At 47.5% G+C, this 71598-nt stretch overlaps 1 long non-coding RNA gene and 1 pseudogene across 3 annotated transcripts; one reads left to right on the top strand and one right to left on the bottom strand.

Moving 5' to 3' along the window:
* Window positions 1–21452: 21452 nt before the first annotated feature.
* On the bottom strand, window positions 21453–24790 carry LOC148091715 (phosphofurin acidic cluster sorting protein 2 pseudogene; annotated as a pseudogene).
* Window positions 24791–41175: 16385 nt separating this feature from the next.
* On the top strand, window positions 41176–69653 carry LOC148091714 (uncharacterized). 3 transcript variants are annotated; one of them, XR_015715560.1, is made up of 7 exons: window positions 41176–41278; window positions 55987–56035; window positions 57545–57584; window positions 58081–58101; window positions 64194–64268; window positions 68312–68446; window positions 68934–69653. It is a non-coding gene; the product is annotated as an uncharacterized LOC148091714 (long non-coding RNA). The 3 variants fall into 3 exon arrangements; XR_015715562.1 differs by lacking the exon at window positions 58081–58101; XR_015715561.1 differs by lacking the exon at window positions 68312–68446 and having other exon boundaries at window positions 68941–69653.
* Window positions 69654–71598: the final 1945 nt, after the last annotated feature.

The raw sequence follows: 71598 nt of genomic DNA, 5'->3' as shown, positions 1-71598 counted from the left end.
GGAATAGAGAAAGGTATAAAAACTATGGACTGTGCCCTGGCTGCTGTGGCTCAGAGGTTGGGCATCATCTCATCCACAGAAAGGTCTCCAGTTCAATTCCTCCTGGTCAGGGCACACGTCCTGGTTGCAGGCTCAATCCCTGGTGGGGGGCAAGCAGGAGGCAGCGATTGATGTTTTGCTCTCACATCTATGTTTCTCTCTCTCTCCCTCTCCCTTCCTCTCTCTCTCAAAATCCATTTAAAAAAATAAATTATAAAAATAAAAAATTCTCCTTCATATTGGAGATAATTAAAAAAAAAAATGTGGACCATACTGTATACAGTGCAACTGATGAGTTACTAGAAGGGTGGAGATGAACAGAGAGAATTAACATTAAAAATTTAGTCTGGAGGGTGAGTGAAATCCCAAGTAATGGTAAATTAAATATTGAGCTAGAAGAGTTGAAGGGTAGAAAACCTACCATTAAATGTCTCAAAGCAAAGGAAAATTGATAATATATGATTGCAGTCAAACTCTTTGTGCTATTGCCAAGGGCAATAGTTTGGAATTAAGTGGAGAAATGACAGTCAAAAAAATAAAGGTGAGATTTTCATTGGATTTTTGTGCTTTCCCTTATAATGAATGTTATAGGAAAACATTTAAAATTTCTCTTATTAGGCAAAGATTGTTTAGGTTTCAGTTACCTGAGAAGTCCTGCTATTTCCGCAGTAGTTCATAATAAAATGACTTACTACATGGCAACTTCCAACATCATTTCTAGAACATGTTAATACAACCATCAAGTATTCGAACACATTTTTGTAAGAAGACTTAAAAGTTTCTTCAACGTACCATAACTGGGCTTGGTTAGGGAGAGCTGGCTCTGTGGGAAGAGGCCAAGGATGTACCCTGATGGCCTAGTCACTACGCACTTGCTGTGAGGTGGGGTTTAACTTCAGGAAGCCAGTGGGTACACAGTGACCACTTGGCCCTTTATTTTACTTTTGCAAGTAGCAGAATAGATTTAAAATTCTTCATCCTGAAATGATTATTCTTGGCGTTTCACATCAGAAAAAAAGTGACCTAAAAGCTATTTTCTGGAAAATAAATATTTTGACAAAGGACTCTGAACTGTTTGAATCTTTGCATCATAGTTTCACTGCATTATTGAACATTTTAAATCTGAAATCTCAAGTGCCTGTCCCCATTGTAGTCGCTTTACTTACCTTGGGACGCTGGGCCAGGGAATCCAGTAGAATGACTCACCTCTTATAGAACTAGTAATTTCTTCCGCATTTGAATGGCACTGGGTTTAGAAATTCCTATCATACTCGTGCTAATTGCACTTTCTTTTGCAATTTGCAAACACATTTTAAGGTGAATTGGAGTGAAGGCATGTGACTCCTGTGCTGAGCATGCTCGGTACCCTTTTTTGGCTTAAGAGAAATGGGCAGCCACATGGAAAGCAAAGTGGGCCCAGAGGTTAGGCAACTGGTGACCTGAGAGGGAGGTCAACACGCCTCTCTGGATTTCTAAAATGCGGAGCAGCCAAAGGTGTTCTAGGGAGTTTGCCTGCTAGTCCCTGACTCCCTCCCCCGCCTGTCCCCACCCATCTCTCTTTCGTCTCCCTTCCTCTCCTGCCGGCCTTTAGGGTGCCTGACCACCCTGTGCTTCAGCTTCAGCTCTGTGGGCTCCTGAGCAGCCTGTTCTAGAAGGAGGTCATTTACTGAGTGGGTGGTTAATACGAAAGTCTGATAAGAAGGAAAGTCCTTCTACATAACAGGAGGCTTGGGTCTGGGTTCAAAAAGCAACTGGTTGTTTTGGTAAGAAAGTGCTGAGCAAGGCTCAGGCATCAATTTCTCCAGAAAGATGTCAGAAGCAGTGCGCCTCGGGCATTCACGAAGTTACTGTCGTGGCTGTTTATTTTTTTGTCATGAAATTGTGGTTTGATATGATTTTCAATGACAAAAGTAACTTAACTTATGCAAGGTGGAATTAGAACCGTCTCCTCCTCTGTCTGATCAGTTCTCTGGAAGCTGACTTGGGCATTCTTAGGCTTGGTTTCCTTCAGTGGGTTCTCCTCATGATTTAAACTTAATCTAACACTAAGGCATTATTTACACTCACATCTCCCTGTGTTCAGGAGGGTTTGGCTACAGGCACCAAGAGGGTAGATGAAATTCCCTGTTTCTAATATACTCCTGCTCATTTCTATGGGGGGATACTTTTTGCAGCAGGGAAAGTGTTTGTGTGTGTTTGAATGTGCCCAGGTGGGTGTGTGTGTGAATGTGCACTTGTGTGCACATGTGTGTGCATTTCAGGTGCATTTCTGCAGCACTGGAGCAAGAGTTAAGGAAAAGTTTTCATAAGTCCCCCAAAACAGAACACTTCACATCTCAGTGGCATCGGCACCTTTGAACCTCACAGCACTGTAGTAGGGGACAAAGACGTAGCTAAATGATTGTTGAGGTAGCTAAACAAACACATCTCATTTAGTGTTTTTGGCATCATTCAGAAAAATGCTCAGAAAGAGAACACTGATGACTCCCGTGTCCTCTCTCGTTATCCGAGGACACTGACAAATGCCTCAGGTGATGCCTGAACTCATCACACCGCAGTGAACTGAGACTTTCTTCCCCGTGGACATTCAGGCCCATTTCTTGCCTTGTCTTTGTAAAAGTAAAACATTACAAATGTTATTAATCTCTTTTTGTCTGGATTTGCTCTGTAGACTAACTGAAGATCAGTTATGTGATGGTCTGTGAGGGAAACACAATTTATACAGGTTGTGAATTCTCAGGTACACGAGTCATACACAGTTTCTAATTAGGTGTTTTAAGGTATGTTAAGAATGCAGGAAACAGCACCTAGAATATTTCATAGTTCTTAAAAACAGTACAAAAATTAAAAATAGCTCTCATAATAAATGCTACCGTGAGCATGTTTCATTTTGTGAAATTCACTTTATGGACTTCTTTTTAAGAGCAAATGGATAAAATGATGTAATTTGGGGCCTCCCTCACCAAAGCCCTGCAGTTGCCTCTCAGGTGCGTCATCTACAAGCAGCTTTATCAGGTCAGCTCAAAAAGACACTTGATTTCTGATGGAGGCAACGAACAAAACAAAAAGCCCGAAGAGAGATCTAATCCTCCATTGTTGAAGATGACCAGGGAGCGATTTTCAAAGCCAGTCTCTCCAAATGTCCTCACACATGTTGACTACAGGTTATCAGGGAAAACTCAGTTCTTCAAAGCACAGGATGGTGGTGGGGCTGGTGAGGCCGGAGTTGCGGCCTCAAGGATAAGATAAGTGGATTCTGGGGGGACGGAGGAATCTGACAGAGGCTCCAAGGTGAAATGCTTGGCCACAGCCCAGGACACCCGCCAGGGTGGTGAGAAAAGTGGTGCCTAGTCTTGGCCTGTAAGCAGCCCAGAGCCTTGGGAAGCGTGAGGAGAGAGGTGACATGATGTGGGCCTGTTTCTATAGTGGTACACGGCTGGAGTGCTCCGCAGCTTCTTACACTGTCACATATAAAACTGGTAACATTTCCTTGGACTCGGGGGGTAAGGCTGGAGGTCGTGACCTCAGGCTCCCTGGAGGCCCCGGCACTGGGAGTCGCTGTCTGGCAGTGGGTGACAGCCTCGGTAGAGACTGGGGTAAGAAGGAAATATGTGAAGATGCCTCTATTCTAGTCCAGGCAAGAGAAGGTGGGAGCCTGCACACAGGGCCAAGGAGTGAGAAGTAAGAGAGGGGAAAACAGGTGGCAAAGTGTAACTCAGCCCGCAAGAGGCCTCGCATCTGATGTCATCCCTTACTTTCACTCTCTAAGAAAATCTTAAATAAAACGATTCAAGTTGCAGCTCTTTTATTCATTTATCTTTCGTCCCCTGAACCTTCGGCCTATGCTCTTAATGATCACATGCAGACATGGAACGGGGCCAAATAGTTTCACAACATTCTTCCATCAGTTCAATTCTAAGCAGTTCAGACCACAGAGAAGTCTCCTTGTTGGGAATGGAAGTTACAGAACTGATTGCCCTTGAAAAAAATCAAAGCAGCTGTTACTTATAAACTGAACTAACTGAGGCGTGGCTTCACCGTATATGTGTAAACACAGACGGGATGGGTATTTTTATCTGCACATCTAGAAATCTGCCGTCACTGCCCACCTTAGGTGCAGATGCCTGGTGCCTTCGGTTGAACAGATCGCGGCCACCTAGGTGAAGGGTGTGGACTTTCATTAAGCTGGACTCAGCCAGCGGCGGTTTAACACTCACTCAGCACCAGGACAGGCAGGGAACCAAGCTCAGCACGCTGCATGCCGGCCCTGTCCTCTCAAAGCATCATCCATGAGCCCCACGGAAGGCCAGCTTCACTGGCTGCTGGGACACAGTCATGGATACGGCAGAAAAAGTGTTGGCTGGAATTTTCTACTTGGAAAACAGTCAAATGACAGGTCATGTAAATAGAAAGTCTGACCTCCCCCCACCCCGTCCACATATTAGCTGAGGTGGCATTTGCTGGCCTGAAGTTTTTCTGTGCTGAGTTTAGAGTGACAGAGTGATGAAGAAAACCTCAATTGCTGGTAAATGTAAAAGCCTCTGATTATAGTGCTTCAGCTTCTCTGTCTCTAAGCTGGTGACAATCACCATCCTTTTGTGTTAAAACATAATGTGAGGCCAGATAATGCTGCAACTCCTCCTGGCAGTGCCAGTGCTGAGCAGTGGCTCCTGAGCTCTCCTGCACCCCGGGGCCACCTTCCCTGACCAGCAGGCCCCACTCTCCTGCCAGGTTCCCTAGGGTCACCCCAGAAAACAACTCTTTGCACCTTGTCTCTAAATCTGCTCCCAGGAAACCCAGACAAGAGTATAGTGTCTTACCTCGCAGGGACTTCCTGCAGGGACACAGGTGCAACCCCAGCCACCCTGGGACTCTCCTCCAGGCTGAGCAACAGGCCAAAGAAGATTCCTCTACTTCCCCCACCCCCAGTCAGTCAGGGACCACGTCCAATGGCTCCTTTCCTCAGAGAAAGGCAGGCAAGGCAGTCAGCATGGGCACTCCACTGCCCACTGCCCACGTGCACCCACAGGGGCACAGCTGTGCTGTCCCCAAAGGAGGAAGGGCAGAGAAATTAGCATCAACGTTATGCCATTTAACCCTCAGAAAGGTTCCAAAAGCCTGTAAGATGAAGAACCTGAGACTCAACCAGGCTACGTAAATTGGCAAGTTCACAGCTAAAAGCTGGGAATCAGACCCGGGCTTTCCGACTTCACAGGTTCATTGCCCTGCTCAAGTGGGTCTCACTCCCAGCCTGGCCCACGGGCCAGCAGCAGCAGCACAGCCCGAGAACTGGTCAGAAACACATTCTCAGGGCCCGAGACCTGCTGACTCAGAAACTGTGGGTGGGGCCAGCCACCCAGGGGAACCTGATGGCCACTCGAGGGTGACGTCCAGGCCCTTCACTATGCTTTCTCCCACTAGGAGGGTCATTTTTCTTTTTTAAAGGCCTAAAAAAAGGAGATTCTACACTTTGATGGATATTAAGATCTCCACGTCGTAGTGTGATTTACCTCCATTTGCCTGAACTTTATTGAAAGACAAACAGGCACCCATCAGGCAGAACTGCTGTAGGGTTGGGGCCTCACCTAGGAGTCCCTGGCATGGCTAAGATAACAAACTTGTCATGAAAGGAAATTTACCTACTCTGTGTCCCCACTTACACAAGGGGTGGGGAACAGCAGCAAGCAGGTCTTCTTACAAGGTTGCTGTGAGGTGTGCAGGGCTCAGGAGTCACCTGCTGCACAAATACACTCATCTTACTGCTCAGAGGCTAGTGTCTTGCAAGTGAGTTTCTCAGTCCCTCCATGTGTCACGTGAGAGATTTAAGCTGACAGACGCAAAAATGCTTTGAATGGCAAGTAACATGGACACATTATTCTGCCAGGTGACTTGGAGCAGCAGGATAAGAGCAGCATGGTGGTTCAGTGAGGGCTAAGAACTGAGGTTGCCTGTGATCAACCCCAGCACAGCAGGGACTTAACCTCTGGCTGTGTCCTCATCTGAAAATGAGAGCATAGTAACTACTGTGAGCTATCAACTGAGTGACACCTACTATTTGAATATCACTGAGAAATTTTTCCTGGCTCCCTTGGGCAGAATTAGGGCCTGTCCCTTGAACTCCAACAACAGTCTAGTCATGTGACCATTACAGTGGGTGCCACTGGAATACAGAATAAAGTAGAAGATACCCAGTTAAATTTGAATTTCACATACACTAGAAAAAAAGTAATATAAATATGCATGTGGCTTATACTATATTATAAATATTCTAAAATAAATTTCCAAGTTCAAATTTAACTGGGCACTTTTTTAATTCCTAAAATTTTAACCCTAATTTATCACCCTAATTTGGGGGGGAAAGAACCATGTCTTACTTAACTTTACATTCTCAGAACCTATCAGAGTTCCTGGCACACAGTAGGTGCTCATTAAATCTTTGATAAATGGATGAAGAGGAGCTACTTCCAGGAAAGGCAGTACCTCCCTCAGTGAGCAGCAACAATTATTTTGTTGTTGTTCTAACAAAGCTACGTGGCTTGGTTGCAAGACAGGCAAAATTATTCCTCCAGAATCCTGTTACCTGAATGAACAGCTTCTGCTCTGTAATTAACACCTGGAAATTATCAGGAGTCTATGTCTGCCCAAATTCCACACTGCTCATGCATTTACTTTCAGTATAACATGGGCCACCATATTAGAAAACAGAGCCAGAAATCTTTTAAGTTTGTTGTCATTAATTTTAGAGAGAGAGGGAGAGAGACGGGGAAACATCAGTGGAAGAAAATCAACATCAATTGGCTGCCTCCTGCACACCCCCTACTGAGGTTCAAGCCTGAAACCCAGGCACGTGCCCTGACCAGGAATCGAAGCAGTGACCTCTCAGTGCAGGGGTCAGTGCTCAATCACTGACACATACCAGCCAGGCTATTTTGGCATTTTTTAAGAGCTTCCCAGGTACCATATATTGGACTAACCAGCAACACACAAACAGAGAAAACACAGTTCATGTCCTTCAACAGCAGGTGGTATCATCTAAACATTAAAGTTCAAAAAGGAAATAAACAGGAAAAGTGTTGGCATTGAACTAAGGGGACTGGTCCTAAAGGGGGTCACATGTTAGTACAAAGGAGAACATTTTACTCTAAAAGGCTGAGAAAATTCCCTTTCTGTGCAACAGCCTCGCGTTGTGTCCTTTCAAAACACAGCAACTTGGTTCAGGTCTGTGGAGCTCATCTCCCTCCGGAGACCTCGAAACTCAGCTACTTCACCGAACAGCCTTGAGTCAACCCTGGGAATCAACGACATTCTTTGTACTGAACTTTTCTTATTTTAAGGTGGTGACAAACCAGTCTCTGGAAACTAGATTCTTTCCTGGCTCCATCAAGTCAGGAGCCCTTTGCTTCATAACTCCTTACACTGCTTCAAAAATGTTTAGATCTTGGGTCCTAAAGGCCATGGGAAGAAGGGCAGAGCCTAGCAAAGCCATCCAAGAAGGAAGGGGGGAGGGGCCATGAGAACACAGAGAGCTTTGCTTTGCCATCAAGACTAATGAGCAGCCTCATCCATGGTGTCCTAATTGTGCTAATCCTCAGGGCCTAGCAGGATCTTGCTTTCCTACATTAATTATATCTTCTCTTCTTGCTCCCCAGTCCTCCTGCCAAAGAAAGATCCCCAGTGTTTCCTATGGGATCCTTTCCCTTTCCAGAGCCCCTGCTTTTGCAAGTGCTTAAGGGTGATCCAGCCCAAAGTGTATGAGGAAAACAGGTACTTGTGCTTTGAAATTCAAGTCAGGTGGTTCCTGCTATGCAAGGCGTTCCTCTCACTGTTCTGCCTTGGAAGCAGAGATGTGTTGGTAAAAACCAAAACCAAAAAAAAAAAAAAATCTGATTTGTAGCAATTGCTCAGTTCCATGGGATAACTGTTAGAACAAGGGTCTGCTCGGTCGGGGCAGCACTTGCTAAATGCTGTTCTTGCTAAATGTTAAAATGTAGCAGTATTTTGCAGACTGAGCTGTAAACAGGATAAGCTTGAGGGAACTCAAGCATAAATTAAGCTAAATGCAAAAAAGAAATCAACATGCAATTAACCAAATATAAACAATGGCTAAGTCTCCCTTAAAGACAGAGATTTGGGTATGAATTCGCCTCCTTTTCTTGCTGGAATTAAATAAAATTACCTGGTGACAACCATGTCTCCTTGAATGGAACACCCCAAGCGACACACTCCTTGAGTTGGGTGACGTAAATACTCCCACTGAATTGCTAACATTCAGCCCGGGTGAGCCTGTACCAGCTGACCCCGAGGGCACACTCCCTGGCAGCAATGTCTCTCTTGTGAAATTCCTTAGCCATCCACCTGAGCCTGTCCCACAGCGCTCGCCACTTTTGACCATGAATTATAATTGTTTCTGCACAAACCTTCAGTGAAAGCATTCTCATATAGGAATAAGGCACGGGTTCAAAAGACAGCCCAGCACTCACAGCAATGTGGACACTGAATCCTCAGAGCCTCAATGTCCTCACCTGTTGAAGACAGCAGCAACCCCACATCACAGGGCTGGTACAGAATTAAATAGGATCACATGGGAAACCAACTCACATAAACAGAAGTTTAATAAATGCTAGTTTTCTACCCTTCTTAGGCTTTTTACAAGCTGGGAGAGAAGCCATATTATGATTCATTTTTAATTACCCCAGGTATCAAGAACAGTGCCGTGGAAACATAAATTGCTGTAAAATATTAATGTTAACACATCCATGGAGAGAATAAAGTAGATAGCAAGGTGAGGGTGGGGCGGATGAGAGCCCAGAACCTGATGAGGGGTGGGGTGCGCTGGGCTGGCTGGAAGAAGAGAGAAGAGCACGGAGTGTGGACTTGCCTCAGCCCCAGGTTTCCCTGATGAGCCTGCAGGTCGTCCTCGGCACCTCCTTCCCTCGGGGGTTCACACGGCCACGGGGTACATGCTTACTGTTGCTTACTCCGTAATTCTGGCTTTGGTTGAACTGGAAATCAGGGTCTTGGGTCACCGACAGTCTTCTGGGTGATAATGACGACAGCAGCAGCATTTCCACCTGCAGCTGCTGATGGTATTTCGTATCCTTAACCCAGTGGGGCAGGAGAAGTTGGCCACAGAGTGCGGTGGCAGGAAGAGGGCTCCACTAGGAACCTGGGCTTTAGGGTTTTTTTTACCAAAATAGCATGCATTTCACAATTTCTGGCCTTGAATTGATAGGTACCTTTCAACTAACTCCCACCGACAACTTAATAGGCTTGGAATCTGCTTACAGCTTCACTGTGACATTTTTAATGAAGGTGACGAAGGGCAGCAGGTTGAGTTTAGCAAACGGCCTGGTGCTCAGAGGTCTGCACACAGCTGCCCGCTGCGCTTTCTCCCTGTGGGGAAGGTCAGCCTGGCTCATCAGCAGCTTCCCAATACCCCCTGGGGTCTCTTCAGACAACCTAGAGATCTGTGGGGACCCTCTCTGCCCTCCTGGGGACCAGTGTCTGTGGATGGGGCGATGGTGTCTGTGGGCCCCTGACACAGCTCCGAGTGAAGCAGGCGTTCAATAAATGCTAATTGAAGAATAGATCCAGGTGCCCTCCCTGCAGTCACTGCGCCTCCATCACTCGCCCCCTCGCTGTTAAAACACAGCCACTCGGCAAATTGGGCTGAACCCACACGCAGCCCCGTCAGTGATCTCCGTGAGCCAGGGGCAGCGTGAGGCACCCTTTCCCTTACCCGGTTCGTCCTAATTCCACCACTAGCATTACTTTTCTGTAATAACAGTAAACCCTTTGTTTTTAAAAGACATCGCAGCCGATACAGAGCAGTGCACGGGGTTTGCCGTGAGCAGGTTTTCGGGGATTAATGATTTTCTCCGCTGCTCCTGTAACTAAAGAAGCAACAAAGCAGCCCAGGGAGCTGGTCCCTCCGAGGGGAGCCTTCAAAGCCCTCACAGGCGCGGCCTAACTTGGCGCAAACGCTTCTTTTCACGGCCTCATTTGAGTGCCCACCGCGGCCACCGGGTGGGTTGGGTCCAGGAACCTGGGGACCAGGGCCCCGCCCTCAGCCTGGAGACGCCCCTTCCTGCGCCTGCGCCAGGCGCTGCTCTGGGGAAACACGCCGCAGGCGCATGCGCAGAGCCCGCCCCCGCCCCTGCAGCTACATTCTTAGGAAACCGAGGGGAGAGCCGCCCCAGTGCGCCCCAGGACAGAGGTCGAGGAGGAGGTTGGAAGAGCGAGGGAGGCGGGGCTGGGGCGGAGTCGCGCCTGCGCAGTGGTTCCGCCTGCAGGAAACCCGGGGAGGAGGCGGGGCCTCGCGGACGGCCAGGGGCGGGGCTCTCTCCTAGCGCCGCGGGGTCGCGCTTTGTGCCGCAGGCGGCGGAGGCGGGGCAGGGCCCTGGGCCCGCGCGCTCCTGGGGATGCTGAGCAAGGCGCTGCTGCGCCTCGGGTCTGCCATCAACCGCGGGAGGATGAAGCTGCTGCTGGGCATCGCGCTGCTCGCCTAGTCGCCTGTGAGGGAGCCCGGGGGGCCAGGGGGAGCCCCATTCATTCCCGGGCACCGGGAGGCGGTGCGGGGCTGGGAGGGCCGTGTGCGGCCCGAGGGCGGCCCTGCTGCCGGGTCGCCCTCCCTGCTGGGATGTGTGCTTCCCGCTTCCACCCTTTTCGGGGTCTTCGGGTTCTCGCCCTTTCCGCTTTCGGGGCAAAGCCGCCGTCCAACTTGGGCAAAGACCGTCAACCGGTTAGGCCCGGAGCGGACGCCCGGCTGCCCCGCGGCGGGCCCTGCCCGGAGCTCAGTGACCGCGGGCCGGGGGCTGAGTCGCCACAGCCCTTAGGCAGCCCAACCAGGGCTCATTTGCAAGACCGCTAATCAGTTCCCTTACGTAACCACTGTCTTTATTTCATGAATGCGGTACCCTGCTGTATACCATTACACTTATCTTGAAAACCTGTTCTTGGGCTTTATTAGGTCTCTTTCCTTGGAAGTAAGTTCTTCCTTTTTGATGATGTTGATTGTCACACTTTCCTGCATTTTGTGCTTCTGACATGGCTGGTAGCTCTCAATGTCTGTACTGTGTTTGTAGCTGATATTCCCTATTTAATTGTCCTTTGTCTCTTTGCATATCTCCTGCTTAGTGAGGGTGGAAGTTAAAATGGGGTCTCACATTCCGCCTTGTTTTCCTTAGGAGTTGGGGCTAGATAAGAATTTTAGCCAGGATAAGGGATCTCAGCAGCTGGCCTTCTGGGCATGAGTGTCTCCTGTTTTCTCCAGATTTCACTAAATACTCGTGACACCATAGACAGTTGGAGCTCAGGCAGCCTGCAGCGCAATGGGCGTGAGTGGCTGTCCACTACTGAGGGAAGGCTGGCAGGGACCCAGGGTGCCCTGTAACCCACAGCTGGTTTCCCTCGAGGTGTGGGCACTGTGTCCACTGTGGAGAGGCAACATGAGGGTTGCAGCATCTCCAGGATTCCTGATGGCAGGCTCTGCAGTACACTCCCCCACATACACAGTGACCCTGGTGCCTAGTCAGGAGCAGTGGGGAGTCTCCACATGGGGCAGGGGAAGGTTCTGACATTCAGTGTGCCAACGGCTAAAGATGAATGGATAGGGACTGAGCGCTCCAAAAGCCAGGAATATAATTGGATATAAACAAACAAACAAAAACACCTTCCCCTCCCTATCCCTGTAAGAACTGTGGTTGCGCACGAAGGAGAGACGCTCTTTGCCATGGGAGTCCTCCCAGGTCCCAGCACCTGAATCAACCTCCTTTTTTCTGCACCACCAGCTGTCTCACCAGTTTGGCTTTGGTCTTGTGGCAGGCAGCCAAACCGAACTTTCAGTTACACTCAGGACACTTGTGTGTCTCCAGCCCAACCTTCTATACTCCCTCCTACCTGCAGGCAATTAACCCCATCACTCATATTACACCTAAGGGAGTTATATTCTTGCTACTGTGACTGCAGAACTACAATGAATCACTCAGGAAGTCCTGAGTCTTTCCCTGCTCTCAAGTTCATTAATTTTAGATGCAAAACACATTTCATACTGTACCCAGCAAGTACAGTAAGCAGTAATCTGCAAACACTGGTAGGTGAGAGAGCACAGAGAAGCAAACCAAAGCCAGGGCCAGCTAAAGAAAAGCCAGGAGGTCCACACACCAGCTGCAGCCAAGGGTTTTCCCTAATTCCACAGGTTTCTCACCGTGTTCAGTGGTCCCAAGCATTTATTAGATGCAAAATCCAGCCCTTCTACCCTTCTTAGTGTTCCTCAAGTTCAGAATAAAGGATGACCCTATCTCCCCACCCCACCCACCAAGGAGCAAGCTGGTCTCAGGCCCTCATACTCTTTCTTAAAATTAAGTAATTCTTTCCCACGGCCACCAGGGGCCCTCTCTCAGGGCCCAGGCTCTGTCCTGTGTGACGGCATTTGATACTAGGATCTAAAGGAAATACTTGCAGGCTAAGTCCAGGCTTACATAAACAGAAAAGTGCACAATGACAATGGTGCATCAGATCCTTAGACAAGCAAAGGCACTTGGAAACATTTAACATCAATTACTGAGTTTAAAAGCAACAATGAATATACAAATATGCATTGTTCATGGACAGAGGCAGTGTTGTTAAGGGGGCTCACTTTAGGCTTAGGGTTTGGGGGGCAGGGGATGGGTGGAGGTAGGCAAGAGGGGGATTGGGGGACATCTGTAATAGTGTCAATAATCAAAATCAATCAAAACAAAAATAAAATTCTCAGTAAACTAGGGATATAAAGAATCTTGAACTTAATGAAGACTCAGAAAACCACAAGCTCACACTGTAAGAAATACCAGAAGTCTTCCTATTAAAGCCAAGATGAATCAAATACCCCTGATTTCACGGATTTCATTTGATGTTCTGGAGAATCTGAGCTATAAGAACTTCATGGGGTGGAGCAGTTACAATGAAAAGGAAAAAAAAAAGTCATTTTCCACAGGAAATGATTTATACTTGAAAACCAAGAAAAATTAACTGAAAACTAGAGAATTCAGTAAGGTATCTGGAAGAAAGACATATTTGAAGAATGTGTTGTGTGTTGTTTTACCCAAAGAGAGAAAGAGAGAAAAGAAAAGAAGACTTCAGCTATCTTCTATGTAAGAATTAAGCGATGTTGTGCAGGAAACGAAGATTTCAGTCCTGGAAGAGGGGCGGTAAAAATGTGCTCTGTGCAGATAGCTGTCATTGTGCATTTGGAAATACTAATAGTCCATTGAAAGTTATAGGCCAATATCCCCGATGCAGATAGTTTCAAACATGCTCAACCAAATATGAGCAAATCAGATCCAGCAGCACATTATAAAGATCATCCACCATGACCAAGTGGGACTTATTCTGGGGATGATAGGTCGGTATAAGTTTTGCAAATCAGTAAACTTGATACATCACACACAGAATGAAGGATAGAGTCACTTGCTCGTGTCTTTGGGTGCGGAAAAGGCCTTTGATAACATCAACAGCCATTTATAATAAAATCTCTCAGCAAAGTGAGAGTAGAGGGATAATGCCTCAATGTAATAAATGCTGTATATGACAAACCTACCATCAGCATCACACTCAGTGGAGAAACACTGAAAGCATCAGGAACAAGACAGGGATGTCCACTTTCACCACACTTACTCCACATAATTCTGGAAGTCTGAGCCAAATTCATCAGAACAAAAGAAGATATAAAAGGCATCGTAATAGGAAAGGTGAAAGTAAAACTGTCATTATTTGCAGATGACATGATACTGTATATAGAGAACCCTAAAGAGTCCACCAAAAAACTACTGGAGCTGATAACTGAATTCAGTAAAGTAGCAGAATACAAAAGAAACATCCAGAAATTGGTTGTATTTTTATACACCAATAATGAACTAACAGGAAGGCAAATGAAAAACATTCCCTTTCACAATTGCATCAAAAAAATAATAAAATACCTACAAATAAATTTAACCAGAGAAGTAAATGATCTGTACTCAGAAAATCATAAGACACTGAAGAGAGAAATTGAAGAGACAAAAAATAAATAAAATGGAAGCAGACACCATGTTCTTGGACAAGAAGGATTTACAATGTTAAATGGCCATACTACCCAAAGCAATCTATAGATTAATGCAATTCTCATCACAATACCAAGGGTGTATTTCAGGGAACTAGAACAAATGATACAAAATTTTATATGGATCAACCAAAGACCCCAAATAGTCACAGCAACATGGAAAAAGAACAGCTGGAGGAAACACAGTAGCTGATATGAACCAATACAACAAGGCCATAGCAATCACAACAACAGGGGACTGGCATAAAAATAGAATATAGATCCATGGGACAGAAGAAAGTCCAGAAACAACCCACTTAGATGGTCAATTAATAAGGGATGGAGGAAGCAGGAGCATCCAATGGGGTAAAGACTGTTACATTAGTGATCCTGGGAAATCAGACAGATACCTACAAATGAGTAAAAGCAGACCACCTTCCTACCCCACATAGGAGAACAAACTCGAAATGGACTAAACAATTGAATGTAAGACTTGATACCATAAAAATACCAGGAGAAAACACAGGCAATAAATTCTTGGGCAGTTCTCTTAGTAATATTTTTTTCTGATATATCTTCCCCAGCAAGGGAAACAGAGGAAAAAAATAAACAAATGGGACTACATCTAACTAAACAGTTTTTGCACAGCAAAGGAAATCACCAACAAAATGAAAGAGAACCCACTGAATGGGAGGACATGTTCCCCAATGATACTCACATCTGATGAGTGGTTAACATCCCAAATAGGTAAGAACTCCGGCAACTCAACAGTAAAAACAAAACAAAAAACAAACAATCCCATTTAAAAATGGGCAAAGGACCTAAAAGGGCACTTCTCTAAGAGGACATCCTGATGGCCAATAGACCTAGGAAAAGATGCTCAATGTCACTAATTGCAAAGAGACGCAAATTAAATTGCCCCCTATCACTTTTCTGCAGAAAGCATCTCAAGAACTTCCTATTACAATTAGGGAAAAAATGAACACCAGCCTATGAGGCCTACTGTCTCGCTCCTACATAAATGTACAGCTTCAACCAGCATTATTCTGTGTTTTCTGTCCCCAGAACTTCAGCCAGCCTGGCTTTCTTTCAGCTTGTTGAAATCACAAGCTCTTTCATCTCAAAGCCCCCAACCCCAACTCCTAGAACGCCTGTCTCTTTCTCAACCTTCACGCCTCTCCCTAACTGTAGGAATTGGAAGAACTGTTTTGGAGAGACTTTGGCAATATTAGTCATCTTGAGTCAGATTCCCTGGAAGCAGAGTGACTTGTGGGAACTGGAAAAGTGCTTACTGAAGCAATGACCTCAGAAGACGATGGAGATGAGCAGAGATGTGGACTCAGCTCATTAAGTTCAGCCTGGTCTTGAGAGGAGATCTGGAACCCAAATTGTACCCAGCGAATCATTCCCACTTGGAGGTAAGGAGCCAGTCTTGTCCACCCAGTGCCAGTCAGTTATTTCCCGCTGGCTTTGCCCCTACATCCCAGGGAAAGGAGGGGGAGCACCTAAGCCCTCTGGCCAGGGAAAGGGCAGTTATGAGCCCTGAGCATACAACATTCAGAGCAGCTGGGAGGTGGGGATGGCTGAAGCAGCCTCTGAAACAGCACCCACGAGTAAAGTTAGGTGTGCAGGGCCTTCCTCCCAGAAAGTCACTCTTAGCAGTACACTCTAGAGAACTGTCATCCATGTGCCCAAAAGGAAGAGTAAAAGAAAGTCCACTTCAGTATTGCTGATAATGGTGAAAACTAGAACTCTCCTAAATGTTCAACAGCAGAATCAACCAATTATAGGATAGACCTATGAGAGCTGTAGCACTAACAGACTTGAGTGTGTATGTGTAGAGACATGGACAAATCTCACAGCATGATGTGAGTGAAAAAGCCAGTTTCAGAATACACCCTGGGTGATGCTATGGAAATAAACATTTAAAATATGCAAGACAATGCTAATTATTTCTGTGTGCGCACAAGTTTTGTGTAAAATCATAAAAACATATATAGTAGATGATAGTAATTACCTAGGGGAGGGAAAAATGGGATGGAATCAGCAGTGCAAGGTTCTCAAATGTCACTCTAATGTTGTAATTAACACACACCCATGCAATGGCCACACTTTAAGATTTAGTATAAACACAAGTGATTATATTTTATTCTATATACTAGTCTGTGTAGTTGTAACATGCACTTTTTAGAAATGACCAGAAATATTCATGTGGCTATATGTACACCTAGAGTGGTACTTCCATTTTTGTTTTTCTTGTATTACTGTTTTACTGACAAATGACAAAAGAAGACAGTAAACACAGAACTATTTTCTTGTTTTAGGCTCTACCAAGCACTCTTGCCACATTTCATCTTGTCACATGAATTTACTAGCTATTCTGGTAATATATGATACAACTAACATCACATGGGAATGTTCTTGTCAGTGGAAAAATACTCATAAAAAGGGTAATATCTTTGAGATGGAATTGACATCAAGCCTTGTAACCCACTTTTTCCGGGTTATTTCTTTAGTATCTATTCTAGCAAATATTTCCAGTGGCCCATTTTCATCCAATGATGCTGACCTGAAGAGCTGGGTTCATGCTCTTCAACACTTAGGGTACAAAGTTGACATTCAAGTTTTCTGAAAAGTGTTCCTTGGTCAGAGCCCTGGGGTTTGTTGAGGGTGCCAGCACTAGAGTGGATGCCTCTGGGCTTGAGATATGATGAAGTGTGGGGGTGAACATTTAGATAAGTCCTTTGTATACCCTTGTGTATACAGAGCTAAGACATGGTTATCACTGTCTGTCACAGCCCCAAACACAAACCTCCACTGTTGCACCCTGGAGGTGGGCCTCTCAGTGATAACCATGGAGCAGCTTAGCCATGAGCTTGAAAAGTCAAAGAGTCTGTGATGGTCACTGAGAATGGATGTGCTATGTCCACCTGTGGGGACACCAAGTCACAGAGGAGCACAGCCCTGATACCATCTCCCCCACACTCACACCCAATATACACTGCAGCCCTGAGACGGAAAGGTGAAAACATGGAAACTGCTTCATTGCAAGTATTTCCTGGTAGAAGGAGTGACCGTGTCTTCTCTTGGTTTATATTTTATACACACACACACACACACACACACACACATATATACGTATATATATGCATATATATATATATGTATATATATATTGATTTCAGAGAGAGATAGAAACATCAATGATGAGAGTCATCACTGATTGGCTGTCTCCATGCAGGACTGACTGGGGACAACGCCCTCAACCCAGACTTGTACCACCACCGGGAATCGAACTGTGATCTCCTGGATCCTGTGATGTTCTCAACAGCTGAGCCATGTCCAGCCGGGCTGGCCTATATTTAATTCTTATTTAACTAATAAACAATTTTTCTAAAACCTTAAAAGCTAAATATTTTATTACAAACTTCTGACTTTACAACTTTTATACTGTGTACAGTAGGAGAGTTTCAAGTCTGCCTGTCCAGGAAAAGAAAGATTTTAAAGGTGCCTCAGAGGCCCAGGCATTTCCATACCATTTCCAACTCTCACGTCATAATTCTCAGAGTGGTCCATCCCCCAAATTAATGCAAATATTTAATATTGGGGTTTCTTTGCCACACATAATATGTGCTTCTTTGGGATTTTCCCTCCTAATGAAAACTTTTTATGGAACCACATCACCACCAGTCTTCTCATCTCATCCATTTCACAGTCAGACACCAAAGGCCACACATGCTAGGATTCCACTCCCATGAAAATTTGTAATAGGTAAGTCCCTGGCGACACATGAACACCAGGGACTGTCAGGGATTTAGCGGGGAAGGTGGGCAGTGATGGAAGACCAGGCCTGGGGTTCTCTGGATGAAAATGCTCTGGGGCCAAAGAGTGCTTCTGATGGGATGTGACGGCTGGCAAAATTGTGAATGTAATTAATGATGTTGGAATTTAGAGTTTGAAAGATCATGGCATTAAATCTTGTTTGATTTAAATTAAATTTATTTCTTATAGTATCTTATTAAATATTACTTAAAAGACGTTTTGTTTTACTCAATATTATAAGAGAAAATACAATAAAATTCTAAGTGTATGTAAGATAAACACAAAAATTTTACAAAGTACAATTAGCGGGGAGGGGAAGCCCTTTCTGCCGTGGCTGCTGACACATGCTCTTGCCCAGGACCAGGGACCACAGGCCTCACACAAGTTGAAGTAAGTGGCTCATATAGTACAGGTGTTTCTACATCTTTTTTTTTTTTTCCTTTTTTTTTTTAAACAAAGCTGTCTTTTTATATATATATATTGCTTTACTGATTAGAGAGAGAGGAAAGGAGAGGGAGAGACAGAGATAGAAACATCAATGATGAGAGAGTCATTGATTGAGCCCACCACCCGGGCATGTGCCCTGACCGGGAATCAAACCCCGATCGCCTGGATCCTAGGTCGACGCTCAACCGCTGAGCCACTCCCGGCTGGGCTGCTTCTACATCGTGAAGTTCAATGAAAGCTGATCCTGGAGCCTGCTCTGTCTCTGGAGAAGGACCTCAATTTGGCATTTCCTCTTTAGGTGTTCCTTCATCTTGCTCTGGAGCTGGTTCTATAGACCCAAGAAGAGAACAGATTATCACAATGAGTGCCTTTTATGTGCCTTCCACAGGAAGGAGACCTCTCATCTCCATCACTGAAGTCTCAGTTCAAGACCGCATCCCAGGAAGTCCTCCAGACTGCAGGCCATGGGACAGTGATGTGAGTGACTCTTGGATCCTTCCTAACCCCAGTTTCTGGAAGCTCTTCTCTGTGTGACCCAGCCCCATGCACTCCCCACTCACTCACACCACCCACCCCAAGTTCTCCCCATCCCTTGTCTCTGCCTCAGTGGGCTCAAGTTGCTCCAGGTGTGAATGGAGAAGCTGGGCTTGGTTTTCCATGTCTGAGCCTGGAAAGTGCAGCTCTAGGTAAGCCAGGAACATCATCAGGCAGGGAAATTCTTGGGTCTGATGAAAATCCAGATGCCCAGGATGGAGGAGATGACCCTGGGGAGAGATAGGCGGGCAGCCAAGTCTAAAGACCGGCCTTTCCTTCCATACTTCCCATTCCCCTCACCCCTAAGAGCACCACTCAGAGATCCTGGGGTCCTGTGCCTCCTGCTCCTCCCCATCCAGGAACCAAAACTACTCTTTGTCCATATTCAATCTGGCAAACCTGGCAGAGATCACCTAGTCACCCAGGAGTGGCTGGCAGGAAGCCTTTGTGACTGAGATCCCTTGACCAATGAGGTGACCACCTGTCCCCTCTTTAGGGGAGCCAGGCATGCTCCCTCAGTGTCCCTGCCCCATCCCACTACCCATTCCACTCAAATGTCAATTCCATGAGAGCAGGGAGAGCTGGCATTGGCTCTGTTCATTGCACTCATTGGCACACAGTAGGTGCTCCAGGAAGATCTGACCAATGAGCAAACAAACTAACTCTGTCGCCAGCCTTGGCTTCCCAGGACCTTCCTAACACCTCAAACATTGGCTACTGCACCTATGATGCTGCCTAATTTACCAGCTTTCCTGTGTGGTTCTTCTCTTCCAACTGACACTCAACACCCACAGGGTGGGTAGCACCAGCCAAGCTGCCACTATGGAGGTTCTACCAGATAAGCAAGCAGGGTGCTCCTCACACCCCCTGTATGGGTCCCTGGATAGGGGTGGAGGCAGGATTGGGATTACGCTGGGATGGGGTGGATTTTCTGAGGGGCTGGCTGTGCCAATTGACCTCTCCCATGCTCTCCCACACCACAAAATCAACACCCACAGCTCTCTCTGACTCCGTTCCTTTTTTCTAGGACAACTCCTCAGACCTCAACTTTCTTGCAGAAACCCCATGATGTGTGGCATCCAGGGTTTTGCTAGCACCTTTAATTCACAGTCCCCATCCTGCCATCACAGCTCTGATTCAAAGCCCACTCACTGTTTCTGCTGGTCCTGAGGTTCACCGTCCTCTTGACAACATGGAAAGATGCAGCCATTGGTAGAGGAGGCCAGAAGGACATCACATGGACGATCCTGTGGACATTGCCTGCCTGTGCAGCTAGTGTGGCTGAATCACTCCCGGTGAGCAGGAAGCTCTGGGGTGCAGGGTTGGGGTTTGCTCTGTGCACTGGATTATGGTCAGTGCCTAGAGATGTGTTTGTGCTGGTCTGGCTTCTAAGATATTTTCTGAATGAAAGAGTTCAAACCAGCCCCATCAGAGACAACTGAGTGAGCCTGCAGCCCCACTGCTCAGTCCTGGGGTTTCTGTTCTGGCTTCAGCCAGGACAGGGACCCTAATGGAATCTCCAATCTCTTTGTCAAATGAGAAGAGAGATCATGCCAAGGCCCAAGGAGAATCACAAATGAGGCAGAAGATTTGACATGAGGAAGTGAAAATGAGGAATTAGCACAACCACAGCGCCTCCAGCAGACCTCCCCACTGTCCAGGACCCCAGAGGGCACCTCCAGGGAGAACCACCCAGTGTGTACAATAACCCTGTGAGGTTGGTCCTTGGTTTACTCAGTGTTCAGAGGAACAAACACTCAGAGAGATGCACTGGCCTGAAGACTCACAGCAAGCAGGTGGCCGAATGGCCACTGTGCTGTGGAGGGGCAGGGTGCTCACCTGGTAAATAGTTGGTCCAACACCTGTAGGGTGGTAGCAAATGTTCTGTGATAACACAGAGAGGTGGGGATGAAGGTAGGGTCCCGGGTCAGGAATGTGGGCACCAGGTATTCAACCAGTTTGTCCAGCTCCCGTCCCTGGGTAGGCTGTACCGTACAGATCCTTTCCCTTCTCCAGTGAGGTTGGAGTTTATTGGGAACCATGAGTGGGTGCTGCTGGGGCTACTTGGCTGGTTGGACACTGGGGCCCAGGGCTGGGCTGATCCACCTCTCCATTCTGCTCAGGATGCCCTCAATGGGAGGCCAGACCTTGGCCTCTGGTCACTCAGTTCTGAGTCTGGGCACACACCAGAGCTGGCTCCCCCAGGAAGCAGAGCCCTGGCTTCTAGAAAGGGCAGGTCCCAAAGGCAATAACCCTTTTCACTGGGGTGTCAGGGTCCTGAGTCCAAAACGCACCTTCCATGATTCCCTAGCTCAACACTGCCTGCTTGATATCCCACCCACCAGAGAGGTCTGGTTAATAAGCAGAGCACTTGGGGGCTCCTAGTGGAGGCCACCCTGTTAATTTCCGGATGATGAGCAGATTCTCACTGAAGACTGTTTCTCTTTGTGCTTCCAGAGTCTGTCTCTGTAGTGAACTGAAATGTTAACAGAAAAGCAGCTGGTCTCTCCAGTGCCCGGCTAGAGCAGGTGGAGGGGCAAGGACAAGGGCAGGGTTAGGAGGTGGACTTGGAGAGTCCAAAGGTGCAGATGAGGAAGTGCTTGAGGTGGGAGCATCACTGAGCTGCGAGCCACAAGGACTTCACACCATCCCACTCCACACCCTCACTGAGAAGGGACAGCACATTCTGCGAGAGCTTGGCCATGCAGGCCAGGGGGCTGATGCCTTCCATGTTCTGGCTTTTGGACTGCACAGCCTTGTCCTTGGTTTTCTTGGGAAAAAACATCACTTTATTCTTCCCCTTGGTGACCACTGTCATGGAAATGGTGGGCGTGGCTGTGGCCTTGCTGCTGCTCCGCAGCCTGCTGACCTGCAGAGCCTGGAAGGTGCACTTGAGCATGCTTTTGCTGGTGGGCAGGTCTTACTTATCAGAGTCTCTATTCATGTCTGTGAGCTGGGCTTCCATCTAGTAATCCACCTGCAACCCCTTCAGCTTGGAGGGAAAGCCCTGCCTGGGGGAGAACAGGCCCTGACTCACTTACCAAGAGGAGGGTATGTGGATGAGGCTCCCTTGGAGGGCTGGGTGGATGAAATAATGCTGGAGCCCGAGGGGCTCCCACCACCTGAGTCATAGCCAAGGATGTTTCCACTCTTCCAACATTTACCACCCCCTCAAAGGGAATGAACTCCTGTGAGGACTCTTTGTTGGGGCTCTTCCACCTGGAGGTGAGCATGGCCTCCAAAATGGGCAGCTGGAGGGCACAGTTGCCAACCACGAATTACTGTGTGATTCTCGATAGGATGTGCACCAAGTCCTGCAAGGCACTCAGGCCCTCCAGCTCATTGAACAGGTGCCCCCAGGCCAGGTCTTGGAAGAAGTTGTTGTAGAGCTAATCCATGGAGCCCAGGTACCTGGCCACGGGGTGGGAATCTAGAGGGATGACCAGGAAACACATGTAGCCTAGCCAGTGGGGCGTCCTTTGGGACAGCTGCTCCCCAAAAAGCCTCAGCTCCTAGCTGAAGTAGTGCTTCACCCCCCACACTACGATCTTCAAAGGCATCGGGGGCTGGGAATTGCAGTTGCATCTCTGTATCCAGGAGACAATGGTGCTGAAGGCCTCCTGGACATGAGCGGCGAGCAGGTGCACACCACGGGCACGGTGACCTGCTGCAGGATGTCCCACAGGCACTGCCCCTGCTAGTCCGGGGTGTTGACAAGGATGACGCTCTTGGGCAGCTGGTAGTCAGAGATGCAGATGAGGGTTAGCTGGTTGTACAGGGTCTTCCTGGGGATCAGCAGCTGGCTCGGTGGAATCGACCAGCACTCCTGGTCCCGGCGGTTGGCCCTCATGTTCTGTGGCCGCATCATCGGCTGCTCCTTCAGGGATGTGCTCAGGTCCTGGCCACCTGCCTGTTTCCCTAGGACCTGGTGGAGGGGAATACAAGAGTGCAGGATGACGGGAGTGATGCGCCCCTTGGTAAGCTGCTTTTTGGTGAACACGTCTCTGGTGGAGGTCCCTGCCTCCGGGCTGCCTTTGGGCTGTGCCTACTAAGACCCAGGGTTTGGTGTGCTGGGGGCTCTCTTGCTGGGCTTCTTACCACCCAAGGCTCTCATCTTCTGGGGCACATGGGACAGACGCAGAAGCCCCTTTTGCCTCTGGGCACTGGGAATGCTCCCCGTCTCCATCTGGGAGCTGGAATGTGTCAGGCTGTTAAAGGATGGCCTGAGCTTGGGCTTGCGAGTGCTGAGGACACTCTCATGGTCGCTGTCCTCCATGTCTAGGCCACTGTCACTGGGGTTTTCCAGCATGTCATACAGAAGGTCCAGGTCCTCCTCCACCTCAGGGATGTGGTCTGCAGGTTCCTGCTTGAGTCCAGGGCCTTCTCCGCTACTTTGACCCTGTCTAGCCTGGCCAGGACTTTTTACTTGATATTTTGTTGCCTGGTCATGGCCGCCTTTCTTTTTATTGATGACCCCTCATTCTTAGGCTCCTCCAGGTGGAAGTTGTTCTTCTCCAGGTCCTACCCATGCCCGGCATCATTGTTGGCCTCTTACTGAGAGGACAAGCTCTCAGACTCCCCCTCAGAGTAGTGATCCATGGACTTGTCCTGGGGGCTAGCCTGGATGGTGCTGTCCTCATGTTTGATGTGTTGGCTGAACGGAGAGAAGCTCCAGATCTTGGCCACCTGGGGGGTGGATGTGCTGGAGGCCACCGATTCTGAGGGTCTGTCACTGGACTGCTTGCCACCTGGGGCCCAGGTCTTCTCTGGCACATCTGCAAGACTCTGAGGCTCCTCCTGGCTCCAGGTACTGTGGATGCGCCCTGTCTTCATCTGCCAGCTGGAATGTGACAGGCCTTTGAAATATGGCTTGCCCTTGGGCTTGCAGGTGCTGATGGCACTATCATTATCCTCCATGTCTGAGTCACTGGGGTTCTCCAGAGTGTCATAGAGAAGGTCCAGGTTCTCCTTCACCTCAGAGACACACCCCTCAGGTTCCTGCTTTGACTCCAGGACCTCCTTAGGGGGTCTGACCCTCTGCGGCCATGCCATGACCTTTTGCTTGAAGGTTGGCTCCTTGGTCATGGCCGTTGTTCTCCCTTTCAAACTCTGCTCCTTCTGTGGCTCCCCCCATGGAAGACATCCTTGTCCAGGTCCTGCCACTGCCTGGCATCATTGCTGGCTTCCTGCTCAGAGGAGAAGCTCTCAGACTCCCCCTCAGAGTAGCTATCAGTAGACTTGGCCTGGGGGCCTGCCTGCCTGGAGCCGTCCTCATGGTCGATGGGCTGGCTGGACAGGGAGGAGATCCAAATCTCATCCACCTTGGGGGAGGCCTCCTTATTGCTGCTGCAGAAGCTCAGCACCTGGCTGCACTGGGGAGGTCACTGCATCACCTGGGCCATGTGGATGGTGCCCTCAGCCAGAGTCCTGTAGCCCAGATACCTGTAGCCCAGGATGGTCCGGCTCCTAAAGCACCTCCCCTCCTGCAACAGGATCTGTAGCTTCTTGCCTTCTCTCTTGAGGAAATGGGGGTATTTCAGAGAGGTCAGCTCCAGGTCGGTCTCCACTTGTCCACTGGGGGGGCAGCACAATCTCATGGGACCTCAGGATGCTCTTGGAGCCCTGCATCTTCAAGGCAATCAAGATGGACATAAGCTCTTTCTCCAGCTCCTCGAAAACCACCAGCTTCTTTAAGGTCAGGGTGCACAACCTGGGCACACAGGTGGGGCTGGAGAAGTCCACCTCCCGGGGATCAAACTGGTTCAAGGGCACTGGCTTCTGGAGAGTGGCGGGTGCACTGGCCAGGCCCGTGGGGGTTGATGGAGCTGCAGCTTCTTGCACCTTCAGGGATGATGCTTTCTCCTGTTGTGGGGCAGAAGAGGGACATTCCATCAGAGGCAGCTCATGAATTGACAGGAGGGTTGGGGACTGTAGCTCACACCCAAGCCCCAAACACTTAGTGATTGGTGGCAAGAGGTGGGAGAGAAGTGATCGAAGGAGTGTGTGAACAAAAGGGGCCACCTGCTAAATGGACTAGCTCAGGGAAGGCCTGCATGGTGGCCTTGCAAACTCAGAGACCTAAAGTAAACACAAAGGATGGTCTGAAATGAAAACTTTTTAACTAAAAGTAATTGATGATGAGCAGTCATATCTTATGGCAGCACCTTCCCTGACAAAGGACAATCTTTACCTTAACTGAGTCTGTCTATAGTCCTTTTGCATCTATGAAAACCTATATTTGGAATGTCTAAGTAATTTTTCTTTTTCCAGACCTCTCAAAGCACAGGCACTGCTCTACAGAGACTACTAATTTCATTGGTATGGTTTCCAAGCTTTGCTTTCTCCCACCTCCCTAATCCATCAGCAGTGAATTTCGTGTAACCCTCATATGTCGCCCCTTTAGATTATAAACTATAAAATAAGGAAGGTGTAAAACTGCCATTTTCCAGAACATTATCTCAAAGTGTTGATATTTTGCTTCTTGGCAACTGTCGACACTTTGGCTCAAATAAACTCACAAAAATTCTTCACAGGTTCGAATGTTTTTTACATTGACATTTACTTGGTGTAGTTTGGCAGGATTCCACAGAAGTTCACCCAGGACCACCCTGCAGACCCAGACCTGCTGCAAGGATCCAGCAATGGGTCCACTGAGCCCACCAGTTCTTCACCCATTATGTGAACTTGGGTGACTTTTCTCTTGGATCCAGGACCTTCCCTTGCTTGTGGTAGAGGGTCTGACTTTATCTGAGCTGTATTTTAAATCCTCAAAGTGGAACTAAGGTTTATGGTTGACAGAATCTAGTCTAAGGCAAGGCAGAAGGAAAAATGGGTGACTGGTTTTTAACTGTGGCTTTTCAATTGGAAATCCTTTCTGAGGATCTGGGCCAAAAACACTCACTCTATAAATGAGAGGTGAACTCCTTTCAGCTCCAAAGATAACGGGGTACATCCTTCTTGCAGCTCACATATTGGGTGTTCATAGGCAACTAAGAATGTTAGTGGAGGTCTCAGAGGTCATTCCTCATGATGTGCAGGCACCCCTTAGGGAAATTCCAGCTCGACGCTAATTAAACTGACTGGCTTTTCCTGGGGAGTGCACATGTGGTTTTGTCAAGGAACAACCCGAGCCCTTCAGGTTGTTTTAGACAGTCTAGAGAGGAACCAAGGCACATAAGAGGGTTGAATGGAACTCAAGGGGGGGATCTTTGTGGAGCTCCACCCATGAGCAGCCCATTTCCACCCAATACATAACATCCCTAGAAAATTTGCTCAGCCTCTGCACATATTACAACAAATAAACAAACAAGCAAACCATAATAAAATTAAAATGAGAATTTGTGCATCCAAGGCTGGGACTTTTCAAACCCCAGCCCTCATTAATACTCCTAATAGGAAACAGAAATGGGAAGGTTTAACTAGAAAATATTCATTTATAAATGGCCAAAATGCAGTTGTCTTTGGGTGCTTACAGTAATTTTTTCATGAAAATATTAGAAAACTGTTGGCTTTCAAGTTGGATGAGTGAATGGAACTAAAGAAGACCTTGAATATCTGCAGCCATCTTGAGAAAAAATAACAGAGTTTAAGGGATCACTTTGGTGGATATCAAACTGTCCTACAAAGCCATTGTAATCAAAACGACCTGGTATTGGTACAGCAACAGGCATATAAATAAATGGAACAGAACAGAGTCTACAGAAATAGAGCCACACCATTATGGTCAGTTAATATTTGACAAAGGAGGCAAGAGCATCCAATGGAGTGAAGACAGTCTCTTCAATAAGTGGTGCTGGGAACATTGGACAGATACATGCAAAAAAATTAAGCTAGACCTCCAACTATCACCATATACAACAATAAACTCAAAATGGATAAAAGACTTAAACATAAGTCATGAAACCATAAATATCTGGAAGAAAACATAGGCAGTAAAGCCACAAATATACCATGAAGTGGAATTTTCACTGATACATCTCCTAGGGCAAGAGAAACAAAAGGAAAAATAAACATATGGGACTACCTCAAACTAAAGAGCTTCTGCACAGGAAAAGAAAACACAAAGTGCCTCAAAATACAGAGGAGCCCCATGGTCTGGAAAATATATTTGCCAAAGATGTATCTGATAAGGTGCTAATTTCCAAAGTGTACAAATAACTCATACTACTCAGCAAGAGGAAGACAAACAGCCCAATTAGGAAATGGGCAAAGGAGCTGAATAGACACTTCTCCAAAGAGGACATATGGATGGCCAAGAGACGCATGAGAAAATGCTCAATGTCACTAATCATCAGAGATGCAAATTAAAACCACAATGAGCTATCATCTCACACCTGTCAGAATGGCTCCATCAGCAAATGAACAAAGGGCATGTGCTGGTGAGGGTGTGGAGAAAGGGGAACCCTCCTACACTGCTGGTGGGAATGCAGACTGGTGCAGCCACTATGGAAAACAGTATGGAGCTTCCTCAAAAAAGTAAAAATGGATCTGCCTTTTGACCCAGTGATCCCACTCCTAGGATATATCCTAATAATCCTGAAACATTCATCAGAAAGAATCTATGCATCCCTATGTTCATAGCAGCATTATTTACAATAGCTAAGATCTGGAAACAGCCCAAGTGCCCATCAGTAGATGTGTGGATACAAAGCTGTGGGACATTCACACCATGGAATACTATGCAGCTGCAAAGAAGAAGGATCTCGTACCCTTTGGGACAGTATGGATGGACCTGGAGAAAATTATGCTAAGTGAAATAAGCCAGGCAGAGAAAGACAAACATATGATCTCGCTTTTATTTGGAATCTACAAACTTAATAAACTGATGAACAGAATAGACTCAATGACATGGAAGCATACCTCAGACTGAAGAATGTCAGAGGGATGGAGGGGGACTGGTGGGTGGAAAGGGGGATAGTAACCAGAGAATTTATATGCATATATGCACAACCCAAGGACACGGACAATGGTGGGGAGGGGGACTGGGGAGGGGGACGAGATGGGGTGGAATGGGTCATTGGAGAGAAAAAGGGACATCTGTGATATTTTAAACAAAAAAAAGTAAATAAAAATAAAAATAATCTATTTCATTGTTTTACCCTCTACTGCATATGGTCCCTATGACTCTCTTTACCTGTGTTTGTTTAGTGACTTCCTTGTCCCTTGATTATACACAGTAAATACTAGTGTAATAAATGAGAGCTTGAAATAAGAAAAAGAAAAAAGAAAGAAAATGGATGAATGAATGCAAAGCATGCCTTCCATTGGAAGTTAGAAGCTTCCAAGGAGAAGCACAAATACATTCTTTTAAAAAGGATGGTAATTATAAACTTTAGGGACAATCTCTGAACTCTCCTGAAGCTAATATCTGCCAACAGCCCACCCCCACTTCCACATTCCTCCCTGGACCCTCTATTCTCTGGGCTTCCTCTCCCTACTTGCCCTTCCCCTTCTTTCCCTCCCCTGGGGTCTCCTCCCTACACTCCCTACTGCCTGAAGGGAAACTGAGGAGGGGAATTCTAACAGCTCCCTTTGGAGAAAAGCTGGTCTCAGCCAGAGGGGAACCAGCAATTGTTCCCAATGTTCTCCATGAATCAGAGAGGTTCGCAAAGAAAGTTAGCTGTTAGGACATGTAACCCTGGCTCTTCCGACCTACTCCAATTAATATACCTACTGCTTTCTGGGAGCAAAAGCACAGGGTGACTCAATAAGGTTTGCAAGACAACTTTCATGGAGACATCTGTCCAGTTTAAGGACTATTGGAGGCTGAAATAGGACTTAGAAAAAAACAAAAGTAGGCTCAGAGCTTCTCCAAGGGTGGTTCTTCTCAGGTCAGTTTGGGAGAAGATGGAATTATCATAAACGGGAAGCCACTGAGGCCCCTGTAGATACTGGGGCTACTTTATTCGCTCTTACCCACACCCAACTAATTGCCTTCCCTTTGGAGTAAAGCTTCTGTACACATATCAGGAATATTTAACCAATGTCTGTTTTTAAATCACAACCTGTTTCCTTCCAACTAGGGAATGCTATGGGATATATATCTATCTTTGCTCATCAAATCTGGCCGCATTCACCTGACAGGGTGGGATGGGTGTTTTGGGGTGTGTGTGTTTTAAATGAAATCAGTGATGCCCACCTATGCTTTTACCAGAAGTGTAATATGTCTTTAGAACTAAATGAACCAGATACTGGACCAAAGGGGGGAAATCATGATTTCAAAGGAACCTCCAAAGAGGAAACACACCTGGAGACTGACTGAAGGTTTGCTAACCATCGTTTCTTTATTATTATCTTCCATGAGAGCCTGAGAAACAGCTTAACAGGACACCCGCCCTACTCAGAATGGCCCAAAGAGCCCAGAGACTTGCAGAGATACCTCTAACTCTCTGATTGCTCCATAGATCTCTCCGTAGATGGGAAGCCAGGCCACAGAGCCTTGAGACTCCCCTTTTGGGGTACATACTTGCCATCCGGGTGAAATATGACCCTGAGCCCCTCAAGAAGAAGGCTACTCTTTTTTTGTAACGTGATCTGGTCTTAATACAAAGCAGGCAATAGGTTTCGTCAGTTAATGGCACCACTCATTTTAATACTGTCTTGCAGCTAGGTCCTATTTTACCATGGGTTTGTGAATGGGTTTGTCATTCCCTTGCCAACATTTGGATGGCAACCCAGTGCCTGAGCTATTGAAAATGACTCTCCTTCTTTTATAACTGAAGTCTTCACAGGGCCAGAGATGTGGCTCTAGAAACAATTCAAAGCCCACCAAATCCTTCTACCTAGCCCAACTCTCTTCCCACCACCAGCCCAGGGCATCTCAAGTGGCTTATAGATAATTGACATTGTGATACCAAAGTCCCAGGATCTTTGAAATGCAAGTACCCGACTTCACCAAGAATGTAGTCTGGGCTTTTTTATTTTTAATTTTTTTGGTAATCCTCATCCCAGGATATTTTTTCCATTGCCTTTTGGAAAGAGTGGAAGAAAGGGGGGAAGGAGGGAGAGAAGACAGAGAGCGAAAAACATCAATGTGAGAGAGACAAGTGGCCTGGTAGCCTACCTGTTGCCTCTGCTGCTCACCCTGACTGGGCAGGGAGAGAACCTGCAACCCAGGTAGGGGCCCTTGACCAGAAATTGAACCCAGGACCCTTCAGTACACCAGCTGATGCTCTAACCACAAAGCCACACCAGCCAGTGCTAGGCCAATTTTTAAAATACAAATCTCTGCAAGGTAAATCTTATCAAATTAGAAAAAAAATTACAACACACCCTCATCCACCTAGGCAAGTCACCTTAACTCATGTCAACTATTCCAAATTAGTGAATTTTATTTAAAATTATTGAATATCTAGATACTTTGAAATAACATGAAATACAGAAACACTGATTTATAGGCAAGTCTTAAGTGCTTGCTTTGGGATTTTTATTACAGAAAGCCTGTAAAATGGATTTGGAGCTCTTGATATAATATCTTGTGCTTTGTTGAAGGTGTGTTTTGTGACAGTGAGAGTGTTTAAAATATGTTCATAAATATTAGTCTAAGCAATGCTGGTTGTTTACTTTTTTGGTTAACATTTGAAATTAAGGCTTGTAAGAGATAAAATTCAAGTAGGTGTTATAATAGAAAGCATTAGGTGTGAAGGGTCTTTTATCTGGGAAATGGAAGACAGTGAGTTGTTCCAAGGACAGTTATTTCTTAATGGGTGAGAAGGTTGGTGAAAGTTGTAGAAAAGTGTGTAAAAGGTTGTTAACGGCTACAAAATTTTGTGAAAGTTTTGAATTTAGAAAACTATATATTCTGCCCTAGCCTCTTTGACTCAGTGGGTAGAGCATGAGTCTGGAGACTGAAGGGTTCTGGGTTCAATTCCGGCCATGGGCATGTACCATGGCTGCAGGCCCTGCCTGGGTTGGGGTGTGTGCTGGAGGCAACCAATTGGTTTATCTCTCTCACATTGATGTTTCTCTCTCTCTCTCCTATTTCTCCCACTCTCACTGAAAAGCAATGGAAAAATATCCTCAGGCAAGGAGTAAAAAGAAAAATTCTTGCCTTTTCTCTGTAAGAAGTAGTAATTCCAATTCTGTGCATGGTCTTTATGTGATATGTGTTCATCTGTTCATGATGTGTGGTGAATTGCCAGCCTCTGTCTAGCATTACTAGGATATAATCTTTTATTAACCCAAAAAGAGAAAATAGTTACATAAATAAGCAGAATTCTATAGTCTGGACAAAATATTTAATATTAAAACTGTTTTGAAGTTTGATTAATGTATTTTAGAGTTATTACCATAAAATGTGTTTGTTTTACCAAAATGGACAAAAAATTATGATATAAACTTTTAGTTAAGTATATTTGACAACCTTCCCCAACTTTAAATTTTAAGAGACTTTTTCACTAAGAGATGACTAAGTTATTCCAAAGGGCCCTGGATACCTCAAGGATTTATTCTCCCTCCTTATAAAAGGGACATTTTTTAACTAAATTAAGCATATTGAACATGCTTGAAATTACATGGGAACTTTTGCCAAACAAAAATAAGAACTGCTCTGTTTGTGTACTTATATTTTTATTAAAATAAATGTTCTAAAGAGTTCCACCTGCTCTAGGAAGGAACGTACAAAGATTCAAAGCCAAGTTCAAACAGGAAACTCTTAGGGTAACAGGTGACCTGTCAGAGACACCAGGCAAGCCAAGAGTGATGGTTCCCTGTGGGGACATCCCGCAGTTGTACTCCCGATATTTGTGGTCCACACATTGGGAGTTTATGAATTATTTCCAGTGCTCAAAACACACTTCCAATAAGCCATAAACAATGTTTAGAATATTACATATTATTTGTGCTTTATATATTAAAATTGTGTATTGAATCTCAATACATACACACAGACAGATATGGACTTCATATTATTCTCTATGTTATGTCACAGTAATTATGATTTACCAAAATTTATTCTCTTGAAATGTTATCTCTTACAAAAGACAAAAGATTTTATCTATTGCATTATAGTCAAATCTCTAACCATGCCGCTTTGTCATTCATAGACAGTCACTGTGTTACCCTCATGCACTGAGAAATATGTTACATCTCTAGAGAAATCCATGAAAAGGGCCCTGGCTTACTCTAAATTACAGGATTATAAGCAGGTCAGATCTCTGAACTGAGTGAAGATTTATAGAACTCTAAGGAATAACTGAATTCCTGACAATACTGGCAAATAATCAGGATAAACAAAAAAAACTGGTGATGGGACTAAATCAACTGACGATTATTATTGTTCTTATGACTCTGTTTTAAATATTGCTGATTTTAAAACCTTTTTGTTTTCCAAATATAAGGAAAACTAAAAGCAGACATTCTACATTGTCATCAGTGACTCACTAACTAGGTTGTAGGGACCGATAAATTAGTAGCAGTCATTTCCCAGTCCTCCCAGGAGGTTTTTGTCCATTGAGAGACAGTAATTGAAGACTCTCTCCAACAGTGTTCAAAGGGACTGCACCTTATCAGGGGCCTAACGGCCAATGGACACGGGCCCCGTCTCTGACACTCGCCCCCATCTACATGATCAAAGACTTTTCAAGGTCGAGAAGCCCCAGACCAGGGAGGCAGACAGCTCTCCCGACGAGGGCTGTATGCTCACAAATTACTGCTGCCCAAACCTTGTTCTTGTAGCACCGAATTGTATTGGTTAAATGTACATAAAATGATTTTTATATTATTATTATCTCCTTCTAGTTTCCTGATGGAAGCAATATCTGTCTCCCTTATTAGATTTTAACTTGGGAACCTGCTGATTTCTCCCACCTACTAGACAATGATATTCTGATGATCGGTTATGAAAATGAAATAGTAGTGTCTTAATTCATCTGGCTGAACATATGATAAGGTACACGTGACAGTGGGTGAACAAGGAAAACATAATTAGCTTAATAAAAATTATGATACTACATGTAAAGGGTTTTCAGTTGTCTGGGTTGCTTATTGCCCTCAGACCCTCCTTGCCCTTGTCTAGTGTTAGACATGTTCTCTTCCTAAACGGTGTTACTGGTTCCATACAGTGGCTTTTGTTCCTGGTATGTAAATGTGATTTTTGTTTTGTTCTGTTTTTAAACATATTGTTATTGATTTCAGAGAGTGGAAGGGGAGAGAGAGACACACATCCACTGATTGCCATCCGCACATGCCCCTACTGGAGCCTGGGATGGATCCAGAAATGGAGGCACATGCCCTTGGCTGGAATGGAACCCAGGACCCTTCAGTCCAACGATGCTCGAGCCACAGAGAGAAACCAGCTATAGCTGAAATTATATCTTTTTAACTAAAAGCAGTTTATGCTCGGTAGTCATCGCCTATACTGGCTTCTTCCCCAACAAAGGCCAATCTTTACTTTAACTGAGCCTGTCTATTGTCATTTTGCATCTACGATAACGTATCTTAGAAATTTCAAAGTAGTTTTCCTTTTTCCCAAGCCCTCAAAGCACAGGCACTGCTCTGCAGAGACCACAAATCCCCTCATTGCTATTAAATTAAATATTACAAAAGTCTCCCTTTTAATATTCCTAAAAATTTGGGGAGAGCAACTTTACATTTGGTCTGAAGGAGGCTGGACCATGGGAATGAGTGGGGGGGGGGGCAGGGACAGGGACCTAGTTTCCTCTGGAAATTGGACTCTAGGAGAGATCTCAGGGGAGTAGCAGGGTGGCTTCTGGAACCGGGGGCCCCTTTGCCCGCATGGGGTCCTGGAGTTTGGGTGAACTCGGCACCTACACTCCCCCTGACCCTGTGCTGCACACTTGTGGATGTGTGAGGCACCTGTGCCTCCTGCAGGGGGATGGAGTTGAGGTCACCATCTGTCAGCTCCTGTCGGTTGTCCTGTGGGGAGCTCTGTAAAGACAGTTCCCAGTCACCAGGCAGAAAGCCTCAGAGCCCTGCTTTTGCGGGTTCCAGACCCCTGTGACCCTCCACTCCAGACACACACACCATGGTCTGCTCAGACTTCCACTGGAAAGGCAAAGGTCTAACAGCCTGAGGGCCCAAGGATCCCACTGGCACAGATCTGAGGCCCCTTGGGAAGCCCCTCCCCACCCGCCTGCCCTGTCCTGGGGTGTGATTGTGACAGGACCTCTAGGTAATCCAGCGCCCAGAAACCTGTTCCTGCACCAGCGGGTGTGTGAGTTGCACAGGGATGGCTCACAGAGGCGGCCTGGCCTGGATTGGTCTCCCCCTGGCTGCCCTGTGTTACGTCAGGCGATCTTCTTGAAAATGGCCAGCGACGTCGGGGGTGAGGGTTGACCCAATGTCGGCAGACACTAGAAGAACTCTCTCTGCGGGGTCTCTTGAAGCAGGAGCCCGATCACTGGGAAGACAGCAAGAGAACGTCTCGCACTCTCAAATGTCTCTCGCCAAGCGAGGTGGTTGTTGGGCTGTTGCTAGAAATTGGGTGCCTGGTAACCGGGGTTCCAAGTTCTATTGGGAAGTGACCTCACTTCCTGGGATCAACTTCCCTGGGTCCCCTCATCTAATAATAGCTCTACAGACAGTCCTGGGGGCCGCCAAGCCACGCCCGGCCGGGCTGCCTTGTTTCCAACCCCACCCAAGGCCATTACACCTGGAGTGTTGGTGTGCGTGCGCGTGGGCACAGGCCACTGCTCTCATTCTGGATCCAGAACAGAGCGGCCCCCACGTATGGAGGAACAGGCGGCAGCTTCCCAATGCGTCAGGATTTCCAATTACTAAACCACTGGTTGGGCTTCTAAATAGAATGACTCCTACTGGACTAGTAACTGAAGTAAACACATTCCCCAAACAGTGTGAAGGGAGGGCTTCGCCAGCTTGCAAACAGGGTGCCACAGGGTCCACGTGAGTGGGGATGAAGGATCGAGGTTCTGCAAAAGCAATGGGGAAACTGTGACCTCGGTCAAGGACAGGTATAACGTCTATATGCCCTGACTTGGAAAAAGCCCAGATGCAATGCAAATAGAGCATCTGGTTGGAAATCCTTGTCACCTGCTCAATAAAGCAGGAGCCCAGTCAGCGTCACCCTCGCAGCCCTGCGTTAGGGAGGCCCCATATGCACTTGAAACTGTAGCACCTCCAAGGGTCTGCTCTTCAGACTCTGTCTTACCTGGAGGACGCCAGGCCTTAACCCTGCAGGGCCTGTCAGCAGAAACCACCTGCAGACTCAGATGGGAGGTGACAGCGAGGGGGTCTGCTCGGAGGACAGCACACTGGCTCATCCCAGGGAAGGTGGCTCTGGCTGAGGGGGCCTATGGCAGGTGGTGTCTCAACTGCACCCGGCTGGGGCCCAAGTTGCAGGAATGGCAAGTGCCTGTGGACCCACAGTGGGAAAGTGGAAGAGGAGGACTGGGGGATCGAGACCCAACAAAGCTGAAGGGCACAGCCTCCAGGCATCACTGAGCTCCCCACAGACGCCAGGAACATGACATGCAGGAGGAGGCCGCTCCTCCCCGTCACCTGAGTTCCACACCCACACCTCGGGCTGCACCTGACGGGTCCACCCCACTTCACCTCTCTGGCTCTCCCCTAAGAGGTGGTTGAAGTAACTCCCCAGGAACCTCCACCACCAGCAGAGACCTGGATCCCGGCCTGGCCCTCGGTCTCAGGGTCTCCTCAGCCAAGGCCCAGGCGCTCACGGGCTCGCTCTCTCCCAATCCTTCTCTCTCCTGGCTGCCCACCCCTTCCTGGGAGAAACACCTGCTCCAAGGGGGAGACTGACCTGGGGCTTCTCCCACAGCAACCAGTAGCCTGTGGTCAATGAGGCCACGAGAAAGAGAGTGGCACCGGCTCCCAGACACACCCAGCTCTGTCTCAGCTTCTACGGGCCACACACAGGCTGCAGGGATGGAGGCGGCCCTGGGCCTGCTGTCAGCAGATGGGGAAGAAGTTTCTCGCACAGAAGCAAACAGATGTTGGGAGTCCCAGAGATATGGGGCCACAGAGCCGATTTCTACCAGGACATCTTCAAGGAGCTAGAGTCGGCCGCTAGAAAAGTGCTCCCTCCACCAGCACGAAATGCCCGGCGGGTCCAGGACCCAGCGCGGCCCCACCCCAGGTGCAGCCCCCTGTGGGCTCCCCACCACAGCACACTCTCTGCCTCTCAGGCCTCTGAGGACCCAATACCCAGATGCCCCCTTGCCCAACGCTTGCCTCTGCAGACAAAACGAAGCTAACAAATGACCCAGGCATAGCACATCGGGGGGCAGGAGCAGGGAGGCTGGAGGAATGAGGCCTTGTCCAGAGATGGGACGTGCTCACAGGGTGTCCTGGTGAAGAAGCAGGCAGAGCTGTGGCCAGGTTGGGACACTGGGAGAGATAGCTGGTCTGGTGGGCAGGTGGCCAGTGGAGCAACAGGCCTGCAATGGTCAGAGCAGTGAACGGCACCCCAAAACTGCTAGGACAGGAGCCTTCTCCAAGACAGAATCGAGGCTTTCCCTGGAGAAGACAAAAAGGGAGGGTAATAAAATGCTGGGGGAAGGAAGGAAGGGAGAACGCAGGTGCCCATGGCCATCACCCTGCATATCTCAGGACAGGAGGGTGCCCCACACAGGATGCCCGACATCAGACTGCCTGAGGAGTTGGGCATGCACATGAGTCTGGTGAACAGAGGCATCTGGAGTACAGGATGGGAGCTGGAGGCGAGTGTCAGCATCCCCATCTTCTCCTGGTTTCCATAGATCCAGTTTATATGAAATGGGCTCAGCTCTGCCCCTCTCCTTGGTTCCAACTGCCACTCTCACCCCTGGAGTCCCTTTGCAGGGTGGGAATTGAGAAGGGTCTCTACTAACTTCACCAGCACAAGCTCAGGCCTTGAGGGGAGCTGGGCCCAGGCCCTCATCAGTTGCAAACGACATGTTTCTCCCCTGTGGCTGGGAGCAGAGGTCCTCCCTCAGGTTGCTCTCACAATGTTTAGGGCACTGAGGCATCTCTGGGAGGGCACAGCTCATCCCAGAGCCCTGGCCAAAGACATAAGGAGGGAAAGGTGGCCGAGAGCAGAAAGGCAAGGGGACAAACTGAGGACACTCCCTCCAGGGGAGGAAAGCAAACTCTACATTACGGCCCCTCAACCCAGCTACTCTGGGGCAGAGAAACCAACTCAGTGAGTCTGGGCCAAATTATCAAACAACCTTCCCATCCACACCTGAGGCCACCTGCTTCCTTCCCCATCCTGGGCCCCAACACAGAGGCTTCAGAAGAGGCCACTGACCCTCCCCTGCTGTCAGGATGTCAGGTTAGCAGGCCATGAGGCCACAGTAGAACAAACACTTGACTCACCTTTGACAGGCGAAGGACTCCTCTTCCATATTAGTGAACCTGTTTCAAGAAAAATCCATACAAGAGTTTTATAAAACTAGACAAAACAAACCCTACTCATTGTAACTTCTGTGCACTCAGCTCTCAACTCTCTGGTGAGCTCAGGAAGGGACCAGAGGCCCAGTAGCAAACTGTTCACAACTCATATCTGTGTGTCCAAGGATGTGGCTCTAACATAGGATGTGGGACGGAGGTGGCTGGCGACCCCAAGGCTGATGCCTTCGCCATGCGGGACCAACAGTATTACCCCAGATCTAAGCAGAGCTTTCCTTCCCCAGCTGCGATGTGTCCCCAGAAGGAGGGCTGGCTTTCTGAGGAGGTTTGCATGTGGGATGCGGGAGGCTCCACCTGCCACCCCCAGACCTCTAGGTCCTTACCGCACTGGAGCTTGCATGGCTAAGCTTATCAAAGAGGAACTTCAGGTTTGACCTCGGGGAATTTCTGCTCTTGGCATCTAGGAGAAAGAAGAAAGTCTATGAAAGAGAGCGTTTGGCTGTAGAGGTCAGGAGCTGCTGAGGGGGACTGGGCAGGGAGGCCAGGAAAAGGGGTCCTCCCCTCCACCAGACACTCTAGCTGACTTGCACCAATTCACAAGACCCAACTCTTAAATTTTTAGAAATGTTGTGAGCTGATTGTTAGACACAGTCATTTAAAATTAAATTATATAAGCTTATAATTAAATGATACTCATCAAAGTTAATAAATACCCAGAAGTCATCACTTCCTCATTATTTCACTAACTTTTACTATTACCTATTCTTTTAAGGTTATTTACGTCCATTGTTTCTGTTAGTTCTTCCCAACCCCATGTCACATTGGCCACCTGAGATCAGCAAATGTTACAAATCAGCTTGATCTACTATTTTCCTGTCTAGACTTCAGAAACTATTGGAGAAAACAGTAGTGATACACGTTAAATGTGAAAATGTATTGTGTCTAGGGCATTGTGAACAGCACAACAGACTGAGTAAATATTCTTCCAGTATTTGAAAATGATTCAGATTCTGCAGAGAAGTGGCTCATGGCACTGACAAAATAATGTCAATCCCCATTCATGTCGGGATTTGCATCCTTAAGGTGGCTATGGATATGAAGTTAGGCAAATAATTAGTAAAAGTGTTTTTGTGAGCACCAATTGGCTATATGGGATTTAGAGTAAAGACCATTGTATATTTTACCATTATTTGTAAATTGTGTTCTTTGAATCCTTTATATCAGTAAAATTTACAATAAACCTATAAAGTCGTGTGGCGGGGGGGCGGGGGGGGCGGCAGTCTGGGGACAACAGGAGAGCCAGTTGTTAATCATTTCCCAGGACACCACTGGCAGGGTCCGGGGGGACACACCTAGCTTTCTGATTTTCCTCTGGCCCAGGGAGAGAACCTACAGCTCAGCACACTGCACCTGGAGGCCATTGATTTACTCCTGGTGCTTCAATCGAGTGGTTCCTCCCAGTGCCATGAGCACGTACCGGTGTGACCTGCCAACCCCTTCTCAAGGTCCCTGGGAGCCGGTGTGAAAAGATCAATGGTCAGGGCATGTGAGATTATGGAAGGTGCATGTCAGGCCCTTCCAGGTCACCTCCCTCCCCTCAACCCTGTCTCTCTCCAGTCAGCTGAACAGCCTAAAACATGTTTCCAGACCTCTGCAGGCCAGGGTGGGCCTCTGGTACCCAGAACAGCTTCCTTGGGGCTAGGGGTGGAAGCCGGCCCCTCAGCATTAAATACTATCAGGGAGAGGGACCGGTGGTGCAGGAAGCACCAGGCAGGAGTTACCAGGCCCGTTCCAAGTGCCCTTATGTCCTGGGTGACCTTCAGCAAGTCACAGACACTCTCTAAACTTCCTTTTACTCAAAGCTTTACTTATTTTTATATTGAATACCAAATAGGTGCTAAGCTTGGTTCCCAATACTTTCACTCATTCCTTCCATCGTTAATGAAGCCTTGCTTTTTTAAATCCATGAATTTGTATGGCTACCCCACTTCACAGATGAGGAAACTGAGACTCAGAGAGGCCAGCCTGTCAATCGTGTAGCCAGGATCTCAGCCCAGCTCTGCAGCCGCCCAGCCAGGGGGAGCTGAGAGAGAGGAAGCACCTGAACTGGCCCTTCCTGTGTCTCCACTGAGACTACTTTCCTGCCTCAGCCTATGGACGTTCTGGGCCAGATAATTCTTCATTGTGGGGTCTGCTGTACATTGTAGGATCTTAGCAGCATCCCTGACCTCTGCCCACTGGATGCCAGCAGCAACCCCTCCCGCAATCATGACAATCAAAAAGACATTTTGTCCAGACATTGCCCCACGTGCTCTGGGAAGCAAGCTCACTCCCAGGTGAGGTCCACTAATTATACTATCGGTCTGCTCCTGTCACTGGACAAACACCTAGGTTAACATTTGTAAGTTTCTTACAAGCAAACCTCACACAACCACCTCCGCTCTGCTCCCCTGGGTCTCCCTCCCTTCCTGTCCCGGGCGCCCCTCCCCGAGCTCAGCACTTGGGGGTCGCACTGGGGCGCCGCCTGCTGGGGGAGGGACTGTGCGGCTCCCTGTCCGCTCCGCCCCGTGGGAGGAATTTCCAGACCCACAGTCCCGAGGGTGCAGCCCCGCTGGTGCCGCCCAGGGGCTCCTGGTCCCCGCTCTAGAGAGGGGTGAGTGGCCCCGGGGGGTCTGGCCGCACAGGCGGGGTTTGGGGAAGGGGGCAGGAGACCTGGGTCCTGCAGGTCCTGCCCGGATTCCCCGCTATCAGGCGGGGGCTTGTGAGTCGGGGCTGGAAGCAGGAGGGGGGCTGGGGGAGCGGACGCTGAGCGGGGTTGGGAGGCGGGGGAGGCGCCCCTAGTGGCTGGGCAGTTTGGCTAACACCTGACCCCTCCGGGATGTACAGGGAGGGGGAATTCCCGCCTTCCCTATCCTGTGGGCTCAGTGGGCAGCTCTGCCCATCGCCTCCTTCCCACTAGCCTGGGTCCCCAAGGTCACTGGGTGGGGGGTCAGGAGCCCACCCTGCGCCCAGGCATTTGTGCTCCATTGTCCTGTGTAAAAAACGCAGACAGGGCATTGCTGGACATTAAGGAGTGTCCGGCAGAAAGACACCCCAGGGGGGATTTACGGAGGCTCAATTCCACACCCTGAGCTTGGGGGGCGCCCCAGGGCCCGGGCAATTGGAAACCCCATGGGTGGCAGAGGTGGGAGCAGGCTGTGCACCTCCCGACCCCGGTCCCTGTATTGTACCCCATCTTGGGGCGCCCTCGAGGCCCTGCGGGGAACAGGCGGGGTGCGGGGACCCAGGGGGATGGGGAGATGACAGGGGATGACAGGGACAGGAGGGCGCCAGGGGACCCAGGGAGGGCGCGGGGGACGGGGAGACTCTCTGTCCCCTGTGCAGAAGCCGGGATGGTGCATGGGGACCAGTGCTCCTCGGGGCTGCGCAACAGGAGGGCCGGGAAGCGCGCAGGGCGGGCGCAGCGCACAGGCGGCCCTATGTACCCCCTCGAGTCCGCTCCCAACAGTCCAGGCGGGGCACGAGGGGCGGGGCCTGAGCGCAGGCGCGGGCGTGCGCGGGCTCTCGGGGCCGCGGGGGGGCTGCCTGGCCTGGCGCCTGCTGAGAGGGGTTGCGTGACCTCACCCGTCGGGCGCTCCGCGGGCCGTGATTGGGCCTCAGGTAGTGAGCGCGTGCCCGCCCAGCCAATCCGCTGCGACGGCGGCTGCCTCCTCTGAGCGTGGGGGAGCGCGGGGCGGGCCGGCCGCAGCTTCCTCGCCGCCAGTAGACCAACCCGCCGCTCTCTGGGCCTTTCCAGCCTCGCATCCTCCGGCTGTCCGCGCCGCCGCCTTCCGCGTGCTTGGCCTGCCCGCCGCCCGCCTGCCGCCTCCACCACGGCCTCCACCGCCGCCGCGTGTCCGTGGCCCGGCCGCAGCCCCAGGCCGCCGAGGACCGGGAGTTCGATCTGCGCTGCCTGGACCTGGCCCGCGCGCCCTCCGCGCTCAACACGCCGGTGCCCGTGAACCTGTTCGCTACCTGGGACGTGGACGGCTCCAGCCCCAGCTGCGTGCCCAGGTATGTCGCGCCCACTGGCTGCTTTCTTCCCGCCCACCTGCCGGCCGCCGGCCCCACCTGGGCCCTCGCGCCCGGACCCCCACCCTGGGCTGCCCACCCGGTGTCGCCATCTGGGAACTGCCCCCTCACCAGCCACCCAGGGCTCCGCCGGGACCTCAGGCGCGGGCCCCGGCGTCTGTGCCCCTCCTTGGGCAGCCACACGCGGCCCCTGCGAGTAACCCCTGAGCACGGAGGTGCCCCAAGCCCACATCTCCTGGGCTGTCCCTGGCACTCACCCGGGTGTCTGCCAGCGGGCGTCCTTGCTCCTGCCTAGTGATGTGCACGCGAAGTTGACCTGGGTGTCTCCTCCTTCCACTGGGTACCCCGTCTTTCCTTTTGCACCCCACCACACTGTGAGGTCTGAGCGAACTCAGGTCCGGAGGACACAGGGACCTGGGGCCATGTTTGTATTCCTTCACGCCCGGGCCTTCTTCATCCCTGTCCTGGGGTCTGGGCCTTCCCGCCTGCCCTCTGGTTGGTGCCAGGGCCCTTTCCCCGTGTGCACTGTGCTTGGTAACTTAGAGACATCTACTTGCATAGAACCACTACTCTGAGTCCTGCTGTTAATTTTGTCATCGCAGAAGACACTGCCCCCCAACTTGGGGAAGCCCCTTCACCCGGTGGTTAAAGCTGGACCAAGCTTATCCGCAGGCCAGCATTGTGGCCAGCTCCTCCACTCAGACTCCCAACTTCCCCATTTCTCCCATTGGCTCCTGGCTCTTCTGGTTTGTTCCCCATTCTGTTGTTCTGCTGATGAAGCTTCAGGCTGAGGGGGAGGGACATGCTCTTGCCCCAGGGCCTGGTTCTAGAATAGACAGCAGGCTGCAGGGGCTGCGGGGTGGGCTGCGGGAAGGAGCTCTCCCTGGGGAGACCTACTGGCCGGGACCTCAGGAGTGACACCCTGGCACAGAAAGTGGCTGGTGTGCAGCGTGGCGGCCACGCACTCTACCACTCTCCTTAAGAAGGTGTCTTGGAGTGAAGTGTTGGGGGTGCAGAGGGTTTGCATTCCTGGAGTGCAGGGCCCAGAGCTCAGGGTCGTGGTGGTGCTGAGGAGTTGCCCCCCAGTCTGACCTCTCCTTTTCCTGTTTTGGCAGCTGCCCCGGTGGGCAGTCCCACAGCCAGGGGTCATCCTGGACCCTCTGCCCTCCCCCCACCTGGGCAGGCTTCTCCTGTCTGTCTCTCTGCATTGTCATCAGAACACCATGGACCTTTGCAAGGCTGTGTTCAATCAGCGCTCCTGTCATCTGTGCTTGCCCCCTCCTGGGCATGTGCACATAGGCATGTTGTAGTCTACCTGTGCTGTGCCTCTCCACCACCTTCCTGGGCTCCACAAAAGACCATGAAGGTTTAACTGGGAGAGGGGAAATGCAGGAGAGGCCAGGGCTGTATGGGGTCTGCCCCCCGTAGAGCTGCAATAGGAAGCCCACTTGGTGTGCATGTGGGGATGTGGGGCTGCTCAGCACCGGGTGTCGGGGAGCTGCTGTTGGAGTGGTCAGGAACAGAGTTGATGGTCAACTGCACTGAACGTGGGCTCTGCTGAGTCCCCCTCGCTGCTGCCAGAGGTGGTCCCTCCAGGGTGGTCTTAGTTGTGCCCTGTGGGGACTTGTGTGCAAGGGTCATGTTTTCTCTGTTCTCTGTTGTGCCTGATCTCTAAGTGTCTGAGTGGTGTCGGTGCTGATGTCTGTCGCTGCTGCCTGGTGCCCCATCAGAAGGCAGCCTGCTTCTGTTGGGACCTGTGGCTTGTTTCCAGATTTGGGCCAGTGACGATCTTGTTGCCCTCGGCATTCGGTCCCTGTCCCTCACATCCACCTACTGTGGGTGGGTGGGCAGGCCTGTTGTGAACACCTGTCGGCAGTGGGGTTTTGGGGGGTGTGCCCAGCGTTACTACTAGGCAGCTCCCCAGGGTGCTGTGCCAGCTCCGGCCCCCTCGGGCATTTTTGCTGGCACGGCCTGACTTTTAATTTTTGCTCGTCTGGTAGGTGTGATGTGTTGTGGTTTTCATTTGAATCTCTCTGATTCCTAATGTAGGCCACTTAGTCCACTTGTCTGTCCTCATCAGTTAAATGTTTTCCTTTCTTTTACCAGGTTTGCCTCCTTTCGCTGAGTTGGTCTCAGCAGCTTGTTTGAGGGGTGGAAACCCTGTTTTGCCTAGATGTGTTGGGGCCCCTCTTCGGATGAGGTGGCATTGGCTGCACAGCCTGTGATGCTCCCGAGGTCTGAGCCTCTTCAGTCTCATTGTCAACATCGACTCCTTCCTGCTCTTCCCTCTTGGGTGGCAGGGTGGTTCGGTTTTGTGTATTTTCTTGTGGTGACACAGGGTTCCTCCCTGCTGGCCCCGAGCCTCCTGCACCAGGGTCCACCCTCGCCCGCCTCGTGTCCCTTGTCCCTGTGCTCCAGCAGGGTCTGGGTCACTTATATAGTCCCTTGCACTTACCGCCGCTGAGGGTCACAAGTTAATTGTTAGTTTCTGAGGTCGGACATATGTTTGCATCGTACTGTCCCTGTACACATTTTAAAAATATATTTTGATGTTTTGAGAGAGAGAGTGAGGGAGAAAGGGAAACATCGATTTGACAGAGAAACACCCATCAGTTGCCTCCTACACGCACTCCAACTGGGATCGAGACCCACAACCTGGGCATATGCCATGGCCAGGAGTCGAACCTTCGACCTTTCAGTGCACAGGCCGACACTCAATCCACTGAGCCCCCTGGCCTGGGTGTTCCCACACAGTTTTCCCCAACCTCCTTTATGTCCCATCGCCCATTGAGGGAGGTCATAGGGGTTCCATTTACACACACAGAAGGGTCTTCGGCTGGAGGTGTGGATGTTGACAGCTGCATGCCCATCGGCCACCCCAGCAGGCCAGAAGGTCTGCATCTCGGCTCAGCACCCCAGCATGTCCCGCCTGTCTCACCTGTCCAGGGACTTCAGGTGCCTGGCTGGAGGGGGCTCTGGGGCCTGGCCTTGCCCTGTCTGCACTGTAGCCCAGGGACTCTTCCTTTTCCCTGCTGCAGGCCATCCCGTTGGAGGAACAAGACACACTCTGTTTAAACCTGCTGCTGGTGGTAGGCGTCTGGGTTGTTTCCAGGTCGGGGCTATTGTGTTCAGAGCTGCTATGACCATTCGGCACAGGCTGTGGGAATGTGTCTTCTCTTCAGCAAGAACTGGCCACAGGGCTGGTGGGTGGCTGTCAGCGTCATAAGAAACTGCCCCATTTTTCAAAGTGGTGGCATCACCATCCGCTGCCTCCAGCTATATTACCTTCCTTGTCAGCATCTTTTTTATTTTTATTTTTTTTTAATCCTCACATGAGGATATTCTTTCCATTGCTTTTCAGGGAGCATGGAACGGAGAGAGAGAAACATTGATGAGTGAGAGAGACACCCATTGGTTGCCTCCTGTAGGTGCCCTGACTGGGGCCAGAATTGAACCCAGGACCCTTCAGTCTGCAGACCGATGCTGTAACCACTGAGCCAAACAGGTCAGGGCTCATCATCTTTGTAATTCTAGCTCTTCTGATGGTTGTGTGATGGTTGCTCCTTAGGGTTTTGTTCTGTGCTTACTGTGAATGGACACTGAATGCAATCAGACACTTACCAAATTGACCTCACGTGATGCTCCTTTAGTTGCTGATCTGGTAATTACGTACATGGGTTTCCTGGTTTTAAACTGGCCTTCTGTTCTTGGAAGCATAACTGCATCTCGTGCATTCATTGGTGGGCCTTAGGGTATAGATGTCTGTTCAGGCGTCTGTGTCTGGGGTTTGTGATCCCTGTCATCTGCCCATGTCGGATTCTGGTGCCGGGACAACTTGTGGAATAAGTTGATGACTGTGTCGTCTCTCATTGAGCCACAGTGTCATTTGTGTAAAATCGTAATTGTGTGTCCCAGGAGTGTTTGGGAGAAGTCACCTATAACATAGCCTGAGCCGGGAGTTGCTTTGTGGGAGGTTTGCCCCTGGATTCGGTTGCTTTGGTTGTAGAGCATGTTCTCGGTCCCTGCGGGTTACTTTCAGAAATTTGTCTAGGAATTTGACCACTTTGTCTAGATTTTCAAGTTTATTGGCATAAAGCTGTTTTTGAATCCTCAGCTGAGGGTATGTTTATTGAATCGAGAGAAAGGGTAAGGGAAGAAGAGAGAGAAATATGGATGTGGGAGGGAAACATCGGTCAGCTGCCTCCCCATATGTGCCCAGGTCGGGGATCGAATCCGCAGCCTTTTTGACATATGGCCGATGCTCCAACCAACTCAACCACCCGTTCTGTTGTTTTATTTCTGAGGTATCTGCGGGGCCGGGATGTCCTCTTTAATCCCTACATTGACTCTTTCTGCAGGTAGACACCGCAATCGATCGGTCTCACCACGGGCTCATCAGCTTTTGAAATGAAATTAGTCCTTTATTGCCTTCCAGTTTTTTTTTCTCCTTAGGTTGACTTTGCTGCTCCTGCTCTAATTTCTTAGGATACACACACAGCTTATTGTCTTTCCCCCTTTCCTTGTGCAAATGCTTGTGTAGCTGCAAAGTAACGCTTTAGCTGCACCTCACATGCTTTTATGCTCCATTTAAAGTATTGTAACATTTTCCCCATGATTCTTTCTTTAATGTGATGAGATATTTCAAAGTTTCTTAACACCTTGCTGACCGGCTACTTAGTGTGGCTGGCTACTTTTCCGTCAGCAAGGGGCTTAAAGTTACTTAAAATAAGTGCAGGCACAAGTTTTCCCATGACTGGTCAGCAACGTTTGGACACGGAAAACACATGCATACTCGTGACCAACCAGCAAGGTGTATCCAAACATACGGATTTTTTCCTGGATATTTTTCCAGTGTCAAATTTGTGGCTTGTCCATTTTCCATTATTGATTTCTGACTTAGTTATGTTGGGGTCAGAGATGATGGTCATTGTGACTCCAAGTCCTTCAGACATGTTGGACCTTCTCCGTGGCTGAGCTGGAGGTTGGTTCCCATGTGCGCTCTGCTCTGTTCTGTTCGTATTGACGAGGACGGGTCTTTGGTGTCTGCACTCAGTCAAGACCCCCGACGTTTACTGTGCCCCTCTGTCTGCATCCTTTGTGTTCACGTCTTCTCACTGACGGCAGGTTTGTCCACTTTTCTGGCGGCTCTGTGACTTTGAGACCAAGTTACCAGGTACACAGACGTTTAGAACTACACTCCCTTCCCAATGTGAGCCTGAGCGGCTGTGACTCCCGATCCGTGACGCCTTGTGTCTGGACGTGGACTGGACGGCAGCAGCTCTGTGCACTGCCCCTGGACAGCGCTGGCCTCACTCCCTTCCACCTGTCAGCTTCCCTGTGTCCTTACACATCTAGATGTGTCTGGTTACTTGATGTGAATTGAGATTCTGTTTTTACTCAGTCTGAGGATCTTTATTTTTTTACCCGGAACCTTCAGTCCTCTGTCATTTACCTAATTGGTGACAGAAGGCCCCACATCTACATTGCCATCCTGTGTGTTTTTCTTTGTCTCTCCTGATTTTGCATTGATTTTCTTACTCCATTTCCCTCCATTAGCTACAGGTGTCACTATCTCTGTCTTCAGTGGCTACTCTGTAAATGGTAATTTGTGTCCTGGTTGTTAAGTTGAAAAGTGAATTGTGTCTTTACTTTCTTCCTGGATGACACAGGGACTATGGTGCTTGCCATTCTGACCAGCCCCTTCATGTTTATAGGCTTTTGTTTAATGTGTGTGTTGTCATCTCCAAACTGGGGGCATATCCCTCTTCCTTCTGCATGAAAGTGCATCTTCAGGGTTTCCTTTAGTGAGAACCTGCTCTTTCAGCAGAAAACGATCAACCTCACTCCTGGGAGTGTGTCCTGGTGTGGAGTTCCAGGTGCAGGTCCCCTCTGCATGAGCAGGTGCTCTGCTGGCTGTGGAGTTCCAGGTGCAGGTTCACTGTCTGCACCTGGAGGATGCTCCTCCTTGACTTTGCTCTCGGTTTTTGCTGTTGAGAATAAGCATCAGACAGGTGTGACTCATTCGAAAGCCTATCCTTTGACCTTTGCGGCTCTGGGAAGCCCTTTCTGTCTGGTCTGTGTGTGGCTTCTCTTGTTACTGCCTGTGTCCATGTCCTAGGCTCTGGATTGTGGACGGGTCATTTTGATTAGTTCTGGGAAGTTCTCGGCCACTTCCTTCAGTTGTGTGTCTACTCTGTTCTCTGTCTCCCCACCTCAAGAACAACGACCAGACATGTGGAGCCTTCTCACTGGGCAGGCTCTGCATGTCCCTGGAGCAGTGGGCAGTTCTCAGCCCTTTCTCCCCAACTATCTGCATCCCATTGCCCCGCCAGTATGCAAGGCGCTGTGGCAGGCAGGGGCTTCGTTGAGGGGCGGAGTCCAGTACCCCTCCTTCTGCCCAGAGTTCCTGCAGAGTAACCTGTAGTTGAACAAAGATGTTGGGTTCAGGATGTGGAAATTGCTGATCTATTTTGAGGGTGTGTGTTTGGGAAAAGGGTGCTGGAGCTGAGGTTGGGCTGGCTGCATGCAGGGGCAAGTGAATCGGTGTGGAGTGCGGGGTTCAAGCTGGGTATGGTGTTGGTAGCCTTTGGGGGATGGGCGCTGCCCCAAGGGAGAGACTGAAGACATTGATTTGGGGTGTACCGCCTGTGGGCTGAGTGTGACTGGAGGCCTGGCTGTACTGCTACCCTCTGTCCATTGCTGTGCGCACTCCTGGGCCAGTCTGCACCTCCCTGGTGCTTGAACTGGGCATTGGTCTCTGTGGGACTCGTGCTGCTACAGCATCTCATCTTTGAGGGCCAGTTCACTGTCCTCATTTCCTGAATGCCCAGTGCAGGAGTGGAGTGTGTATGCCTGGTGGGCTCCGGCACATCGCTGGACAGTGACTCCACAGAGCAGCCCTGAAAGTAGCACTTGCTCGAATTCAGAGTCAGGTTCCTCCTGCCCCAGAGGTGGCACCATGGGTATGGCCGTGATCCAGGCGACTTGGAAACGGCATAGCGCACAGTGAGAACACCTCTGTCTTGACAATTGTCTGGAAGTCTACTTTGAGTTTCTGAGCATCTCCAGTGAACATCAGCCCTTGTTCACTTGAGGGAGCATTGCCCAGGGTGTAAAAGCAGTGCCTCCTGGCCTGGTGGTCATCACCTGGAGTCCAAATCTGCCATTGAGGGTCATCTGCAGGGCGAGTCCCCTGGGCGGGGCCTGGTAAATGAGGGTAGAGTGGGTGGTGGGAGATGCCAGGAGCCAGCCCTCTTTCTGAACCTGGCGCTCCCAGGTGATGGGCACTTGATACATTCACCTGGGCCCTGTGGGGTGGCAGCCGTGATCCAGTGGAGGGAGGTGCCTTGCTGCAGGTCCCCGCAAGGGACACGAGGCTGCCCATCAGCTGGGGTATCTGAGTTGAGGCCTGGGCTCGGGGCCATCTTTTGTGTCGGCCCCCCCTCCTACTTCCCTGCTCTTGACAGGGAGACTGAATGGGACATGCTGGGGTGGCTCCGGGTGACTGTAAAGGTCGTCCTCAGACACCTGGCACAGACAAGGAGTGACTCTGGGGGGCTGAGTACCTGTCCTGGGCCCAAGGGAGAGACATTCACTCCTGGTTTCCCTCTTTCCTGGAGAAGGCTCCCTGGAAAAGGCAGAGGCTGGCTGCTCACAGACATCCCTCCCCTTCCACAGCCTCAGGGCACACTCAGCACTTTGGCCCTGGACTGACTGACATTCCATCCCTCTGCCACCACCACAGGGACCCACGGGGGCTGGACAGCTGCCACGACCCTCCAATGCATCTCAGACAGTGCACTGGGCTCATGGTCACCCAAAAGCTGAGTCGTCTGCCTGTCCTGTGCCAGGGCTGCCTCTCAGTGGAGATGTGGGCCCGGTGGTGGGGGCAGGCACAGTGCAGAACCCTGAGTGTGGGCAGGTGCAGCAGCGTAGGTGGGAGGTCCCATAGCCACTTTCCTTAGGAATGAGAAAGTGTGGTTGCCCAGGCCCTTGGCAGGGTCCAGCTGGACTTCCTCCCGCACTCTCAGTTCTGCTGAGCTTCCTGAGGGGTTCCCTGTTCTGCATGTTAATGACCAGAGGGCCTCAGGTGTCACAGGGACCCAGTATTGAGCATCGCAGATGCTTTAGCTGTGGAAGTGACTTCACTCAGGACCTGCCATCACCTTCACACTGGATGAGGCACCAAGTGCTGTTTTCTTCTTGCCTCAGTCTCCAGGTCCCACCCCTGGGCAGTCTCTCCTCCAGCCTCTCAGAGTGGGGGCAGCAGGAGGCTGGGGTTTGCAGGGGTCCTGGGGTGATCCCTTGCCCAAACTGCCCGTCCAGACCTTCTCCTGGCCTCTTGCATGTCCTGTGCCAGGCTTGGCACTTACTTTGTTATTCAAGATTTGCTTCCTAGCTACTGTCGCTTTCCCTGCCTGGACAGAAGCCCCCAGAACCAGGCCCAGCTTGCTCTCCTCTGCCTGCTGCTCCCTCCAGCCAGCACCATCCACAGGACTCGACTGGTACGTGGTCGAGGGGGTAACACAGGCCCTCAGGAGGCCTAGGCAAGTCTGGGGTGCTCCGCCTTGCCCCGCCTCTGCAGTGCCACACACCAGGGGCCTGAATATCCTTGGGGGGCCTCTGGTGGTAGGCATGTGGCAAGGCCTCTGCTCCCTTAGGCCGGCACCCATTCCCAGGGCTCGTGTAGTGGCTATTTGAGATCCAGATAGCCCCTTTGTTTGGGGCACAGCGGAAGACACTCCTGCAGGGGCCTTCCCAGACCTGTAGCTCTGGTAACAGACGGGGCCTGTTGTACCCCTCTTTGGAGGTGAGCCTGCATTCCAGGGTGGGTTCATAGCCCAAATGGGCAAGAACCTCTGTAGTCAAACTATTACCCCTGGGACCTGGGTGGGTTCAGAGGGAAGTGAGTGCCCCCCCCACTTGTCTGCACTGCCACTCAGCATGGGGAGAGGAGGCTCCAGCCACACAGATGTCCCCTCAAGAGAGGATGGGCTGAGGCAGGATCCCAGATCAGTTGCTCAGCCACTCAGCACCCATGGACAGCACCAGGCAGGATTCTGATTTCAGGGTGGGAAAGCCAGGGGTCCCGACAGGGGACCGCTGTGCCCATGCAGGTGGTGGAAGTGACCTCTAACACCACCTTGGTGGGACCCTGTCCCTCACCAGTGAAGCCCAGGCACACAGGACCACCTTGTTGGGGTGGCCTGAGGGCCCTGGAGTGGCTGACAAGAGAGGCCCCCTCATCCCTGAGCTCCACAGCACATGTGGTTGAAGGGTGAGACGGCTGACAGCCAGGAGTCCCATCCAGGCTTCTAGAGGAAAGACCAGCTGCTGGTGAAGTGTGTGGTGACTGGATCCCAATTTTGAGAACACCGAGGGGTGTTATCAGTGATGCGTGTGGAGCTTGGTGGTCTGTGGCCACAGGAGAATCGGAGAGGAGGGGCCGGGAGGGGGGTGGCTGTCAGGGAGAGGTTGGGAGCTGGGTGGCTGGATGTGGCTGGTATCAGGGTTTGCGTGCTGTGTGGGGCTTCTGCTGTTTGGGTGCAGGCCAGGACGAATGCCATGTGTTTACAGGTGGGAGCAAGAACCTACTGTCCCCCCATCACTTGTTTTTCAGCATAGCAAATGTGGAGCCGGGGAGGCAGGGATGTGAGGGTGGCCCCTCGAATGGAGGAGAGAGGCCTAATGTCCCTGGACCTGGGCTGGCTGTGTCCAGCATCTCAGGTGCAGAGTGGCCAGGGGGTGGTAGTGGCAGAGCTTAGGGCTAGTAAAAGTGAAAATGGTGGTCCAGCCACTTCGAGGTGGCACAGCACTTGAGGGCAGCATTGTGGTTTCTCACCTGTGTAAAGCCTGTGACCCCCAGAGCCCAGCGTACAGTGGGCCTGCAGCCTTGTGAGCTGGGCTGAGGCCCTTGTAGACCCTATGTAGATGTCATAGAGATGCGTGGCAGCCCCCTTTCCCTGCCAGCCTTGTCTGCTCCCCCTCCGACTGCCTGCTGTCCCTGGTTCTGTCGAACCTTCCTTCTCACCTCCGTGTCTGACACAAGGTCACCTAGTGTCTCCCCGATGGCCATGCCCCCACAGCCAGAGGGGCCAGTTCTGCTCTGCCCTGACTCAGACCAGGAGAGGGTGCCTGAGAGGCTGCCCCTTCCCAGGTGCCCCAGGGTGGCTATGCTTGGCACATGTGCACTGGCTCTCTGGAGGATGCCGTGGGCCCTGCCTCCTGGTCCTCATAGAGTCCCACTACTGTGTTGACCGGGCTGGGTACTGGGTGTCCTTAGAAGGAAGCCTGGTTATTGCCAGTGTGGCCTGGGAATGTGCCTGAGACAGGCTGTACTGGGGTGAGGTGGGCCGGCTCTCTGAACCCTCAGGATAGCTGAATGTTTGTGGAGCCGGAAAATGGGGTTCCTGCTTCCAGGCCCATCCCCAAGCATCCCGCACTCCTCCTAACCCTCCCCTGTGCCCAATCAGAAGTTGGGGGAGGGACTGGAGATGGTAGACTGGCAAGAAGCCCAAGGAAGGCATTGCCTACACCCTGTCCAGGCTGACCCTAGGGCAGCTCCGGCCAGGCTCCCGATCTTCTGGCTGTGTCACCTGGAGCCGGGCCATCAGGGCCATCATTCGGTCTCCAAAGTCTGCAGTGGCAGGTATAGTCCACAGGCTGTTCAGCAGGGTCACATGGCCCTACTCAGGTGCTTTCAGGGCTCCCCAGCCTGTGTCTGGGCTTCCTGCAGTGGCTGCTGTCCTGCACCCAGCTTCCCAGCTGGGACTCTGTGTGTCTGCTAAATTAAGGCCCTTTTCAGGGGGTGGGGGATTCTCTCTCATGGGAAGGCCCTGGGCAGGGACCCTGTCCTGTCAGGGAGGTCATGGGGTTCCCTGCAGCGTTGGAGAGGTGTGCCTGCAGCCTGGGGCTGTGAGCTGGAGGCAGGTGACCTCTGGGGCTCTGAGTCACCCAAGTAGAGGGTGCAGGCCTGCAGTGGGGGTGTCCTGATGGCTGGGACCAGAGTGGGCGATGGCCCCTGTATAGCAGCCTCGTCACTCGCTGGCCGGAGCTGAGGTGATGGCGTTTTCCAGCATTGTCCACACAGCCCCTGGGAACCCGTCCCCCACAGACACACGTGGGTGCTGGGCTGACCTGGCTTCTGGTGGGGAACTGGCCCTTCCATGAGTCAGTTGGTAACTGACAGCCTTTCTCTTGCTGCTTTTAAGATTCTTTGTGTCTTTCGCCTTTGCCATTTTCATTTTGATGTGCCTTGGTGCCGGCCTCTTTGGGTTCATCTTGTTTGGGACTCTGCACTTTTTGGACTTGTGTGTCCTTTTTCTTCACCAGAGTTGGGAAGTTTTCAGTCATTATTACTTTTAAGGTTCTGTATCCCTTGCTCAACTCTCTGAGGGGAGGCCTGCAAATACCATCAGAGGCAGGGCTTAATTTAGCACAAATGCTTCTTTTCAGGCATCATTTGACTGCCCACCTAGTGCCATCAGGTGAGTTGGGCTCGGAAACCTGGTGACCCAGGTGCCGCCCTCAGACTGGAGATGCACCTTCGGGGCTCGGGCACCAACAGCTGCCTTGGGGAAACACGCCTCAGGCCCATGCGCTGCGCCGGCCCCACCCCTCCAGCTACATTCTTAGAAAAAGGAAGCGAGACCCCTCAGTGCGCCTGCGGGGATGGAAGCGCAGGGTGGACATTTGAAGAGTGAATGAGGCGTGTCGGGGGCGGAGCCGCGCCCCCGCAGTGGTTCCCTCTGCAGGAAACCCCGGGCTCGGAGGCGGGGCCTCTCAGCAGCCGCAGTGGCCGCGCCTTGTGCAGGAGGGTGAGCGAGGCGCTGCTGAGCCCGGAGTGTGCCCTGCACCGCAGGAGGAGGAAGCTGCTCCTGGGCATCGCGCTGCTCGCCTCTGTAGCCTGAGAGTGAGCCCCTGCAGCAGGGGAGAGGGGGCTCTTTCATTCCTGGGCCACCGGATGCGGTGCGGGGGTGGGAGCGCTGTGTGCGGCCCCAAGGGTGGCCCTGCTGCCCCGGAGGCCTCCCCGCCGGGAGGTGCGCTTTATGCTCCCACCCTTTTCTGGGGGCTTTGGGTTCTTGTCCTTTCCACTTTCCCGGCAAAGCAGCTGTCCAACTTGGGTCAAGACCTTCGACGGGTTAGGCCCAGTGCGGACTCCTGGCTGCCCGGCCGCGGGCCCCTGTCCTGAGCTCAGTGACTGCGGTCCCACTTGGTCGAGGCGCTGCTGTCCTTGGGCAACCTCGTGAACCGAAGCCCCAGTCCACTGCCCCAAATACCCGCTCCCCCACGCGTGGGGCTGCTGTCCCCATCGCCCGGGAGTCTGCCAGCCCTAGGGGAGCCTGCTGCGCGGGGACACCCTGGGGAATGCGCTGCCCTGCCCTGCTGGTTAAGTAGGATAAAAATACTGTTGCCTCTGGGATAGACCCTGCTAGACTTTGCTCCGCAGGAAAATTACTCAGCATTTAACTGTTGGGGAGCCAAGTATTGCTGACCCTCGCCGGCCAGCAGCAGCTCCCAGGTGTGTGGGCGCCGGTTCAGGGGCTCCGCTGTGGGCTCTCCTTGCCCAGCGGGCAGGCGCTTCCCCATGTGCGGTTCTCATCGCTGTGGTCACTCAGGGTGGCACCCGAGCTAGGGCAGCTGTTGGACCCTGCGTCTCAGAGGCAGAAACCGTTGTGTTTTTTTAAAATTTAGGAGCTGTTTGATGGGAGTTTATTTTAAACATCTATTTGATTGGAGGATATTTTAATTGTTGTTATTAATACCTTACCAAGTACAAAAATGGAACCAGAAGTAGCTCCCAATGTGAGCTCTTTGAATCCTGGTCACGGGACACACACTGAAATAAAACCACCTGCTAATGGGTTGAGTTACAAGATCTGATTCCAGAGGTGAGAGGGGACCTGGGAAAGCACTAGGAAGACTTGTGTGATTAGACCCTGTCTGTCTAGTGGAGCCCAGCTGCTTGGGAGATGGAGCTGAGGACTCTAGCAGGGCTTCTGGTTGCTAGGCAAGGTTTCAGGCTGGGGTGGGTGTTAGCTGTGGGTAGTTTGCAAGGGAGGAAGTGTGTGTTCAATTTTAAGAGAGCTGGCACCTGAGGGGAAAGACCACTTAAAGCTGCCTAATTATTGTTATGACAATAATACTACCAAAATTTGCTTAGTGCTTCCCGTGTATGTGCAGGCATGAGTCTCTTTCATTGTGTCATTTAATTATCTCAACACTACTAGGAAGTAGGTACTGTGATTATTCCCTATTTAGAAGTGAGAAAACTAAAGTGGAGACAAATTGGGAAAATTTATGGATGGTTACACAGGTGATAAGCTCTGGAGAGTCAGGTGTGGCTGTGACTGGTTACTACATCCCTCAGGGTGGAAGGGTCTCATCTTCCCCAGGTGTCAGAGTCACCTGGGACACTTAAAGAATACTGACAGCCCTGGCCCCTGTCCTGGGATTCTGAATGAGGAGGCCTGCCTGGGTTTTATCAGTTGGGACTGGAGAATGCAGAACCCCCCTGCACTGCTCCACCCTCACCTCATTCTTGGCATTGTTAGGTCCTGAGAGCCTTTTCGACCTAAAGGGCACTGTGGGTTAGGAGCCTTTGCTGTAACACCACAGGCTATGTGGCCCCTGGCAGTGACTCAATAATAAGTGTTCCCATTTTGAAAAAGAGACCTGTGTTTGTGGGGGTGACTGTCTCTGTCACCACTGTGCAGCCTGCCGTTGCTCCCCATCCGGAAGGACTATATCTTTGTGATCTGGTCACGTTCCCTAGTGTCTCATTGGTGTCCAGTGCCCCACCTTTTCCTGCTGGGGGGGTGGGGGTGTTAAGCTGTTTCTTCCCTGTAGTCCCAGGTGGACCCCTACTGTTTCTAGTCACCCACGCCTTACCTCCTTTGGGATCAGTCTTTTCTGGCAACTGCTCTTGGGGTCCTCCCTGCACCTTACATGCATGTTGCTTACCACAAGCATGATGTTTTTTGCTCAGGGTCTTACCCTGCGTGCATCCGTAGGCACCAACTTTATTAGGTGGATGGCTGGTAGATGAGTGAGGACAGATTTTAGGAAACACAGAAAAAAGAAGGCGAGTCCCCCATGGGTTCCCCCATTCAGTAAACACTAACATCACTATGGCAAGTTGGTGAGCCCTGGTGCATGGATCAGCTCAACAAGGCCACGCCTTCATACTGGGTTGGTTTTGCAGACAGGGCCTTGTTGAGCTGATCCATGTACCAGGGCTTGTGTTTGTCTCCTAAGGCTTCTGTGTGTGGCTAGGTGGGTTGTTCCCACCCCATTTAAAGGCTCTCTGTTTATTTAATTGGAAAAACTCCATTTTGTATTAAATCCCAGGAAAGCCCAGCAGTCAGAATTGTACTCCTGTAGACACACCCCTGCTTTGAAATCCCTTGTAGGGTATTATGTGAAAGCAAGATTATTTTATTTAATAGAAATAACACTAAGGCAGTAGTGAGCATGCGAGATGGATTTAGGGTATTTCCTTTCCCTGGTTGACCTATTTTCCACTAGTGCATCCCCTTCCTGAGGGAACTGGCACATATGACTGATATTTGGGAAGGATAGGGAGGTGGTCTGCAGCCTTTGATTTGTGTTGTGGAAATTTGTTCAGAAATAACTATTAAAGTCATAAAGCCTTTCAATTAATCTCAGCTTTGTAGCTTTCTATTCAACAGGTCCATCCAGGAAAATGGTGAAATAAAAATTGAAAGGAAGATTGAAGAGGTTAGTCTCGTCCATATTTTGATTCTATTTTTTCTATATATTATCTACTTTTGTTGCTTTCCTTGTACTGATGTGTTTATTGTAGCAGCTTGATGCTTATCCACGATTTGGAGACAATCTCTCAAAAATGATCCCTGCCCAGCCACAGTGGCTCAGTTGGTTGAGTGTCATCCTGTGCACCAAAAGGTTGCCAGTTCTATTCCTAGTCAGGGCACATACGTGGGTTACTGGTTCGATCCCCAGTTGGGGCACACACAGAAGGCAACTGATCAGTGATTCTCTCTCATAGCGATGTTTCTGTCTCTCCCCTTCCACTCTCTAACATGTCCTCAGGTAAGGGTTAAAAAAAAAGATCCCTTATTTATGGATTTTTTTTTCCTCTCAGAGGAAGGGAGAGGGAGAGAGAGCTACAAACATCACTGATGAGAGAGAATCATTGATCGGCTGCCTCCTACAGTCCCCCTACTGGGGATCTAGCCCACAACCCAGGAATGTGTCCTGACCAGGAATCAAACTGTCACCTCCTGGTTCATAGGTCTGTGCTCAGCCACTGAGCCATGTCGGCCAGGCTGCTCCCTTATTTAATAGGAGGCTTAATAATTCTTGTTATGCTACAGATACATCTTTGTGTCAGTCTTTGTCCATTTTATAAGTCTTAAAGGGAAAAGGAGTTTAAACTTTTATGTGATTTTTTTGGGTGAACCTTTCCAGAATTTCTTAGAGCAAGGGAAGTGATTACCTACCTGTTCAAGGGATGGAGGCCAGTGCCAGCATTCACTCACGTGAGCAGATGCTATAAGGAAAAATGCCCATCTCAGATGCTCAGACTCAGGGTGTCCATAGGCACAGATGGGAAAGTCACACACCTCCCTCACTGATAGCTAGCTCCTCTGGTTGGCAATACACCTTCTATTTTAAAGTAATTTCTTATGTTTTAGTCAAGTAAGTGTAGATATGGATAGGCCATTGTACCGTGCACCTGGGAGGGGATGAGGAGTTCCTCATTTTCATTTGAAGCCAGGTGCTGGATTCCTGGGGAAGCCCTTGTTCTGTCCAAGCTCATGGTGTTAACACACATAGATGGGGATTGCCTCATAGCCTGTGATTTCTCTGCTGGAGCTGATCCCTTGGAGATAATATGCAGAAGCAAGATGTTAAGCTTTTGTGGGCAGCCATTAGGGGGTTTTTCGTTTCTGAAAAGACACCAGTGGTGGTGAGCTGCCTATTTTTTGAGCCTGAACCACCTTTAATATTGTTCATAGTAAGTTGGGAAAGTAAAAAGATTATTTTTCTCAGAGACTTATGCATCTATGGAGAATAATTCCAATGTGCATTTAACTCTCTTGATTTTAGAGTTGTGATTGAAGTGTTATAACTTAATTTCAGACAAGAAGCAAATTATTGGAGGAATTGAAATCTGCCATGCCTATCTGGAACATCAGAGTGAGGGGAAAGTGGTGGAGCACTGTGTTTTTGCTTTAGAACTGATACCAGTTATTTTTGTTTTAGATTGTTGAACCACTTTGAAAATAAGAGGTTTGGAAAAAAGGTATGTATACTTTTTGTTTTGCTTTAGGAAAAGGTTTATGTCTTATATGTTTATCTCAGCTGAGTAATTCCGTAGTATGATAAATATAGGGCACTGTCAAGACAAGAACCTTTTTACCACAAGGTAAATTTTTACTCTAAACTTTGGATGAAGTGTTTTTTAAACCTTTTTTTCTTTTGCAATTAAGAACTATTTTATTTTAAATTATTATTTTTTATTTTTTATTACAGCTCATATACATTATTATATTAGTTTCAGATGTACACCCCAGCAATAAGACATTGCATAGCTTACTAAGTGATCATCCTGATAAATATAGCACCCATCTGACACTGTACGTAGTCATTAGAATATTATTGACTAGCCCTAGCCAGTTGGTTGCAGGCTTGATCCCCAGGGCACGGGAGGGAACCAATCGATGTGTCTCTCTCACATTAATGTTTCTCTCTCTTTCTGTCTCTCTCTCTCCCTCCCCCCTTCTACTCTCTCTGAAAAGCAATGGATAAAACAGCCTTAGGTGAGGATTAAAAAAATATATATATATTATTGACTATATTCCTTATGCTGTATTTTACATCCCCATGACTATTCTGTAACAGCCAATTTGTATTTCTTAATCTCTTCACCTTTTGCACCCATCTCCGAACCTCCTCCCATCTGGCAATCATCAAAATATTCTATATCTCCGAGTCTGTTTCTGTTCTGCTTGTTTGCTTATTTTGTTTTTTAGATTCAACTGTTGATAGGCATGTATTTATTGCTATTTTATTGTTCATTTTTGTAATCTTATTTCTTCTTAAAGAATACCCTTTAACACTTCATATAATCTGGTTTGGTGGTGATGACCTCCTTTAGATTTTTTTGTCTAGGAAGCTCATTATATGTCCTTTGATTGTAAGTAATAGCTTTGCTGGGTAGAATAACCTTGGTTATAGGTCCTTGCTTTTCATCACTTTGAATATTTCTTGCCATTCCCTTTTGACCTGCAAAATTTCTGTTGAGAAATCAGCTGACATAATTATGGGAGCTCCCTTTTAGGTAACTACAGGGTAACTGCTTTTCTCCTGCTGCTTTTAAGATTCTCTTTCTTTAAACTTTGGCATTTTAATTATGATGTGTTTTGGTGTGGGGCTCTTTGGGTTCATCTTGCTTGAGACACTCTGCACTTCCTGGACTTGGATGTCTATTGCCTTCACCTTGTTAAGAAAGTTTTCTGTCATTGTTTTTACAAATAGGTTTTGATTTTTTTGCTTTCTCTTTTCTGCTTCTGGCATTCCCATGATGTGAACGTTGGTTTGCTTGAAGCTGTCCCAAGGCTCTTAAAGTATCCTCATTTTTTTTGGATTCCTTTCTCCTTTTACTGTTCTGATTGGGTGCTTTTTCCTTATATTGCAAGTCACTGATTTGCTTCATGGCTTCATTTACTGTACTGTTGATTTCCTGTAAATTATCCTTCATTTCAGTTAGTTTATCCTTCATTTCTGACTGGTCCTTTTTTGTGCTGTTGAGGTTGTCACTAAGTTCATTGAGCATCCTTATAACCAGCGTTTTGAACTCTGCATCTAGTAAATTACTTGTCACCATTTTTTTAGTTATTTTTCTGGAGTTTTGTTCTGTTGTTTCTTTTGGAACATGTTTGCCGCCTCATTTTGGCAGTGTCCCTCTGTTTGTTCCTATGTATTAGCTTGAGCTTCTATGTCTCTATCTTGGTAGAGAGGCTTATAGATGTTCTGTAAGGTCCAATGACAGAGACTAACTGATCATCCAAGCTGAGCTCATAAGGTGTGCCTTCTGTGTGGGCTGTGTACACTCTCCTCTTATTGAGCCTGGATTGTTCTTCGCATGTCAGTGGGAGGCCTTTACGTGTGAACTGATCAGCTGCAAGGACTGGCCGCAACCACCTACCTCTGTCCTCAGACCGTGGTGGAGGATCAGCAGTACAGGGGCCCACCCACAGAGCAGTACTTACTTCAGCCAGGCTCTGGTGCCCACTTAGTCTGCCCCCTGAGCATGTCACTTATAGAGGTGGTTGAGGGGGTCCTTTAACATGGTATAAAACTGTCCACTGGATACACCTGCTCTGTGGCCTCTCTGTAGGTGCAGGCCAAGGTCAGCCGTCACCTGTGTTCTGCCTGGGGCCATCCAGCATGAGCTACAAAATGATCTGCAGATGGCTGTGACTTGTGCCGGCCTTGGAGGTGCCCTGGTGAGTCAAACCAGTGAGCCAAGACTGGCTGCTGCTACTGCTGGGCCTGTCTCTTACCAAGAGATAGGAGGCTGATACTGCTTGTTTGAGAGATTTTAGGATGATCTGAAGCATGAGCCAAGACAGGCCATTCATATGGAAAAGCCACTGAAAACAGCTTGGGTGGGCCTGAAAGTTGGGCAAGTTGGGACCTCAGGGAATCTCCAAAGAGGTGCAAACAGTGTTAGCCATGTTGACGGCTATAGAACCTGATATAGAACCTGCCTGCCAGCTCTATGGGGGTGTTCTCAAAAAAGGAATAGTGGCCTCTCCCAGCACTTCTATCTGGGAGAAAGCTGCCCCCCCAACTCTCACCCTGATGCCAGACAACTCAGTTCCTACCCATATGTCCCTGGTTCCTTTCAAGCTGCTGTCTCTCAGTGCTGTAGCTCAACAGCTGTGAGTCTGAATTAGTCCCTTTAGAAGTAACTGCCTAGGACTCCTGAAGCGTCTGGCTCACTCACCACACTTCCCACTGTTTTTTACAGCCAGAAGTTCTGGGGACTTCTCCTGGAATTGGAACCCTGGGCTGGGGGGCCTGGTGTGGGCCTGGGACCCTTTATTCTTTAGGGGGGGACCTGTGGAACTGCGATATCCCTCCCAATTTTTATTCACTGCAGGTGGGTGTCTAACCAGCCTGTTCTACATCTTCGCCCCTCCTACCAGTCTTGATGTGGCTGCTTTTTTAATTCCTTAATTGTCGGATTTCCAGTCAGTCAGATTTTAGTCTGTTGTGAATGACAGTTTTTCTATAGTTTACTTGTCAAGAACTGTTTTTCTTTTAGAAGTTGTTTTAATTGATTATTTTAGAGACAGAGAGAGGAAAGAAGAAAGAGAGGGAGAGAGAAACCTTGATGTGTTATTCCACTTCTGTGTACATTCACTGGTTGATTCTTGGATGTGCCCTGATGGGGCAGCCAACCCACAACGCTCTTGCATCAGGACGATGCTCCCACCAACTGAGCCACCTGGCCAGGGCTGTCAAGAACGATTTATGATGAAAGCTATGGATTCTCTCCATCGCGGAAGATCATGGGTGTATGTATGTATGTATGTATGTGTAGATGCATGTGTGGATTTATTTTAATTAATTTTTTCAGGGGTCTTTGTGAAGCCCAACCAAAGATCCTATCTAAAAAGTTCTTCCTCTAAAGACTCTGTGAGTTTGATTCTTACAAACTATGATGATCTAAGCCAATGTCTATATAAAGGTTTTTGTTTTTCCCCATTTGAGTAATACCCAAGTAGTCAGAACATTGGTAGAAGAGACGGTCTGGGTCTGTTGAAATCCTTCTTTTCTAAACCCTGTGCATTCCTAAATTCCAGCAATTTAATTACATTTAAGTGAGGCTGAGCCTGTGTCTTAACTTTTGCAAGGCGGTCAGATGGTTTCTAGCCTATATTAATTATTCTAAGAGACTTATTTCCAAAGCAAGAAAATATTTTAGAGGGTATAAAACCAAGTACCATATGTTAAGTTCTATAAGAAGTTATGGTCTGTGATATCATGTTGAGCCATTTATTTGCTTTTATCACCAAAATACATCAGGAAGTTTTCAGAATTCAGTCCAGGTAATGAGTGAGGCAGTGAAGAATTGTGTCCTACGGTGGGAACTTGATTTAAATCAGATTGCAAAGAAGATTTCTCCTCACCGTTTCCGTTGGTGGTTCTGTTGCAATTTTCCTCTCTGTCTTAAACAGTTGAGCTTCAGGCACTACGACTTTTTCCTTGACTGTATTTGGAGAACTATGTTTCTGGAGTAACAGTTGGGTCTTAGAGGTTTACAAAAGAAAATTGATAACATTCATTAAAGTTTCTGTATTTTTTTTTATAATCAAAATGTGTTTATTCATTTCCTTCTTGTCTTTCATTGGTAGCTTATATGTAGTCAGAAAAACTATTAATGTCAGCTTTTACTGGAATAAAAATTGTATTTTTAACAGATTCAGTTAGTTACAGAATACTCTTATTTGTGCTTTAAATCACTTTTGCCATGATTTGGTGCTGAAATTATGCTGCTTGTATAATTCCATGGGATGAGAGCCAGAATTTCTGCCTTCAATGACTGGCATAATTTGAGATTTTAATTGAAGCTTTAAAAAATAGAAATAACCCACTACAGGCTTTATGTTTGTCCCCCCTAAAAAAATAATCTGTCCACAAGCAATCATTTTATTTAGAGAATAATATTTATTTATCTGTGAAAAGTGAATCAATTAGATTATTTCCCTATAAGGCAATGGCTTACACACATGATATCTTTAAGTTTGAGAATTATAGAATTCTCTTTGATACTTTCTTGATATTCTTTGTAATTTAAAAAAATTGTGATAAACTTGGCACATAATATTTTATCAGTTTAGGTGCACAACTTAATAATTCAGTATTTATGTACACTACGGAGTGATCACCACAGTGAATGTAGTTAACATCTATCCCATGTGCAATTGAACCCCTGCCCCCATTACACCCAAGCCCAAACCCCCTTCCCGTCTGACACACATCAGTGCGTTCTATGTATGATTTTCGTTCTGTTTTTTTAGATTCCACATATGAGTGAAATCACACACAGTATTTACCTTTCTCTGCTTGACTTATTTCACTTAGCATAATACCCTCAGGGCCCATTCCTGTTGTCACAGATGGTGAGATTTCACTCTTATGGCTGAGTAGTATTGCATTGTATATATGCACCACAACTTCTTTTTATATTCATCTATTGTTTTCATATCATGGCTATTGGAAATAATGCTGCAGTGAACATAGGGGTGCATATATCTTTTAATTCGTGTTTTTCATTGTTTTAGGATAAATACCTAGAAGTGGAATTGCTTAATCACATAGTGTTTCTACTTTTAATTTTGGGAGCAGCTCCATACTATTTTCCACAGTGGCCGCTCCAGTTTACTTTTCCATCAACAGTGCACAACCATTCTCCATACCCTCCCCAACACTTATCAGTCTTTTTGAGAATAGCCATTCTGACAGGTATGGGTGAAACCTCATTGTGCCTTTGAGTTTCATTCCTCTGATGACTAGTGACATTGAGCATATTTTCATGTCCCTGCTGGCCATCTGTAGGTCTTCTCTTGAAAAATAACTATTCATTTTCATATACTCTGCAGATTTTTTAATTGGTTGGTGTGTTTTTTTACTGAGTTGTATGAATTCTTTTTATATTTTGTATTTAATCCCCTATCAGAGATATGATTTGCAAATAGCTCCCCTTTTGTTGGTATCCTTTTCATTTTATTGTTGGATTCATTTGCTGTACAGAAGCTTTTTAGTTTGAAACCCTATTTTATTTATTTTTGCTTTAGTTGCCATATATTTTGGAGTCAGATCCCAGAAATAATTGCCAAGACCAATATTAGAGAGCTTACTGCCTGTATTTTCTTCTAGGAGTTTTAAGGGTCCAGGTTTTCGTTCAAGTCTTCAGTCCATTTTGAGTTGATTTTTGTCTGTGGTGTTAGATAGTGGTCCTTTTTCCTTTTTTTTTCTTTTCTTTTTTACATGTTGCACTTCAGTTTTCCCAATACCATTTATTGAAAAGATTGTCTGTTTTTCATTGTATATTCTTTCCTTCTTGTCCTAAATTGATTGACCATATATTCTTGTGTTTATTTCTTGCCTCTATTGTGTTCCATTTATTTGTGTCTGTTTTTATGCCAGTGCCATACTGTTTTGATTGTTATAGCGTTGTAGTATAGTTTAATTATTAGGGAGCATGATGCCTCCACCTTTGTTCTTTTTCAAGATTGCTTTGGCTACTTGTGACCTTTTGTGGATCCATAAAATTTTGGATTGTTTTATTTCTGTGATAAATGTCATTGAAATTTTGATAGAGATTACATTGACTGTAGCTTGTTTGGGGTAATATGGCTATTTTAACACTATGAAGTCTTCCAGTCCATGCACATGGAATATCTTTCCATTTATTCGTGTCTTCAGTTTCTTTCATCATTGTGTTACAGTTTTCAGAGTACATGTCTTTCACCTCCTTGATTAAATTTATTCCTTGTTATTTTATTCTTTTATTGGAGTTGTAAATGGGCTTGTTTTCTGAGTTTCTCTTTCTGGCTACTATTCATTGTTAATGTATAAAAAAGGAAGAGATTTTTGCATTTTGAATTTGTTCCCTGCAACTTTACCAAATTTATTTATTCTAACAGTTTATAGTGGTGTTTAGGGTTTTGTATTTATAAAACATGTCATCTATAAATAGTGACAGTTTTACATCTTCCTTCCCTGTCTATGTGCATTTTATTTCTTTTTTGTACCCAATTGCTGTCTAGAACATCCAACACTATGTTGAATGAAACCGGGAAGAGTGGGCATCCTTGTCCTGTTCCTTGTATTACAGAAACAGCTTTCACCCTTCCAGCATTGACTCTGATGTAGGTGTGGGCTTGCCATTTGAGGCCTTTATTATGTAGAGGTGAGTTTCAACTGTGCCCACTTTATTAAGACATTTTCTTTGTAAATGGATGTTGAATTTTATCAAATGCTTGATATCATCATGTGATTTTTGTCTTTTATTTTGTTAATGTGGTGGATCATGTTGATTAATTTGTGTGTGTGGACCCATCCTGGATTCCCTGGAATTTCCACTTCATCATGGTGAGTGATCATTTTAATGTATTGTTAAACTAATTTTGCTAATATTTTGCTGAGGATTTTTACAAATGTATTCATCAGGTATATTGGCCTGTACTTTTCTTTTTTGTGGTGTCCTTTTCAGGTTTTATAATCGGAGTAATTTAGGCCTCCTAAAATGACTTTGTAAACTTTCTATTCTCCAGTTTTTTAGAAGAGCTTGAGGAACATGGGTGTTAAATCTTTTTTGAATGTTTGAGAGAGTTCATCAGTGAAGCCATCTCTTCCTAGACTTCTTATTTTTTATTTTATTTTTATTTTTTGTTAATCCTCACCTGAGGATATTTTTCCATTGATTATTAGAGAGTGGAAGGGAGGAAAGGATGGGGATGGGAGAGAAAGAGAAACATCAATATGAGGGAGACACATTGATTGGTTGCCTCCCGCATGAGCCCCCACTGGGGCCAGGGGTGGAACCTGCAACCCAGGTTAAGTGCCTTAGACTGGGACTTGAACCCGAGGCCCTTCATTGTGTGGCCCATGCTGTAACCACTGAGCCACCAGCCACAGCTGTTTCTGGACTTTTAAAAAAGTTATTAAAATGTTTTTGGGATATATTGGGGTGACATTGCTTATTAAAAACGCATGTTTCAGGTGTATGATTATATAATACATTATCTGTATATTGTATTGTGTGTTCACCATCCTAGACAGTGTCTCCTTCCAACACCATTTACTCCCCTGCACCCTCTTCTACTTCCCCCTACTACACTTTCCCCCGATATTCACTGTAATGTCTTCTTTGAGTATAAGCTCCGTTGTGTGTGTTTTTAAAATTTATGTTTTTCTTCTCATTGATATTTTTCTTAAAGATAGAGGAAAGGAGAGAGAGAAACATCAATGTGAGAGAGAAACATTGATCAGTTGCTTTCCATATGCACCTCAGTCAGGAATCAAACCCATAAATGGGCTATGTACCCTGACTGGGAGTCGAACTGGTGACCTTGTTATGCACAGGAAAACACTCAACCAACAGAGCGACACTGGCTGGGGCTATAAGTTGTAGTTTTCCCCCTTAATATCTGTACACATTTCATCCCTCTCCTCAACCCTGACAGCTTACAGTCCATACTCTATCTATGAGTCTGTTTCTATTTTGTTTGTTTATTTTGTTCATTAGACTCCACGTGTGAGTGGAATCATATGGTAGTTGTCTTTCTCTAACTGTGTTATTTCACTTTGCATAATGCTCTCCACCTCCATCCATGCTGCTGCAAAGGGTAAGATTTTTGTCTTTTTTATGGCCAAGTCGTATTCCATCTGTAAATGTACCACAGCTTTCTTATTCACTCATCTACTGATGGGCATTTGGGCTGCTTCCAGATCTCAGCTAGTGTAAATAGCGCTTCTATGACCTTAGGGGTGCATAAGTTCTTGGTGTTTCAGGTTTCTTTGTATATATTTTCAGAAGTGGGATCACTGGGTCAAATGGCAGTTCATGTTTAATTTTTTGAGGAAACTCCACACTGTTTTTACAGTGGCTGCACCAGTCTGCATTCCAACCAGCAGAGTAGTAGGGTTCCCTTTTCTCCACGTCCTTGACAGCACTTGTTGTTTGTTGATTTATTGATGGTAGCCATTCTGACAGGTGTATGGTGATACCTCATTGTAGTTTTAATTTGAGTCTTTCTGATGATTAGTGACATTGAGCATTTTTTCATACGTCTCCTGGCATCTGTTTATCCTATTTGGAGAAGTATCTCTTCAGTTCCCTTGCCCATTTTTTAACTGGATTGTTTCCTGATGTTGTGTTGTATGCGTTCTTTGTATATTTTGGAAATTAACCCGTAACCAGATGTATCATTGTAAAATATATTCTTCCGTACAGTGGGTTCCTTTTTCATTTTGTTGGTAGTCTCTTTTGCTGTGTAGAAGATTTTTAGTTGGATGTAGCCCCATCTGTTTGTTTTTCCCTTTGTTTCTCTTGCCCTTGGTGATCTATCAGTGAAAATTCTACTCTAAGTGATGTCTAAGATTTGACTGTCTACATTTTCTTCTAGGATTTTTATGGTTTCATCGCTTACATTTAAGTCTTTTATCCATTTTGATTTTATTTTTCTGTATGGGGTAAGTTGGTGGTCTAGTTTTATTTTTTTGCATGTGCCTGTTCAGTTTTCCTAGCACCATTTATTAAAGAGACTGTTTTTACTCCATTGTGTGTCCTTGCCTTCTTTGTCAAATATTAATTGACCATATTGGCATGGGTTGATGTCTGGGCTCTCTGTTCTGTTTCATTGGTCTATATGCCTATTTTGTGCCAGTTACCAGGCTATTTTGATGACAGTGGCTTTGTGGTATAACTTGATATCCAGTACTATGATTCCTTCCAACTTCTTCTTTCCCAAGATTGCTGTAGCTCTTTGGGGCCTTTTGAATTTCCATATAAATTTTTGAAATAATAGTTCTAGGTCTGTGATATATGCTGTTGGTATTTTAATAAGAATAGCATTAAATCTGTAGATTGCTTTGTGTAGTATCGACATTGTAATGATGTTAGTTCTTCCAACCCATGAACATTGTATATGCATCCACTCGTTTGTATCTTCCTCTGTTTCCCTTTTCAAAGTCCTATGCTTTTCCAAGTACAGTTCTCTTAAATCCTTGATTGATTCCCAGGTATCTTTTGTTGTTGTTGTTGCAGTGGTAAATGGGATTATTTTTTAGTTTCTCTTTCTGAGAGTTCATTATTGGTGTATAAATATGCCATTGATTTCTGGATGTTAATATTGTATTCAGCTATTTTGCCGAATTTATTTATTAAATCTAGCAGTCTTTTGGTGCAGTCTTTAGGGTTTTTTGTATAGAGTATCATGTCATCTGCGAATAATGACTGATTTTCTTCCTCCTTTCCAATTTGGATGACTTTTCTTTTTGTTTTCTGAATGCCATGACTAGGACTTCCAGTAATATGTTGAATACGAGTCATGAAAGTGGACATTCCTGTCTTGTTCTTGATCTTAAGGGAGACACTTTCTGGTTTTGCCAATTGAGTATGATGTAGGTTATAGGTATGTCATACATGACCTTTATCATGCTGAGGTGTGATCTCTCTGTTCCCACTTTGTTGAGAGTGTTTATCATAAATGGGTGCTAGATTTTGTTGAATGCTTTTTCTGCTATCTAATGATATATGATTTTTATCCTTTATTTTTTAAATGATTTATCGTGTTTATTGATTTGTGAATATTGTACCAGCTTTGTGTCCCTGGAATAAATCCCACTTGGTCATGTTGCATGTTCCTAATGTATTGCTGGATCCAATTTGCTAATATTTTGTTGAGGATCTTAGTATCTGTGTTCATCAAGGATATTGGCCTGTAATTTTCTTTTTTGTAGTATCTTATATGATTTTGGAATCAGGACAATGCTGGTCTTGTAAAAAGAGCTTAGGAGCCTTTTTTCTTCTTGAATATTTCAACTAGTTTCAGAAGGGTAGGTGTTCGTTCTTTGGCGGTTCGGTAAGATTTTCCTGTGAAGCTATTTGGTCCAGGACTCTTGTTTGTTGAGAGGTTTTTGATTACTGATTCTGTTTTGTTAGCAGTAATCGCTATATCCAGATTTTCTGTTTCTTCTTGATTCAGTCTTGTAAGATTGTATCCTCCTAGGAATTTATCCATTTCTTCCAGTTTGTCCAATTTGTTGGCATATAGTTTTTCATAATGTGTTTTTATGAAATCCTTTGTATTTCTTTGGAGTTAGTTGTTACTTCTCCTCTTTTATATCTAATTTTATTTATTTGGGTCCTCTTTTTTTCTTGATGAGTCTGGTTATAGGTGTGTCAGTCTTACCTTTTTTGAAAAAATTTTTCTATTGATTTTTAGAGAGAGAGAAAAACGGAGAGGGGAAGAGAAAGAGAAGCATTAATGTGAGAGCTGAATAGTGTTGGATATTGATGAGCTGCCTTCTACACTCCCGCTAACATGGTGATTGAGTCTGCAACCCAGACATGTACTCTGACTGGTAATCAAATCTGCAACCCTTTGGTGCACAAGACGACGCCCACACTAGCTAGGGCAATCTTGTTTATCTTTTCAAAGAACCAGCCCTTGGTTTCATTGATCTTTTGTATTGTTAAACTCTATTTTCTTTTTTTCTGCTCTGATCTTTGTTATTTCTTTTCTTCTACTCACTTTACCAGTTGTCGTTTTTCTAGTTCCTTAACATGAAAAGTTAGATTGTTTGTGATTTTTCTTGTTTCTTGAGGTAGGCCTGTAATGTTATGAATTGCCCCCTGCTGAGGACTGCTTTCACTGACTCTCATAGATTTTGTGTTGTTTTATTCTAACTTTTATTGTTTCAGCATATCCTTAGATTCCTTTTTTGATCTCTTTGTTAACCCATTCATTGTTTAGTAACATGTTATTTAGTCTCCATGTCTTTGTATTTTTCAACATTTTTTTCATTGATTTCTATGTTTTTAAACAATATATATTTTTATTGATTTCAGAGAGAAGGGGGGAGATAGAAACATCACTGATGAGTCATTGATCGGCTGCCTCCGGCACACTCCGTACTGGGAATGGATCCCACAGCCTGGGCATGTGCCCTGACCGACAATTGAACCGCGTTCTCCTAGTTCCTAGGTTGCTGCTCAACCGCTGAGACATGCTGGCCAGGCTGATTTCTACGTTATACTGTTACAGTCGGTGAAGATGCTTGGTATGATTTCAGTGTTCTTAAACTTATTGATGCTTATTTTGTGTCATAACATGTGATCTATACTAGAAAACATCCCATGATCTCTTGGAAAGACTGTATGTTCTACTTTAGGGTGAAGTGCTCAAGAGATACCAGTAAAATCCATCTGATCTGTGGTGTCATTTAAAGCCTCCATTTCCCTGTGGATTTCCTGTCTGGGCAGAGTTAGCCATTGAAATAAGTGGGGTGTTAAAATTCCCTAGTATAACGCTGTCCTTTTATGTCCATCAGTATTTGCTTTAAATACTTAAGGTCTCCTATGTTGCCTTCATACGTGTTTACAAGGACTGTATCCTCCTGCTGGATTGCTACCTTTATCATTATGTAATGTCCTTCTTCGTCTCTTATTATAGCCTTTGTTTTAAAGTCAGCCATGCTGGTTTGGCTCGGTTGGTTGAGTGCTGTCCAGTGCACCTGGCGGTTGCCGGTTCATTCCCATTCTGGGCACATTCTGGTTGTGCGTTTGATCGTCAGTATGGGGCATGCTTGAGGCAGCCAGTCTCATCAATGTTTCTGTCTCTCTCTCTCCCTCTGCCTTCCTCTCTCTGAAATCAACCAAAACAAATAAAAGTAAAATGAACTCCAGTTTGTCAGATATATCGGTATCCCAGCTTTTTTTTCTCTTTCCATTTGCATGACATATCTTTTTCTGTTCCTTTGCTTTTAGTCTATGTGTATCTTTCGTTCTCAGGTGCATCTCTTGTAGACAGCATATATATGGGTCTTGTTTTCTTATTCATTCAGCTACCCTGTGTCTTTTCATTGAAGAACTTACACTATTTACATTTAAAATAATTATTGGTAGGTATGTATTTATTGCCAATTTCTTTTTTAAACTATGAGTCTTTGCGTTTTGCTTTTTTCTCATTCTCTTTCTTTGCCTTTTAACCTTTCTTGTAATACGGGTTTGGTCATAACAAAGCAATATTTAGGTTTCATTTGTTTTGGAAGCTCTGTGTTTCTTCTATTTTATATGCTAGTTTTGCTGGGTAAAGTAGTCTTTTTGTAGGTTTTGTAGGTCCTTCCCTTTCATCACTTTGAATATACCACTCCACTCCCTTCTGGCCTGACTTGTTTCGGTTTAGCAATGAGCTAACAGTATTATGGGAGCTCCTTGGTAGGTAAGTAACTTTTATTCTCTTGCTACTTTTAAGATTCTGTCTTTGTCTTTAAGCTTGCCATTTTAATTATGATGTGGTGGTGTTGTTGGCCTAATTAGGTTCATCTTATTGGGATTGTCTGTGCTTCCTAGACTTGTGTGTCTTTTTCTTTCACCAGGAAAGATGATTTTCAGTCATTTATTCTAATAGTTTCTCCCTTCTGTGCTCTCTGTATTTTCCTTCTGCCACCAGCATGATGTGAATGTTGTTACACTTCATGTTGTCTCTAAGAATCATTACACTTTTTTTTCTTTTAAATATATCTTTATTAATTTCAGAGAGAGGAAGGGAGTGGGGGAGTGAGAGAAAAATCAATGATGAGAAAGTCGTTGATTGGCTGCCTCCTTCACGCCCCCAACTGGGGTTCAAGCCCGCACCCAGGCCTGTGCCCTGACCAGGAATCGAACCTTGATCTCCTGGAACCTATGCTGATGTTCAACTGCTGAGCCACACCCGACCAGGCTAAACTAGTTTTATTTAAAAAATTTTGTTGTTCTTGTTGTTCCTCTGATTGGCTGGTTTTTCTTCTCTTTCAAATCAGTGACTTGATTGTCTGCTTCATCAACTTACTGTTTATTCCCTCCAGTGTTACGAATTAATCTGAATTTCTTCTAGTATTAGAATGAATGTGAAATTAATTCATTTTATATATTGTGTTCCTAATATCTGGTTCTTTTTTTATGGTTTTTATGTCCTTTTTCATGTTGTTGCAGTTCCACTAAGTTTCTTAAATATCCTCATAACTATTTTTTATTACTCTATACCTGATAAATTGTTTACCTACATTTTATTTAGCTCTTTTTGGGGTGATTTTTCCTATTCTTTCATTTGTGGCATGCTTCTTTGTCTCCCATTTTGGCTGGATCTTTGTGTTTGTTTCTATATTTTAGTCTTGGGAGGGTGGTCTTACTTTGTAGGTATCCTGTGGGTCTAGTGGTGCAGTTTTCTTGATCACCTTAGCTGCTCCAGGAATGTCCCTTGTGTAGGTTATGTGAGCCCTCCTGTTGTAATTGAGCCTTGATTGCTATTGGCTCATTCATGTGTGGTGTCAGCCCTGAGTCTGGATGACTGAGGATCAGCCTTGACCACAGTTAGGACATGCTGTGCAGGTACTGATTCCATGTAGCAGAATTCACCTCAGCAGGGTCTGTTGCCTGCAGAGATCTCCCTTTGGATTTGTCACTTGCGAAACTAATTGGATGCTGTTCTGATGTCATCTGAATCTGGCCACTGGTTGTGTTGGTTCCGGGGCCT

Source organism: Miniopterus natalensis, chromosome 13 (genome assembly GCF_054644295.1).
Source record: "Miniopterus natalensis isolate mMinNat1 chromosome 13, mMinNat1.hap1, whole genome shotgun sequence".
Classification (NCBI taxonomy): domain Eukaryota; kingdom Metazoa; phylum Chordata; class Mammalia; order Chiroptera; family Miniopteridae; genus Miniopterus; species Miniopterus natalensis.
The sequence above is the reverse complement of the archived record's forward strand: the minus strand, read 5'-3'. Positions and strand labels throughout refer to the sequence as shown.